The sequence below is a fragment of the Ambystoma mexicanum genome, chromosome 2q (genome assembly GCF_040938575.1).
Source record: "Ambystoma mexicanum isolate Mex_15411 chromosome 2q, UKY_AmexF1_1, whole genome shotgun sequence".
Classification (NCBI taxonomy): Eukaryota; Metazoa; Chordata; class Amphibia; order Caudata; family Ambystomatidae; genus Ambystoma; species Ambystoma mexicanum.
The window spans coordinates 527,057,897-527,129,985 of record NC_090924.1 but is presented as its reverse complement, the minus strand read 5'-3'; positions in this window follow the sequence as shown (position 1 = coordinate 527,129,985).

Sequence of the window (72,089 nt, the reverse complement as noted above, 5' to 3'; positions counted from 1 at the left end):
TGGCTTTTTCTTTTCTTGCCCATGTAAAGTTAAAGAACCATTGCAAAATGGGCCTATCTATCATTATCAATGGACAAGCAGCAGTTTGATTCACAAAGGAAGGAGAAATCAAAGAACCCTGTGACATGGAAAACAGGATTTTTAAACATTGGAAGCAAAAACGACAGCACATGTGTTTGCAAATTAAAACAGCTTTAAAAATCTATAATGGAAACAGATATCCCTGCTCACAGAAAAATGTCAGATAAGCAGAACAGGATGTGTGGATTGACCAAAGTAATGTATACTATGGTTCACCCACAAAACTCCAGTGACAGTTGAAGGGACACTTACTTCAGAAAAACCCTGTTCTGGCTGGGTGCAAAACTTCACAATGAAAAGCCCCACTCCAGCTGGATGTCACACCTCCCATCTAATAACCCCGCAATAAAATGTTATGCTGCCGAAGGTGTCAAAATTCACTATTCTACGGACCTGCTTGCAGGAAAGCAGGGAATTCAAGAGAAGGCCATCCTTGGCTGAAGCATGACTAAAAGTCCTTGTTGCACCCACTGCAAAGAGCACACACTAACTTCAAAGAGACTCATAAAAATCTCTGGTCACAGGCTGACCCATGGGAACAGATGGCTGTGGGGGATGAAGCAGCCATCTCATTTGCTGACAGAAACACTCATCAATAATTTAAAAGACTATTTCATTTTAGGCATTTTGCGCAGAAACCAGACTGAGGATTAATTTCATTTTTATGCCATTTTTCATGTAATTGTCACTTTCAATTTTCACTTTCTACCTGTGACTCTGGGAACTGTAATGGCCAGTTAGACTAGGTTTATGGCTGCTCTGAACATGTTACAAATGTGATAGTGGATGAAAAGGTGGAAAATGAAATTAGGAATATGCTGTTGTACATTGTATGAAAATGACAAACATTTGACACATGGCCATGCTACATCGTACGGATTTGGTGGTCGGTTTATCTAATTCCCCATGATCAGCTAAAGCAGAATATATGTTTTGTATGGCAGTTTCTAGTACAATTATGAAGTTGTGGTACATAACTAGTTTTTGCCAAAAAGTTGTAAGGAGCACAAAGGATGATGACAAATGGAAAAAGACAAATGGTGCTCCCAACCCCTAAACCAATCCTGACTGGGGTGGAGAGAGAGAGGGTTACTATTCAATCCTACTGGCGGGGATTATTGCAGGGTACTTCCTCTAGATTGTAAAATAAGTGATGTCATGTCTGCTATTTAAGGGGGACTGTACTAGGACTCAGGGAACGCAGAAAACAGGGAGACAGAAAAAGGAGGATGGAGAGAAGGCTGCTTAAACTTACCATCTTTGACAGTGGAGTGACCCGACCCCCTACCCTATCTGTCCATCCAAAGTGTTCTGAGATGCAGCTGGCTTTCCTGATCCTTAAATAAAGGCTTGCTGTGTAAGTAGCAATCATCCCAGCCCTGAATTGCATAAGCACTTCATTTTGTAGCAGTGCATTCAATATTTCCCCATTGAAAACCCCAATTGCCAGTGTAGTTCAGTCATCTCCCCATAGAATAATCTCTTGCTTGCCTGTGTATGTTAGCATATCCCCATTGAAAAAACCCTAATGTGTCTGTGTAAAGCCTTAGTATTTTTGTAAGTAAATCAATGAATTCCCCCATGGAATTTCACAGGATAAGGATTTGTGGAGTTTGAAACCAACAATCTTTTTCCCAGTGTTTTTGTTAATTGTTATAGTCATTAAAGTGTTGCGCAAAAGAATCAATCCCCTTGTGAGCTGAAAAACGAATGTGTCCCAGTGTTTAAATTGTGCCCTGCTAAGCGAATTGTCATTTGTCAGTGTCATTCCTCTTTTCATCTGTCAGCCTGAACCAAAACCGATTTTATTTATGTGAGCTAAACCCCTTATCCAGAGCCTATCTGTCATTGTAGCCTCAATGTAAACGAATTTCCATTAGCCACTGTATTTTCCCTTTGCATTTGCTATCTCCCAAAAACCGCTTTTCCTTCTGTATTTGTATTTTTCCTGGTGTGCTGATTAGTATTCTCTAAAACTTTTCCTGTCTCCTAAGTATAAGCAGTACGAATGTTCTTCTATTCTGTCCCCTAGCAGTTGTGAGAAATAATCCAAATGCCTTATTCCATTTCCCATATTGTGGTGATGGGCTTCACCCCAAAACCGATTTTCCCCTATATTCCTACTTGCCACTGCCTTCCATTCAAAGGAATCAAGTCCAATTGATGTTTGGGGGTGAGTGCTTAAATGTAGGTTCTATAACTTGTTTGGAATTGTTATTTTCCTGTTTTGTCAATAAAACAAAAGTGAGTGTAACAGTCTATTTCAACTTGGTCGCTCTAAATAGGATATTGCATGTGTGTTGCCACGATTTTGGTGGCTGTTGTATTTTTACTATCCACATTTACATTGAATAATAAATTAATAAAATGCCTTATTAATACACAGCGTCCTTTTGACACAGATGTGAGATGGGCTGGAGGCTTACTCAAAACAAACCCATAGTATATGTTAAATACCAAGCGTTTTATTTTGCGCCACATTCAGTGTAGAGGAAGGAGTTCCCTGGCCGGCGTGTGCCTTGTAATAATCCGTGACAGTCCCCACTGGGTTAGTGAAAGATGGCTACAGTAACCAACTTCTCCTCACTAACCCGCATATCCCCTATCTTTCCACCACACATGCTACACTTGCTGGCCAAAGGCATACCACAGCACCCCCTGCTATTGCTTCGACAGCTCTCCCATTTTCTGAAACAACAAGCATTAAACCCTTAGCCTTGTCTACAGTTCAGTCTACGCTCACCCGGTCCACCCATCCTCTCAGAGTGTAATTCATTCTCAAGCAAGCTACCAAGCAGGTTTGCAGCATTTGGGGTTACCCTCTGGCAGCACCGCCCCCATGTGCTCTAACTCAACCCACTTAACACCTTGCTATAATACGAAAAGCAGGTTGTTTCTGATCTGCCTGAATTAATACAACACGTTTTCATCTGACCGCTCCCTCGTCTTCTCACTACCCCAAACTCTTTCCTCTCTCTTACAGGACCTATAGCTAAACTGCTGCCAAAATGAGAGAGCAATAGTCACAACCAAAATGTATTATGTTCTCCAGAACTTACTAGAAACACTCCGGTTAACTTGTGTTACTTTTTCAAAGAGATTGGACATGCGGAAAGAAGCACAATACATGTACTGCAGGATTTGTCTTGAGCTAAACAATGTTTAAAGTGTCACAACTCTGTCAATGCAGCCGTGTACCCAGTGGAGTAGCTTTACTGAAAATGTTGGGTGGGCATGACCTCTAAACGAAAGGGGCTCCTGCCAAATGAGTGGGACAAAATGGTGTGCTACGAAAGTTGGGGGGTCAAAAAACACTGCCCCGCCTAAAAGTATGCCCAAAAGCATACCTTCCTTTATACAAGCAGTGTTTATTTATTTTTTTACCACCTACAGCAGTTCCTTTTGAGTGGCTTTTAAGGATGTTTGTTTGTGTATTTGTTTGTTTATTTGGTATTGCGCGTCAAACCCATTAGGTAGCCGGGTGCAGTAGAGGTCAAGACAACTCAAGCTTAGTTACATAATGTGTACAAAGGAGTATATAATATACAAGACAGTTTGAGAATAGGCTGCCAGGATGGTTACAGTGGCATACAGGAGGAAACAAGTTAAGAGACATGCAGCAGAGACAGGAGTGCAAGGTACCAAGGAGGTAGGCTAACAGTCAGATGTGCTGCTGGGGTGTCTGTCATGCTACAGCAGAGCATGACTTAGCAGTGGAAATATAAGGCGATGATTTCAATGAGATTTCATATTCATGTTGCTTTCCTGCCTCACTGTGGGTGCTGCAGTCACACAGGCAGTTTTGAATATGGTAGAGTTGGCCTGGAAAGTAGATAATCCAAAGCTACATCATCGAATACATGGTGGATACATGTGCTACTGGAAGGGAAAAGCAAACAGAAGCATGAGTGTGCCGTTGCAAGAATACACATGTTTTTACCTGAACTCATGTTTTGGACATCTAGGGCCTTTCAGCCAAATTTAATAGGCTGCTTGCCAGTAAATTAAAAGCCACATCTCTTCTGGCTGTTCTCTATGTAAACTAGGTAAAAAAAGGCTTATGATGGCAATGGTATGTTGCTATTCACTGAGATACTTGCATAAAAAGGGAGCAGGACACTCAGGAGTGTTGGATAAATGAACAGGTGACACCAGTTCAAGTTCATGGTAATTTTGCAATCGATCCCAAAAACAAGTATTGCACAAAAAATAATATGCTGTTTAAACATTTCTGTATTTCTTGTGTATATTTATAGTAAGGTTACATTCAACTGCACATAGGAAAATGCAAAAATATGTTCCCCTTTTGTTATCTTCCATGAAATCGCACCCAATTTGAAATGAAAGTGAACTGTCCAAATTTGGCAATATTTTAAGCCTAAAATGATTGTTGAAAATGAACTATTTAGATTTTACAGGCTGCAATTTTGTTCCGCAGAGTGGTCCTTGAATAAGGTGCTGGATAGCATCTAGGTAGAAACGGATTGTCGGTCAGGGTCTTTAGGCGCAGCTCGACTGCTGAATGGAGGTTAGAGAATTGTGATATTACGGAGCGCATAATGTGGTTGGGGATGCCTATTCCCAGTCAGGTGCTAATTGGCCGTGATCTGCCAGGGGCCTGCAGGCTGTGTCACGGGTGCTGACAAACCTGTGGTAGGGGATTGCATGTCTGGAACATTTGGTTCACTTAGCAGCACATAAGCTCATACCCAGGTGCCAGGAGGTGGAGTTGACTTTACCTCCCACACAATTAGCCCAACATCTCTCATCACCCATGCCTTCTGCCATGCAGATTGTCTTTGAGCTTGGCCTTGCAAAGTATCCTTGCCTGTGGGAATATATGGGAGTACAGGCTTTCACTATCGTTGTTCTAGGATTCCAAGCTCAACTCTTTTCCATCCTTAGCTCACATGACAAGAGACCATGATTCTGGTCAATTCTACAGTATTTAAATGTCTTAAATGAATACAACTTGTCACTCTTGGTGTTCTTTCTTTGCCCCTCGATAAGGGATGAGTCATCCTTGTAACCTTTATTGCTTTCGAGAATAGATAACCAACCATGGCTACTTCTGTTTTGATGCCAGGCCAGACAGACTTGCCAGGCCCTTCCAGTATTTCAGTTTATTTGTGCTGTGACATAATTCTCAGCCTTTCTTCTTCATGGATTTCAGCTACTAAAATGAATAACACCAATGTCCAGCTTCTGTACAATGGCAGCTTTGCATAAAGTCTGTTCACTACATATAGCCAGCTTCTATGATCACTTAGTCTACTTGCGTTTCAGCATCTGTACAATCATTGAATGGCCGCATTTCTATAGAACTTTGCATGCGTGCAATCTTCTTTCTTGTGATGTCACTGGCTTCTCTTTCACTCTTTTTCATATTCCTTCAGGTAGTTTCTCCCTCAGATTGTCATCTCTTCAGGGATACATTCGATAAGGTTTTCTAAGAGGATACGTTCTCAACACTCACGAATTGGCACAACTGCTGGTGTCAAACATGGCACAGTCTCCGACGTCTTACATATAGGAGGAAGGGGAAGTGGGATTTCCTGCTGAGGCATGCAGCTGCTCCTTTAGATTCCCCCTTCTGGTCGAGTCATCGGCCACCTCTTCAATGGTTTCCACATCTTGATATTTTCTTTTGAAGAAGTTCGTCTTCCCAGTCTAGATCTTCATCCCCCCCCTCAGGGTGCTGGCTGATTTAACATGTCCATCCACACTGCAGGTCATGTAGTTGAACTGTCCATTTGGATTACAATAGACCCATCGACCCACCTACTTCTTTTAATTCTTGGGATACAGCAACATGGTTCTCTCTGGTGCTACAATGCTAGCCTCTATGTATTTTGTGACATCTTCATCTGTCAATTCCTTGGGTCCAAACCCTGATTCAACATTGATCATGATCTTCATTCCTACTGCCTTCTTTGCTGTCGTTTTACATTGTGCAATTATTATCCTGATCACACAGAATCCAAACATCACCATGACCAATATCCACTGCGAAATCTATGAGAATATGGAAGCAAACCAACTTTCATCCGTAATGTCCTCAGTCTCATCTTCTATCTTGTTATGCAGGATTGTTAACAACATTATGGCCTCTGTTAAGGTCCCATTTTTGTCATCATGAGAAGGTATGAATGTGCAACGTGAAGGCCCGAATTTGGCACAATCTCCTTCCATCGCTGTGATCATCTCAAGGACATATCTGTTCTTCAGGGTCATTAGTCGTTTGGCCCTCAGCTCTTCTTTGATAGCATTGAATCCCTTTAAGGTGGTATTGATCATCTGCAGGAGTTCTCATCTTGTGATCTGCAACCACTTGGTGTTGGCCATCGTTTGGATCCCAGGCATGAAGATAGTCGTGAAGATTGAAGCAGTCTTGCTGAACAACTTGTGTTCATAAGGAATAGCATCAAATGCTCCTATTGATTTGGCTGAGAAGTAATTCTCTCTCTTGGTCTGATTGAGAAACTCAAGCGATCTTCTCTTTCTCAAATGGGCATCGGCTTTTGGAAATACTCCAATGTTCAGGTCGCCTCTGAGGAATCACTAATGATGGAACATGAATGAGCATCAAGGAGCACGTTCCTCCCCAATCCTTGGGCATCTTCATATATGCCCTAGACCCACAAGCCCAATATCGATCCATCAAGAAGGCTATACCTGCTCCCATCCTAGAAACTGTAGTTTTGCAGTCCTTGTTGTCTCTCACATGCTTCTTTCCATATCTTCGGAAGCACAATGACGCATTAGCCAACGGGATCACAATCATGGGACCTGATTCATCTTCTGCCCATGTCATCAATTTGGCATGCTTAGCCCATGACTTCAAACACCCATCATTTACTCTCCGTACGTTTTGTACATACTCTGGCTTCAGTAGATAAGCTGCACAGGACATCAGCCCTTCTTCCCATCCCTTCTTGGATTTCACTCATCCATAGAATAAGACTTGAGTTTGCTCCCAACATCTGGGTGATCCAGCTATTTCTATCTCATCAGGGCAATTCATTCTCTTCATCTCTTCAATGACCACCTCATCCTGTCTTGTTGCAGGATTGACTAACATCTTGCTCTTCCATCCTGGTTCCATTTCCATCTGTGTGGTCTTTATATAGTCATCCTGGTATGGAAACAACCATTTCGATCTCCATCACAAAGTGGCCCAACTGCCTTGAAATTGTCCTCTGGTCATACATGCTGCAAGATGGCTGAGGAACCTAGCATCATGTTCTGGAATTTCTCTGTCAATGAAAGTTTATACTGTATTCATGGCATAGGGTATGAGAGAGCAGACATAGCAACTCTCCTTAGATGTTCTCTCTCCCACCTTTCTCATCTGCTGATACCACATGTTATTCCCCAAATGTGCTGCATTATCAAAATAGGTATTTATCCCCTCATTATATTCCTCTGCATTTCTCCTGTGTCTCCCAAACATTGTGTAATACTCATGAAGCCAATTAAAAATAGATCTCATAGTGGGGAGAGCCTTAGGGACCTCTCCCTCAGCTGAAGTACCAACACGTTATAGAGTATGGAAGATGAGGAAGAGAAAGACAAGAGAACAATCATGCAAGCATATATTATGCTAAGAACATTGGCATCCATCTTTCGTGCCATCCTACTACTCGTTGCACTTGTTCTTCATCTTGAACCGTGCCACTTTCCTATTTAATTATTTTTAATACAATTTCATCAAAATTCTTTTATACTTTTAACTGTAGAATCTGCTCGATAACGGCAATAAGGAGCCTCCTTATCATTGGGCCATTTTTAGGATCCTATAAGAAAGTGCGAACATCAACGTTTCTTCTCACAAGAACAGGGTAAACTTGGAGTATGTTATTTTATGTTATTTTGCATTTATATAGCGCCTTATATACCATTGGTATGGTCTGAAGGCGCTGGTAGGTTGAACGCCCTTGGAAACCGAAGTTCAGATCAGTAGAGAGAGTAGAGGGAGTCAAAAGGTGCATGTGAGCACCGGGTATGTGTGCATCTCATGTGGTATTCGTGTAATAGCTGCTTCTTAGCTGTAGGTGCGGTGGTTGAGAGATCAGGAGTATGTGTTCGATCCGGCAGGGTTTATCCAGACCGGATGTGGCTGCGTTAGGCCTGTGGACAAACGCCTGGCTGGGAGTGATGTGGAGTGAGCGACGGATGTAGGTATGAGAACAGTTATACCGAATGGTGTCATAGGACCTCTGTGTTATGGGTTATATGCTCTTTGGAACGTTCTTTGCATTCTAGAACATACTATATATGTCTATATACACAATTCTACTCTACATACACACCCCCTCTACGCACTCCCCCTCTACGTACTCACCCCCTCTACGCACTCGCCCCCTCTACACACTCATCGCTTTTATGCACTCACCCCCTCTACGCACTCACCCCATCTGCGCACTCACCCCTCTATGCACTCACCCCCTCTACGCACTCACCCCCTCTACGCACTCACCCCCTCTACGCAATCACCTCCTCTATGCACTCACCCTCTACGCACATACCCCTTCTACGCACATACCCCCTCTATGCACATACCCCCTCTACGCACATACCCCCTCTACGCACTCACCCCCTCTACGCACTCACCTCCTCTATGCACTCACCCCCTCTACACACTCACCCCCTCTACACATTCACCCCCTCTATGCACTCACCCCCTCTACGCATTCACCCCCTCTACACACTCGCCCCCTCTACGCACTCACCCCCTCTACGCACTCGCCCCCTTAATGCACTCGCCCTCTCAACACACTCACCCCCTCTACACACTCACCCCTCTACACACTCACCCCTCTACGCACTCACCCCCTCTACGCATTCACCCCTCTACGCATTCGCCCCCTTTACGCACTCGCCCCCTCTATGCACTCGCCCCCTTTACGCACTTGCCCCCTCAATGCACTCATCCGCTCTATGCACTCACCCCCTCTACACACTCACCCCCTCTACACACTCACCCCCTCTACACACTCACCCCCTCTATCCATTCACCCCCTCTATGCATTCGCCCCCTCTACGCACTCGCCCCCTCAACGCACTTGCCCCTCAACGCACTCGCCCCCTCACCGCACTCGTCCGCTCTATGCACTCATCCGCTCTATGCACTCGTCCGCTCTATACACTCGTCCGCTCTATACACTTGTCCGCACTAATCATTCATCTGCTCTTTATTTGCTTCTCCTGCGGATACCTGCAGATAGAACCTGGATCAGTCATGTGCTCTACATACTCGTCCGCTCCAGATACTCATCTGTACTAGACCCTCATTCGGATTACACTCCTCCGTTCTGCACATTCATCTGTTTTACGCACTCTCGAGTTCTATGCGTTTCACTGTATTTACGCACTCATCCGCACTACACGTTCGTCCGCTCAACACACCCATCCGCTCTACACACTCATCCGTTCGAGATGTTCATCCATTCTATATACTCATCTAGTTTACTTATTCATTCGATTTCCACACTCATTTGAACTATGTAGTTATCTATTCTTCCATTCGTGCATTCTTACACTCAGCGCATTCATGTGTTCCATCTGCTTCATTGATTCTAACTATCTCATCCATGCCATTAATTTCGTTTATTCCTCATGCATTCCGTCCATTTCAGCAGTTTAACTCTCTTTACTGTTTCCGTATGGTTTATTCTTGTTGACCGTTTTACTGCTTTGATCTACTTTATGCATTTAATTCTGTTTGTCCTTCTAGTTTATATTAGGGGTTATTAGCTGTCGATTTCTCGCATCAGGTAGTTTGTTGGATTGGTGTCATTGAGTTGCTGTTAGACTGTTTGGGTTAGTATGGTGCGGGTTGGTTTTATGGGAAGAGCCAGGTTTTCAGCAGTTTACGGAAAGACGTTAAATCCTCAGTTAGGCGGATGTGAGGTGGGAGTGAATTCCATAGTGTGGGGGCCAAAGCTGAGAATGATGATCTGCATAATCTGACTGAGTTTGTCTTCGGTAGAACTAGGAGGCCGGCTGAGCTCGATTTTAGGGTGCGTGGGGGGTGATAGGGTTTTAGTTTGGCTTGAAGATATTGAGGTCCGGTTTTATGCAGTTCCCGATGGAAGATGCATAAGGTTTTGAAGGTCACCCTTCGGGCTACTCGAAGCCAGGGCAGCGTCTTAAGGGCTGGGGAGACATGGTTTCTTGGGCAAGTGCAAGTAGCAATTTTGCTGCCGCATTTTGTGCCCTTTGGAGTTTGTTCAGTTGGTACGAATGGACTCCGAGGTATAGGGGGTTTGCGTAGTCCAGTCTTGATAAAACGATTGATTGGACCGCGGAGAGTCTGTTGGGAAAGGAGAGATACGGAAAGATGTGCCTAAGGGTTTTAAGGTGGTAGTGGCAGGACTTTGAGACGTTGTTGACTTGGCGAGAGAGTGTTAAGTCAGAGTCCAGGGTGCATCCAAGATTTTTCACTGATTTGGAGGCGGTCGTAGAGTTGCCCATGGCGGATGGCCATGGTAGTGGATGCGGAAACAGTTCTGAGTTGCCACATACCATGATTTCCGTTTTAGAGGGGTTTAACAGGAGGTGGCTTTGGGTCATCCAGAGTTCTCAAGGAGGCATGAGGCCAGGTCAGGTTGGGAGTTGGGTTTTGAGTCCAGGAGTTTTAGAATTAGTTGAGTGTCGTCTGCGTAGTTGTAGCACAGGATGTTGTGTGAACGAATTATTGGTGGGAGGGTGATCAGGTAAAGATTGCACAGGAGGGCAGATAGGCATACTCCTTGTGGGACTCCTGTGTCGACTGGTCGGGCTTGGGAGGTATAGCTGAAGAGTATCGTTATTTGGTACCTATCTTTGAGGAATGAATCTATCCATTTAAGAGCGGTTCCACAAATTCCTAGGGAGTGGAGGCGGTCTAGGAGGATTGAGTGATTGATCGTGTCAAAGGCGGCGGATAGGTCGAGAAGGATTAGTGCGGCGCATCCCGCAGAGTCAGCCGTCATTTTAATGTCATCCCAGATTGAGGTTAGGGTTGTTTCAGTTCCGTGACGGGCTCTGAAACCTGATTGGGCGGGGTCTAGGAGATTGTTGGCTTCGACAAAGGTATTTAGTTGGAAGTAGGCGGTTCGGTCAATGAGTTTGGCAAGGAACTTGGTGTTTGAGATGGGGCGGTAGTTTTTGGGCTCGAGAGGGTCGAGTGAAGGTTTTTTAATTAGAGGTTTGACGTGAACCATTTTGAATGCTTCGGGAAAGATACCAGAGGAAAGGGAGGCATTTATGACAGATCTTGCGTGTTCTCCTGCACAGGTGGAAGCGAAAATTTCTTTGAGGGTTGCCGCTGGGCAAGGGTCCAGCGGCAATCCAGATGGTTTGCGGGCGGATAGACGTTTTAGAAATTGCTCTGGTGATATTGGACTAAAGGATTTGAATGTTGGTTGTGTAGGGGTTGCAGCTGGTGGGATGGCAGGTACGGGCAGAGAATTGTCTGGTGGATGTAAGCGCGCTAGTTTGGTGGTAAGAGTTTTTGTCCTTTCGATAGCCGTGGTGTAAAAGTTGAGGGAGAGTGAGTCGCACAGTGATTGTGACAGGGTCGGGACAGTCGTGGTGCAAGCCGTAATGGTGAATTCGGAGATGATTTTGTGGAGTTCTTTGCTTGGGTTTTTGCAGTTTAGGATTCGGGTGTTGTAGTGGGCTTTTTTTGCTTTGCGGATTCCGGCCTTGTATTGGTACAGGTGTCGGGCCAAGGAGGCCCTGCTCTCCTGGGTTTTGTCTTTCTGCCATTTGCGTTCTAGATATTTGTATAGTTGTTTAGTGGTCTTCAATTCTGTAGTGAACCATCTGGGGAAAAGGCCACGGCGGGTTGATGGTTTGCAAAGGGGTGTGAGCCGCATCAGAGATGCGTTGAGCCATGAGTCAAAGGCCTCAGGGGTTAGTTGTTTGTTGAAATGGCAGGTAGGAGGTGGAGATTGAAGGAGTGCCTCGGCTAGGTCCGGGGCGATTATTAATTTTTTTCAGCATTTGCGTAGATTCAGAGGTTCAGATTCGAGTACGGGAAGGGGGTCGGGTGAGCGAATGGTGAACGAGAGAATGAAATGATCGGACCAGATTATAGGGGTGGGGGGCTTTAAATGAATCACGGTGTTGGAGCTAAAGATGGCATCAAGAGTGTGTCCTTCATAGTGAGTCGGGCCATTTATGTGGGGTTGGAGATTAATTGCGTCTAAACCGTCAACCAGGGAGAGTGTCATAGGGTTGGTGGGGATGTAGAGCCATATGTTGAAGTCTCCAAGAAGGGTGAGGTTGGGATGGTTTAGTTGAAGGGTGGCAATAGATTCACAGAGGTCGTTTGCGAATTGTCTATCGTAGCCAGGGGGCCTGTAGATTATTAGGAAGCTGTGTGAGAGCGACTGGGAGAGGGATAATTTAACGAGGAGAGATTTGCAGGAGGGACTGGAGGGTTGGTTGTCGATGATTGAGGCACGGAAGAGAAATTTGAAGACGAATGCTACTCCCCCTCCTCTGGAGGGACGGTTCAGTGGGATGAGGGAGTAGTCAGGGGGAAACGCCTCATTAGCGATTGGGGCAAAGTCATCAGAGAACCAGGTTTCAGTGATGAAAACTATGTCTGGTTTGACAGAGGTGAGGAGGTCAAAGATGCAGTGTCTGTTTTTTGCTACGTAGCGGGCGTTAAATAGGATGCAGTTCACATCGGCAGGCGAAGTTGGTCTCGGTGCTGGAGTGGGAGTGGGAGGTGGCGGAGAGAGTGAAGGGAGAGGGTGGGTGATGCTAGACGGGAATAGTGGGCGTGCTGAAAATTTGGCAGGCTTCGGGCGGGGTTGGGTGGCTGCGTGTGATAGGATGATCGGGTTTGGTTCAGGGTGTTTGAAGGTGGGGTGTGGGTGGTTGGGAGTTTCAGTTGTAGTTGTTGAGAAATCGAGGGAGAGGGGTTTCAGGAAGGGTGAAGCCACAGGGGAAGGAGGTGATTGGGGGAATGAGGAGGTGGGTCTAGACAGGGGAGGCAAAGAGTGCTGAGAGATTGAGGGGGACCAGGGACGTTTCCTCTTTAGTTTCTTTGTTGCAAATGGTGTGTGAGAGAGGGTAGGGGGGTCAGAGGGGGAGAGGGAAGCCACGTTGGTTCTTGCTAGGGCTAGGCATGCAGTTTTTAGGGAGGGGAAAGGGTGCGGTTGGGGGGGAGGAGGCTGGGGTTTGAGGGCAGGGGGGGTGGGTGATTGCAGGGCGGGGTGTGCCAGTTATGATAGTGAGGGGAGTGGGCGTGGTTAACGATGGCTGGTCTGTGGTGGGGTTCAGGGGAGGGGTGGTTTTAGGGTGATTGGCTCACCATCTTGCCCCTCTGTCTTGGTGTTTGGAGAGGGGAATGGCAGGGAGTGGGTAGGAGGGTGGGGTGGTTTGGGAACGGGGATCAGGGGGGACGGTAGATCGGAGAGTGGGGGTGGTCCACAGGGGTCGTTTCCGACAGGCTCTGGTGGAGTCGGTGCACTCATGATTGGTACGAGCTCAGAGGTGGCCCTCTGTTAGGCACACTTCCAAGTTCAAATTGCACAGAGACAGATACTGAACATCACTGTCAGTAAACACCATATGATTAACTGTTTAAAATCGATATTCTCCATTGAACGATACTGATCTTGTTTCCAATTTCTAATCAAAAATGATGTTTAGGCATGACACTGATGCTTCAAAATGTGTATTTCTAAAGTTAATTTTCGGCCTACTGAAATTTGATGCAAGTCTTTTCACTAACTGCTAAAATATCTATAAGAAGTGTCCATTTGAATTTCAATCCAAGAAAAATCAGTATTATCCACTGGTAGTTGCTTTATCCTCTTTCTTCTTCCTCATTAATCGGGTCTGCACATGCTGAAATTCTTCTTGTTGTCTTGCTTCTGAATTGGCAATGTTGGGAGGGTGGGTCTCACCTTTGTAAGCCTTTACATAACCTATGAGAAGCCAACCTCGGCTCTCTTGGACTTTCACAGATGAAGGAGTTATATTCTCAATGCTAAAGGGACCATTAAAACGTGGCTCATGCCACCTTCTAGTAAAATTCTTGATTAAGACTAGGGGCCTCATTACGACCGTGGCGGTCCGGAAATAACGGTGGCGGTAAACCCGCCGCCACCGTTGTTTCCGGACCGCCTGATCCCGACCCCTGCAGGCGGGAGGTGATGTTCCCGCCAGGTCTGACCTGGCGGGTTTAACACTGCCCGCCTGCAGGCGGACGAGGAAACACCGGCAGCATTACAAGATGCTGCCGGTGTTTCCATGATCCCGATTCCCATTGAGTCCCATAGGACTCAATGGGAATGGGGATTTACACCATTCCGCCTCCGTGATTCCCGGAAAACCGGGGTTGTGATGCCCCGGTAATTCCGGGAATCACGGAGGCGGAATGGTAATACGAGTCCGGCGTTAACCAGGCGGTTTTACCGCCTCGGTTAACGCCGGACTCGTAATGAGGCCCTAGGTCTCCAACATATAACTTAGGTGCCGATAATAATTGACTTGGGTTGGTTGTTGAATTGTCTTCTTCTGTGTTCTGAGAACAAACCCCCTTGTGCTTAACTTGATCTGAAATGAGAGAGATGCTGGAGGTCAAATATGTCAAATAATCATGCATTTCATCACCTAAGGTTTTAGCTACACTCTGGGCATCACTTCTACTCCTAGATCGAGGTGTAAGGGGTGTTCTCATATGCCGCCCTGTCACTGGTTCATGAGGGATAAGGTGATGGTCTGATCTTGGCGGATTCCAAAGGGCATACAAGGTGAAAGGTTTGGCAATAAGTCATTTTAACCTTGGCAATCCTTCCTTTAAGGTGGTCGTTGAGTCTCTCACAAACTCTGTTTGCTTCCGGGTGATAAGCAGAAGAAAAAGTATGTTTAATGTTCAATAGAAGCCTTATCTGTTCAAATAGCTCATTAACAAGATGTACCCCATTGTCTAATCTCAGCACTTTACACACACCTCATCTCGAGAAGACTTTGCACACTAAAAACGTTTCTGCACAAGTCGCATCAGGGTGTGTTCACAGACCTGCATCGATCAACCTGGAAAGGGGACACACCACCATTAACTTTATCCATTACACAACTGCAGCATGTCGACATAATTGATATGTAAATGCTGAAACGGACCATTCGGTCAAGATATCACCCCTCTAATCATCCTCACGGTATGCCCAGCAGTAAACCTTTGACACACGATGCAGGTCACCATAAATAATGCAACGTGTTCTAAAAAATTCAGAATGAACCAGTCTTCCACAATCATAGCAGCAAGATTTTCCCTAGTTACATGCGCAGACTAATGCAGCTGTTCAAGTGTGACCTTCGATAATGCTACTTGCATCACCGGCTTTCCAGTACTATCTTGTCACCATAATGCTTCTGTGGAGGATAAAGAACACCCCCTTCACTTCCATAATTCCTTCAATCTCCATTAGTTGGGTTATCAATAATTTATTAAACCCATCTTGCACTAACATGGTTGTAACTACTTTTTGTTTAACATTCTCAATATCAAAACTCCAAATATCCAGGGAATTTGCAACCCTCTTAGCTTCTTCGTCTACGGCTTTGTTCCTGTGAGAAATAAAATCTGTTTGCTTAGAGTGCTCTGCACATTTAATGACCGCTATGGCTAGTGGGAGTTATGATGCCTTGATAATCCTATCCAATAAGGATCCATGCTGCACTGGAGTGCCATCTGCGCAGAGGTAGCCCCTCCTTTTCCAACATGCTAACACTGCATGTACGGTTGATGTTGTGTAGGCGGAGTCACTGTACACTGTCACTTCTTGTCCTTCGTGTTTCTCGAGCACAGTAATCAGCGCTACCAATTCTGCTGCTTGCGCTGAAAAATTAGATAGTAGCCTTGCACTTGCTACAACTTCAAATTCGCCATTTAATCTATGTCTCACTACTGCTGCGCCTGAATGCCTTTCCCCACTAGTCTGATACATTTTCGAATTACCATCAATAAAGAAAATCTCCCCTCCTGCTAAATCATTCTCCTTCACACAGGGTATGTCATCATAAAATTCAACATAATTAGCACAGTCATGCACATGATCGCCTTCTTCTATTGGTTCAGCGACAAACATGGCAGGATTCACTATTTTACATCTTACAATTTTAATCATTGTGTTCGAAATCATTACCTCATTTGCTGAAGCTCATTGCCGTGTCAATGCACCCTTGGGTCTCTCTAAAATGGCAAACAGAGCATGCTCCATGAAGAGAGTCATAGAGCAGCCCATAACAATACTTGTAGACTTCTCAATCATGAACTTAGCAGCTGCAAGTGACTGTTCACAAGGGAAGTATCCTTTCATTACTGGGTCTAAGATCCCACTGTAATATGCTAAAGGTTTGTACCCCAATGGATTTTCTGTGTAAGCACTGCTGTCATGAGTGTCCCATTTGTGTGTGAAAACAAATATAATTCCTCAGCATAACTGGCAATTCCCAAAACAGGGGCTGTACAAATTGCTTTTTTTCAATTCCTCAAACCCTTCCTCCATTACTTCAGACCATTCTAGTTTAACTTTCTCCATCTGTGCTCTCTTTAAAGCTTTCAGCAGTGGTCTTGCATGCGTACTACAATCAAACACCCAGACTCTGACATAGTTGCATAACTCCAAGAGCCTTTGCATCTAATTCACTGTGTTTGGTTTTGATGTTTTCCTAATCACTACGGCTTTTTCAGGCATCACTTTCTTTCCTTCATGCGAAATCAATTGACCTAATATTGCAGTTTCTCCTTGTCTACCTTATATCCCTTGTCTGCTAGAATAGTCATCAACTGAACAGAATCTTCTCTACACTCATCTTCTTTGGTGCTACAAATTAAAATGTCATTTACATATTGTATCATAGTACTTTTAACATCAATATTGCCTAAATCCATCAGTAATCCATCAGTAGGACTGTATTAAGGATCATTGGGGAGGACACACAGTACCCCCGGGGCAAAAATGTATGTTTCAGTCGGGTTTGGCGCAATGTGAATGACGTCAAGTCTTGCGAGTCCTTGTGCAACGGGATTGAGAAAAATCAATTTTTGAAATCATCACCGGGAAATATCAAGCTTCCACCAGGATACTGCACAGTATTGTCGCCGGGTTAGGAACTAAAGAAAACTCTGCATCTAGAATCTAGTTAATCGGTCTAATATCGTGCATAAATCTCAATAACCCTCCTTTAGTTTTTTTGATTGGGTACATCGCAGTAGTACACAACAATTTCGATGGCACCAGAATTCCTTTGTTCATCAGTGCTGAGATAGTCTGGAATATACCCACATCAGCTTCTCGAGACATTGGGTACTACTTTGCTCGCGTTGAAATCGCTCCTGACCAAAGCTTTATTTTAACCTCCCCTATTCCCTTCAATTAACCTGTGTCATAAGGGCATGTGTTCCAAAGGACACTCAGCGCCTTCTCCAAGTCTTCCTGAAAAAATGCTGGACTTTGCCGCATTATCGCCATTCACTGTGAAACTTCCCTTTTCTCGATTCTTATCCAGTATGTAATACTCATAAAGAACATCACTTCATCATCTGTTTGGTCTTCTCTGAACATGTCGTCATCAGTGATGTCAGTCAATCTGTACCATTTCTTGAGAGCTATTACTGTCCTCCATGGTCTACCCTCATTGTCTACTCCTTGAAGCATTGCATTTTCTTTTTGTACTATGACTGCTTCGTCCATAGGTATTCATGGTCTAAACAAGAACTCGTCAGGTATCCTCACAATTCTTTCTAGCTATGTCAGTAGAATACTCACTCCATACAGAGAAATCTCTGCATCTACTGGGACGACTCGCAGAGCCACTTGCCCTGTAAACACCAGCATACATTCTCCCACGTTTAAATAGTGTATTCCTGGAGTGGAGCACACTATCCCTTGATCAGTGAATGAAATTGTCATGTTAAAGACCTCGACTTCCTAGCTATCACGGAGACATGGCTCCAACCTTCATCTGGTCCACTGCTATCACTAGCTATCCCAGACCAATATACTATCATCAGGCAAGACACAACCTCAGCTAAAGGCGGTGGCGTTGCCTTCGTTGTAAAAACTTCCTTAGGCCAGTCCTTAGCAAAACATTCCATTCTGAAGAATTCCTCTCAATCAAATTACCCTTATCACCTACCCAAACTATTACAGCTCATTTGATCTACAGATTGCCTGCCTGTTTTCCTCCTTTGAGGAAGACATATTGCTGCTTCTCACTAACAACTTCAAACCTGGCTCGCAAAACCTTCTCTTGGGAGACTTTGGGCCTCATCACGAGTCTGGCGGTAACCCTTAAATGTGGCGGTAGCGCTATTACTGCCGCATTTAGGTTCTGCCAGATCATGGCTTTGGCAGATTTCCCTCCAGCTCTGAGCTGGGGGGAAATCCACTGCAAAATTGCTGATTTTCGGCACGATTACCGCCGGTGGGAAATCCGCCGGCGGTAATAGCGCAAATGTTCCCCATTGGGCCCAATGGGGAATGAGCAACTCCCGAATGGGCCCAATAGGGAATGGGTAATAACCCTTCCGCCAAACCCGTGATCCGGCGCTAATAGCGCCAGGGGGTTTGGCGGTAGGGCTATTAGCGCCGGCAGATTCCAACTGTAATATTAACATTATATCCAACCAGACTCACGCCTGGAGAGATCATCATGCCATCCTCTTCACCCTACAAAAGACCACTATCCTGAACCCTGACAAATTACTGGCTCCTCCTAGACTAGCCAGAAATACGCAGAATATAACAGCCCTCAAGTTACTTCCACATCTGCACCCACTCATGAACTCCGCCAATGCCAATGAGAACCAAGATGACCCTGCTCATCTTGTTGACCTTTATAATGCAACCATACTGGATGCTATCAATAAGATAGCACCACTAAAATCGTGCAAAGCCAAACCCTGTACCCACCTAAACACATGGTTTACCCCTCACCGAAGAACCCTGCGCAAAAATAAAAGAGCCACAGAAACCATATAGAAAAACCTCCCTTCAATCTCCAACAAAGAAAACTTCACAACAGCCTCAGCTACCTACAAGACTGCTATCTTCCTAGCAAAATGTGACTCCTATAATGACTGGATCCATAAGGCTAAATTGAACACTAAGGAATTATTTAACATACTTAGAGAACTAGAATCACCCACGGATCCACCCATTTCATGCTCTAAGGACTCTACTTGATGTCATAACATTCAAAAAGCACTCTCAGACAAGATCAAACTCTTACAAAAGAAAATTAAGACCACAAAAACTAGCCTAACCAACAACATTCCACAACCGACAACCCAAACACCTCTCCCTGATCAGACTGACTTGTTCAAATTTTCCTCCCTTAGCATTAAGAAAGTTGAGGAAATAATATTAAGCCTAAAACCTTCCAGATACATGGGTGACGTCTGCCCAGCATCTATCATAAAAGAAAAAGCGAAGGAGCTTGTTCCCTTCATTACTGCTTTAATAAATGCCTCATTTTCTACAAACCAACCTTAGGGACGCCTGGGCCATGCCCCTCTTTAAGAAACTGTCCCTCGACCCTAATATCCCAACTAAGTACAGACCGATCACCACAGTGCCTTTCCTTCTTAAAATCATTGACAGAGCAGCTTACCTGCAGATCCAGCATCACTTAGAAAGCAAAAACCTATTAGGGTTGCGTCAATCTGGTTTACGGCCTAGGCACGGCACTGAAACAGCCCTGATAGATCTAGTAACTCAAATTGAAACTATAAAAGAGAAAGGCACCCTGTCCTCCTTCTTTTACTAGCTCCATAGGCTGCCTTCAACCTCGTGGACCACAAAACCCTCTGTAGCCATCTCTCCTCAGCAGCACACTTCTCCAATGATGCGACTACTTGGATCTAGTCATTCCTCAATATCAGAGCTACCAGAGTGTTCGCCCCAACGGGTTCCGCCTTACCTGCTACAGTTACCTGCGGGGTCCCACAAGGATCCCGTTTCTCCCCTATGCTTTATAATATATTTACAAAGCTTCTCTTTGATGACTTAGACCACATGAATAGCTTGTATACGAACTACACTGACAACACCCACATTCTTATCCCCATTACAGGTAATTATGCTATAGGGCCTCATTACGAGTCAGGCGTTAAGGGGTTAACGGCGCCGTAAACGGCGCCGACCCTTAACGCCTGATTCCGAGGTCCCTTTGCGCCATGGTGAGTTTACCGCCTGCTTTTTGCAGGCGTTAAAATCCATGGCGCTAAGGGACCATGGTGCTAATTACGCCACCGTAATTTACGGTGGCGTAATTAGCCCCTTCCCCACTCCCATTATGCCCTATGGGGCAAAAATGGGAATGGGGAAGGGTAAATGGGAAATGGGGATTTACCGCCCCACTCACCTTGGAATGGGGCGGTAAATCCGCCATCCACCATGGTGTAAACATAGTTTACATAGTTTACACCATGGTGGTAAGGGTACGACCCAGGCGGTAACTTACCGCCTGGGTCGTAATGAGGACCATAGACTCCAAACGACTTAATGACATATACCTCATCATCCAAGCTTGGATGTCACAACATGGACTCTGCCTCAACGACGACAAGACTGAGTTACTCGTTGTAGGAACCCAAGCTAGACTTAACAGACTGGACAACAAGTTTAACACCTTCAAAATTGATGGCAACAACATTAAGGTCTCGAAGGATGTCAAAACTTTAGGCATGAACATCGATTCTACCCTCTCTTTAGGAAGACAAATCAACACTACTGCTTTCACCACTGCATACACCTGCAATCTCATTAACGCCCGCAGACCATTTTTGACTTCTCACAATTGCATCACCCTAGCCAGGGCTCTTGTACTAACTAAACTAAACTATTGTAATGCCTTATATTTAGGTACTAACCAACATAACCTAAGAAGACTGCAAATATATCAAAATATTGCACTCAGAGCAGCAACCAAATTCCTGAGAAATCTCCCATCGCAGATCTGAGACGTAGGGCCTCATTACGAGTTTGGAGGCAGCCATGTCCTTAATAAGGGCATGGTTGTTTCCAAACTCGGGTCCGGGTCTGGGTTCCCTGAATGGGGAATTACCGGCCATTCCGACCTAGGAACCTTTACCAGCGCCGTTAAACCCATTCCGCAAGGGTCATAATGAGGCCCGTAGTGTTCAATGGCTCTCAATTAACCAAAGAATCAAATTTAAGAGTCTTTGTCTCACATACCAATGTTTACACAATCAAGCACCAAGGTACCTCTGCAACAAATTCAAACTTAACACATCGCACCAACAGACTAGATCTTCCCTCTCTAATTGCCTCCTCATACCTATGTTCAAAATACAAAAAGCAGGTGGCAGAAGCTTCCCGGTTCTAGCAGCCAAAACCTAGAATGGCTTACCATCTAGTATCAGACTGGAACCGTGCTACCATAAATTTCGAAATGCTGCCAAAGCCTAGCTCATCATGAACGAAAATTAACCCCTTCCACTGTCTCAGCCTCCCCTTGCACATATTTTCCTATCTTCTTTTTTAACATGTTTTACCTTTAAATATGTTCTTATCTTATTTTTAAGATGTTTTACCCTGCAGACTACATATCTATGTAATGCAATGTATCATGCAAATGTCAAAGTATGTACAAACATTCTCTATGCAATTGTGTAAATAATGCAACCGCAAGAAATGTGCCCAAATGCCTGAGGGCTAGGCCCGCTACATAAATAAAATACAATACAATACAATACAATTAAGATTTGTCATTAAATCTCTTCCCAAAATGTTTACCGGTGTCTTTTATGAATATAACCAAGGAACAGGCATGTCACACTCTCCTCTAGAGAATGGTAATTCATTAGTAAAAGGAACTCAACTCGTAGCTCTAGGGAACATTTGAGCATTCATAGAAATCCCAGGCATTGGATATATTCCCTATCGTATGCATGAACAAGTAGCTCCACTGTCTACTAGAAAAAAAACGATTTGCCTCCTATTATCACATCAACCCTTTCTTCGTCTTGGGGGTCTGGTGTCACCGATAGTACTGAACACATCAAGTCACCCTGTGAGCTGTCCTATTGTGGGTACAGGCTCATCCTTGTCTCTGTGAAAGGATTCCTTCCTACCACAGTGACCTCTCCTATTCTGGGTGTTAGTACTTGTCATTTGTTTGCATACTGCTGTGTCTGCATGGTGGCTTGTTGCGACTACCCTTGCGGCGGATTCATTTGCACTTGTTCTTGCTGTTCCACCTGCTGCACTTGCGGGGCTTGTGTCTGATACTATGTCTGATCTTGACTGTACCCTTCTCTTGCTGGTGTACTATAGGGAGGAGCATAAACTGTCCCCCCTCTTGAAAATTGGCCATTCTGTACATTCCCTTGGCTCCCACATATGCGTGCAATGTGCCATGTCATCCCACAAGTCCAACATACTAGGGGTGTCCTTCTGACAAGCCCACCTTGAGTACTTAGGTTCCCATTCTGTGTACCTTGAAACCCACCTTGATTGTTTTGAAACCCTCCTCTTCCTCTATAGCCTATACCTCTGCCTCGTGGCACAAGCTCATATACACCATGTGCCATCAGGCGCAAGTTACTCGCCTGCGATCTACCCATTGCTTCCTGCATTCCCAATGCTTCTCCGCTTGTCAATACTGCCCCTTCTATGAAAACTTTGACAATTTTTTCTTAAATAATTGGCTTCCTCAATTGTCCTATTGTCATCTTTCTTCTTTTTTTTCTCTTGCAATAACCGACAATGGTGTACTATTGTGAACTGTATCTCCACCCAAGGCTTTGCTTCCATCCCCACTTGTCTCTTCATCTGTCTCTGTACTGGTTCAGGATCCCCCTGACATAAAATGTGGTAAAATAATGCCCCTGTCTTTTCTCACAGTTCGCGGGTTTCAAGTTGCCATTTCTCCTGAATATCCTGAAGGTAAGTAATGGGTCTTCATCTTCCTTCATCTTGCATGTCATAATTGCACCCATATCTGATGTGTCAGGATACTGTACCCTGAGCGCTCTCCAAACATCTGCTCTACAATTATTAAATGGCGCCCATTCATGTGCTGTATTCTGTGCAGTCACACTAGAATAACCTGCTCTTCTCCATATGTCATCAGCACTCTCCAAGAATAGCTGCCAGGAGATGTTTTATGTCCCCTATGGCCAACGTATTTCCTCCTGTCATTTTTTCTAATTCGTATATCCATTTCCCAGCGCCCGAAGTCAAACTCAGGAATTTACACCTTACATTTTCCTTGTCCATCTGCAGCCATGGAATATACTGTGGTCTTGTGCCCCCTTTTTTCAATAAGGGAAACTGCGTAAACCCTGCCCCACAGTTGGATCCTACTATTAGAGTATCCATGGCAGGGACGATCCTGTAGGTAACAACCTTAAGCTGCTCACATAGAGTGGTGACTCTCCCTTCTCACTGTACGATGGTCCTCGGGGGATGCTCAGCATATGCTATGGGATCTGGCGCCCTATCCTTAGGTTGTTCTAGATCAGACCATATTACTTCTTTGTCCATTCACCAACTTTCTTCCGGGGCACACCTGCTCCCTCCTCCTACCTTGAGGGTAGAGTCTCTTTCCTCATCTGACATGTCTTGTCCCCAACTAGTGTCAATATCATCCCCTTCACCAGCTTCAATATACTTAAAGACATTGCTCAACCTTCATCACTGAACAAGCTTCCCTCCTCTCTTCATGATCGAGGTATTAAGGATCGATCATCTTTCCCTCGAGTTTCATACTCACTATTTCATCTCAACTGTTGATAGATCTTATCGATCCTTTCTCTGATGATTTCCACATCAAACCTTTGTTCGACTAACACACCTCTAGATGCCCATTATGTTGCTTCCTTTATCGGAAAGAACTCTTCTATTCTATCCCATTGTATTTCTGGGCTTGGCCCTACTGGTTCTTTACAAGTAAGACTGGTATCAAGACCTCGTTGTCTCCTCTTTCATTCCACTTCTTCGTCTATCTCTCTTCGCTTTCTCGTGTCCCTTTTAATTCTTTCTTCCTCTTGCCTTTGTTCTTCCCCTCTCCTTATTCCTTCCCTTCTTTCCTCTTCTTCCCTTTGTCGCTTTAATCTTTTGCCCTTAGTCTTTGCGCTTCCTCCTCTTCATTCTTCTTTTAATGCCTATCTCTTTCTTCTATCACTCTCTGTCTCTTGTCATACTTTCTTTGTTCTTCTACCTGTTCTTCTTTTCTCTCTTGCTCCTCCTGGTATATCTGTTCTCGTCACTCTCTGCTCTTCCTTTTTTGTTCATCTTCTCTCAATCTCTTCTCTTGTTCTTTATCCTTTCTTTCTTGTTATTCATTCATTCTGAACGAGCGCTATCTCGTCAGCGTTATACTTCTCTTCTCTCCATCTCTTAATTTCCCTGTCAATTTCTATTGGCAATTTCGACTGCTCACTCCTTTCTTCTTTGTCTTGTATGATCTTATGGATCTCTTATTTTCTCTTCCCTAGACTTTCGTCACTATTGTAAGCTGGGGGTTTGTATATCCGATTACTACACACCGTTGCTGCTTTCAACTCCTTTATAGGGTACAACCCTATTTCTTCCATGCTAGTGCCTTTTAATTCGGGTGACGTAAGGGGAGCTGAAGGCTCAATGCCTTCCTCCTTTCGCTGACTAAGCATCCACTCCTCAGGTGGAGGGTCTTCCTTTTCATCCTGGTACATTTTCCAAGGTCTTTAATTACAAATATTTTCTCTAATTTCTTCCCCGTGTACTCAGCATGCAAGTATGTAGTCATGTGCTGCAATACCACTTTAATCAATGATCCCCCTTGTGGCCATGGCATGAACATTTTATCTGCTGTGCCTTTCACACATTCCGCACTATACTGTTTGAACTTGGGCATGTGCTTCGGTAATGTTTTATATAAGTGCATCAGAGGAGTATCTCCCATAATCAGGAGTCTCAATTGACTGTCAATACTTACGAGACTTATGAAATAGCCTTTGTACTATTGCTTAAATCACTGCTTTTTCAATGCCTTTAAAACAACAAATATGAACACGCACCATCAATCACACTGAAACTTCTAATTTCTGGATTAGCTATCACCATCATTGGATTGGTACCAATCACTTTGTTATGCTTAATCACTATTGCTCCTCAACTTTTTCAATTACTTCACAACCGTTATCGTTCTTCGATATTTGTACTCATCAAACAACATAGAGTAGTCGACATTACACATTAATAAGCACAGTGATCACCTATTTCTCTCACGCCTTTACTTTATACCCTATACAGGGTTTGAGACATCACCTTATGTAAACCTGTTTACGCGTTATGTGTTTCTGCTCTACCTTTCTCCTCCTCTCCCATTAATGGTGGCACCTGTTAGGGCGCCCTCCTGGCCTCCTTCCATTCCTCCAAGGTCATCATTAATGTTTCTCTAATGGGACCGTCTTGGTCCAAGGCCCTCAGGCCAACCTTCACATCTTTGATAGACGCTTCCCGCACCTCATCAACTTCCTTTCCTCTCTGGCTGTCTCCCCTCTCCTTGGCTACCTTGCCTTCACCCTCCCTCTCTGCCCCCTCTCGGGCTCCTTCTACACCTCCGCAGGGCGTACCTCTGATCTGTACCCCTCCCCAGAAATCTTTCAAGGATGGAAACCTTCTCCACATTGCCACTCTTAACTCTCACTCTGCTGTCAAACATTCCTCTGATATCTGCCGCCTTCTTAAATAACTTGACCTCTATGTCCTCGGTCTCACTGAGACATGGTTCATGGCCAGTTCTATCACCAGCTTTGACATGCTCCTACCTTACGGCTACAAGATCCTCTCCGCGCCCAGGACAAACTGCTCTGGTGGGGGTGTAGCCCTTACCTTCCCTGAGTGGATTCCAGCCTCGGTCACTCCTACTCAGACCTACTCCTCTTTTGAATGCCTTGTCTGCAGGCTCATTCTCTCTCCATAGCCATTCCCTTACTGTGTCTACTATCTATCGGCCAGCTGGTCAGATTTCTTCCTTCCTCTCTGAGTGGGCGGACCTTTCCTCCTCACTCCTGGCCTCAACAACTCAACTCCTCCTTCTTGTAGACTTCAACATCCACCTGGATGCCTCCTGTCCACCCACTGGACTCATTCGCGACCTCTGCGACTCTCTCTCACTCACCATTCTCCCCTATGGCCCGATTCATTCTGCAGGGAACACTCTCAATGTTCTGATCTCCTCAGACCTTTCCCTCTCTGTCCCTCTCTCCACTCCTCTCTCTCGGAGTGATCACTTTCTCCTTTCTTTCCACCTCACCCTCCCTACCCCTCAGGCCAAGCCACCTCCATCACTGCCACCCACCTTCTTGGTCATCCGACCCATGAAGCGTGTGTCAGTAGAGGCTTTCGCTGCCACCTTCTCACCCACTCCTCCCCCTTTGGCTTACTCCCACCCGGACACAGCCCTCTCCATGCTCCACTCTTCTACATCTGATACTCTTGATATCCTTGCCCCTGTCAAGATAATCCGCCTGAAGCCCAAAGCCAAGTGAAACTCCTGGTATGACTCAGACCTCATCACCCTAAAACGCAAGTGCAGGGTGGCCGAGAGGAAATTGCGTGCTTCATGTTCATCCTCTGACAAACTGGTCTGCCACCTGCTACAAAGGCCATACCGGCTCTCCGTCCTCACCAAGAAGAGAGCTCATATCCAAGCCCGCATCTCTGCGGCATCTAACAACTCGGCTGAACTCTTTAAAATCTGCAAGGAACTGGCCAATCGTGCCGCAGTCTCTACCTCTCCTATCCCCTGACAGGCCTCTGCACGGCACTGGCTTCTCACTTCATTTAGAAAACTCAGGACATCCTGTCCTCACTCTCCTCCTATCGCCTCCCCCAGCTATTCCCTGCTCTTCCTGTGGCCCTTCTGCAGCCACTACCCCTCCATCCTTCTCTGCCTTTCCCCTTTTCTCTGCAGATGATGTTTCTAGACAGGTCCGATCTATGAAAGTCTCGTCAAAACAGGTTCACCCCTGTTCCTCCAAAACTATTAAGGACCACATTGACTCCGTGGCTCCTGCCCTGGCTGATTTCTGCAATCGCTCCTTTTCCACTGGAGTCTTCCCATCCCCACTGAAGCACTCCCTTGTGCACCCTCTTCTTAAGAAACCCTCTGCCGACCCCTCCTGTCTGGCTAACTATCGCCTAATCTCCATCAATCCCTCCCTGGGCAAGCTCCTGGAGAAACTGGCCATCTCCCAGCTTAATCTCCACACTGAATCTGTTGGTTGTCTTCATGACCATCGGTCTGGCTTCAGAGCTGCTAGAAGCACAGAAACTGCTGTGCTGAACATCCGTGAAGACCTGCTCTCCAACCTTGACTCTAACACCCCGTCTGTCCTCATCTTGCTTGATCTCTCTTCTGCCTTCAACACTGTCAACCATGCCATCCTGCTGAACTGTTTCCGTGATAACCTGGGTATCACTGGTGAGGCTCTGGTGTGGCTGACCTCTTTCCTCTCTGACCGACCCTCCCAGGTCCAACTTGGGTCCTTCCTCTCTGATATCTTTTTCTCTACCTGTGGTATCCCCCGGGGATCTAACCTCTCTCCCTGGCTGTTCAGCCAATACCTGGCACTCCTTGCCCACCGCATCACCGCTCTCTGCCCCAAATTTCAGTGCTATGCGGATGATACACAGCTAATTTTCAGGCTACCTTCGGCTTCCTCCTCTCCTTCCCTAATCTCTGACTGTCTTTCTGCTATCCAGGAGTGGTGTGACGCCACTGACCTCTTCCTAAATGCCAGTAACACTGAGATTCTACTCATCAGCACACCCACTCCCTCCTTCCCTGCAGCTCTTTGGCCGGCCTCTCTTGGCCCTCTTCCTGCTCCCTCCTGTAAGGCTAAAAACCTTGGGGTCATCTTTGACTCCACACTCTCCTTCTCTCCTCACATCTCTGATGTCTCTAAGAAGTCACACTACCAGCTGCACGTCCTCAGAGGTATTCTTCCTCTCCTTCCCCGAGGCCTGGTTCTCTCTAGGCTGGACTATTGTAACAGCCTCTATCTAAATCTGCCTGCCTCTACTCTCTCCCCTCTGCAACTTATCCAGAACAGGACTGCAAGACTTGTCCTTGGCCTCAAGCCCAGGGATTGTATCTTTTCAGGACTGAAATCTCTGCACTGGCTCCAGGTGGCTGCGAGGATTAAGTCCAAAACCCTCTGCATTGTCGACAAAGCCTTCTGGGGCCTGGGGCCGTAACACCTTCAACTCTCTCTTCCTAAATATCTTCCTTCTCGAGCTCTTCGCTCATCCGCCTCCAACTCCCTCAGGGTCAGTCGCTTCTCCAAGCAACGAGTTGGTGGTAGATCTCTCTCTTCGGCAGGGGCCTCCCACTGGAACAGCCTTGATGCCGCCCTGAAACTTGAGGAGAACCATCTCCGGTTCCAGAAGCACCTCAAAACCTTCCTCTTTGCTTCTGCTTTCTCTCCCCCCTACCCTGCTGAATTCCTGTCTCAAACTGCACTGGTTACCTGGCCACCCTTTCTGACCTTGGGCCCAGGCCCTGCCAGTTGCACACCTGCACTGCCTCCCTGGCAACCTCTGCACCTGGGGACTGTTTTCTGTATCCCTACAGTCCCCCTACCATCACTTATGCCTTCACTCTCCTTGCACATGCTCCCAGCTGGCCGTTTTTATTTATCTTATTATTCTACTATCCCATGTACTGCACTTTCTCCTCTCCCTTCCCCCTCGCACTTTCCCTTTCCACCTTCCCATGTACTTGCACAATCTGAATGACACCTGGCCGAGTAGGATCGCTGTCTGTCTTCCCTTTGTTCCCCCTCCCTTGCATCGTCGTGCCTTGAAACACTTGTGTATAGGCGTGTTATAAATGCCATATCATATCATATCATACCCCCTTTGGTATTTGAAATGTCTTCTTCTGAAACTCCCTTGAGCCAGGACCTCTAGGCACCACCTTTTCTTCATACAATATTTCCTGTGACTTAAAACATTATCACAATCCCATCCCCTTCATTTGCCATTCCCCTTAAGTCTACTCACAATTCGCTCTTTAATCGACTCGAAGCCTTCGGTATCGACTCCTCCAATCCGGCCACTTCGCCTTCTGTCCGCAGAGCGCCCATGGAAACCGGGCAGGGATTTTGCCAAAGGGGAACCTGCCCACCATCTTGGTTCTTCTTGCAAGTTTATTTCTATCAGGCGCTGTCCACAGGAAACCCTGCGATCTTCCTGCTAATAGTGCAGGATACTGGATCGTTCGAAAGACTTGGGACAAACTGATTTGGATCTTTCCCAACCATCCACACCGCTACCATGTGAACTTATGGTTCTGTAGTATTGTGCATGCAATCGATGGGGTTTTCAGAATAACTCTGAGTCCAAATAATCAAACCAACTCAGGAAGATGGCAAAGGTTGCTGTTTTATTAACAATTATCTAAAACAGGGAGGTAACAATCGAAATCAACAGACGTTAGTTCAGTTCTCGACAAATATCACATAAAAACATCCTTATGAGCAAAAAATACATCAACAGTGATGTCATACTATGTGGCAAATAAGAAAAACCTATGAGGTATTGTGATACGTTCAAGGGGACCATTTAAGTATACTTTCTATAAGGGCTGGGATTGTGAATGGCTATCTACATCTCATCTTCAACACTGTTAAGTACACAGTATATCATTGGCTCTCAAACTATGAGGCCCTTCACTATATGGCCTTCTACAATTGGTTGGCATGCCCAGGTGCCAGGAGGTGGACTTGACTTTACCTCCCCACCCAATTAGCCCAACATCTCTCATCACCCATGCCTTCTGCCATGCATATTGTCTTTGAACTTGGCCTTGCAAAGTATCCTTGTCTGTGGGAATATATGGGTGTACAGGCTTTCACTATTGTTTTCTAGGACCAAGCTCAACTCTATTTCATCATCATCTAATGTGACAAGAGACCATGATTCTAGTCTATTCTGCAGTATTTAAATGTCCTTAATGAGTACAACTTGGCACTCTTGGTGTTCTTTATTTGCCCTCGATAGCGGATGATTCAGCCTTCTAACGTTTAATGCTTTTGAGAATAAATAACCAACCTTGGCTACTGTTTTGATAACAGGCCGGACAGCCCTACCAGGCTTTTCCAGGATTTCAGCTTATTTGTGCTGTGACACAATTCTCTGGGCCTCATTACAACCCTGGCGCTAATGGGTTAACGGCGCTGTAAAAGGCTGCGGTGCCGTTAACCTATTAGCGCCTAATTACGAGGTCCCTTTGCGGGACCCGACCTTAACGGCTAGTGTAGACCAGCCGTTAAAGTAGGGACACGCAAAGGGACCTTGGTGCTAATTACGGTGCCGCAATTTGCAGCACTGTACTTAGCACCTTCCCCATTCCCATTGAGCCCTATGGGGCAAAAATGGGAATGGGGAAGGGCCACGGAGGAAGGGGGAATTACCGCCCTGCCAACCTTGTAATGGGGTGGTAATGACCCCTTTCTCCATGGCGGAGTCGGTAACTTACCGGCATGGACCATGGTGCTAATAGCACCATGGTGTTCCGCCAGGGTCGTAATGAGGCCCTCTGTATTTCTTTTTCATGGGTTTCAGCTTACTAAAATTCATGACACTGATGTCTAGTTTCTATAAAATGGCAGCTTCGCCTGCAGACTATTCACAACGTATAGCCAGCTTCTATGATCACTTAGACTACTTGCATTTCAGCGTCTGTACAATCATTGAGCGGTTGCATTTCTATAGGACCTTGCATGCGTGCAATGTTCTTTATTGCATATTAAAGTTTATTTGATTCTTAACTTTGTCATCAGTTTCTGGAAGATCCATACATTCTTCTTCAGCCAGTATTCTCAGTGCATCACCCTCATCTCTTGTGATGTCACTGGCTTCTCTTTCACTCTTTTTCATATTTCTTCAGGGAGTTCCTCCATTATATTTTTGTCTCTTCGGGGATACATTCGATAGGGTTTTCTCAAGGATACATTTTCTCAAACACTCGCTGCGGAATTGGCACAACTGCTGGTGTCAAACATGGGGCACTCTCTGACTTTCAACATATAGGAGGCAGGGGGCATGATATCCTGCAGAGGCATGCAGCTGCTCCTGTCATGATGCCTGCCCCCGGGAAACCAGATCAGGCCCAGCAACCCCGAAAGCAGGCATCATGCCATTTTGAGCGCGCCCAAAGACCCCAGCTAGGGGCTGTTTGGGTGCAGTCCTGGCACCTATGGCGCCAGCCTCATAAACATAGAGTCAGTCCTGGCGCCATGGGCGCCAGGCTCATAGTAGAAAAACCCACCTGATGCAGACCATGCTGCATACTTACCTGATGCAGACCATGCTGCATACTTACCTAGTGCAGACCAGGCTGCAAAAGGCCTCAAGCCAAATGAGGCTTAGGAGGGACTATTTTACCTGAGGACTACTTTTTACTCGGGTGGAGCTATGGAAGGATACTTACCTGGGACTTCTTCCAAGGCTATTTAAACCACGCCCGAACAGCAGCACACACTTCGCGTTATTCTGCATCCAGCAGCGTAACGCTCACCGTGCCTGCAGCAGCTTCCAGTCTTCTGCCATACCCGCTTCAAGCCCGGAGCTCCTAGAAATAAGAAGAAAGAAGGAGAAGAGGTTAGAACAGGAGCATCACAGTAATTCTTACCTGAATCCTTGATCCATCACGCACTCGAGCTGGAAGCAAGAAGTCACACGTGCGTCGCCTCACATCTCGCGGCGCCACACTGAACTCACCGGCCTTCGCTGCATCTCCGCATTCCATCGCGATCTTCAGCATCACCCGGCCGCTCGCCGACACCTAGGGAGACAAGAACAACAAGGTGAGCTAAGGGAAAACAAAAGGACAAATAAGCAAGCTACCCCCCAAAGACTTACCTGATTACCACAGGGGGTGCTTAGCTCATCTCAGGTCGGCGCAGCTTACACAGTATCTTCTCCGTACCCCGGCCCCTAAGGAGAAACAAAAGGACAATAAGGCAAGCTACTCCCCCAAGACTTACCTGATTTACCACAGGGGGTAATTAGCTCATCTCGGGTCGGCGCAGCTTACACTGCATCTTCGCCGTACCCCGGCCCCTAAGGGGAAAACAAAGGACTATAGGGGAAAACCTATCCCCTTACCTAAATCTTACCGGTTGCCACGTGGAACTCTTCGTGACGGCAAACTGGCAACCTGCAAGGAATCGGACAGAGTGAAGATCAGACATTTTGAACTCTTTCTACCTACCGTCTCACGGCGCCTTGCCTGGATTCTTAGAGTCAATACCGCTCTGGAACTCGCCAATTCCTCCACACCAGTGAAGTAACTGGTCATCTACGCGCCCCTGCGTTCGATGCAGGATGGAGAGCTCATCCTTCCAAACCATCAGGTGAGACTAAAGAGGAGTTATCAAGAGTGATCTGTGGGAAGACAACGGGGGGTGGGGAAGGTGGGTTAACGCTCAATTCCACGGGTGGTTAATCCCCTTTCTCCTTTGCAGAAGGATATTCCTGTGAGCCAGACAAACTAGGCTGAGTGGGCCAGTCCAGTCAGTCATCTCGGCGCTACGCGTCACTCTGGTGGAAACAACAGCAGCCCAGTTCCGATCGACACCCCCGTGGGAGCCAGGTGAGTGTAACACTCCTCTACATTGGTAAAAAAACACCCCCCTTAATTCCATTGTATCCAAATGCCATTTAATCAAGTCCAGGTGCTTTGCCCACCCTATCTAACCTTAGCTCCTTTTCTTTCTCGTCCGTGATGCAACTTTATGCTTATGTCAATTTTATCCAACCTGGTCTGTTTACCTTATAACAACTAATGATGTTAATCTGTATACATGAATATGTAAATATATGTCACCTCACAACCACCACACACCACCTTTTTATGTTATCTATATGTATGCACATGAATTTGAAATGTATAACGTCAATGCTTACTGTGATTTTAACTATCACATGACAACTCACTGCAACTCACCGCATCACCACCTCACACCCTTGGACTTACACTACATCACAGCCTTGATAAAGACTCATTGGTTGAAACACGTGGTTTTTTTTTTAAATGGCAACTACGCGCATCAAATAGTATCCAGACAGAACCATTGCCCAGCATGGAGGCACCACTGAAATAAGTGATAACATCCTCATCCAGTGCCAAAATCACTGGCTTCCAACACAGATTTTCTCCTTTCAACCCCTCAGGACTGCAGGAGCTTTGTACCGCAGGATCCCGGGAACAGCAGCAGGAGGCATTATAGAATTGCTAACCAGATCAGTGCAAGAATCCATTTTTCCATCAAGCTCCCTCCTTCCTTAAGATTACTACAGTGGGCATTTAGATTGATTGATGAGGGGTCACTATCATTGTGAACAAGCATTGGCTGATGCTGCCTTTGCAGTAGAGAAGTCAGCAAATGTCACAATGGACTGTAGTACCATGCTGTACGTGGAGCATGCCCTTTTTGCTATACTTAAAAAGCCCAAGAGCACATTGACTATGCAGCGAGTGTCTGGATATGAGGTAATTATCTTGAATCCGGCGATAAAAGTAGAAAGGTGTAGAGTTGTGAACCCGGCAACATTCATAGCAGAACCAGTAAAAGAAGGAGATTGTGTTTACAACTGTATGACATACAAATAGCATTATGATGACATTCCTGATCAAGGGAGAATGGCTTCAGGGAGGGGAGATACTCTTTATTGACGGGTACGCGACCATTGACCAGACAACACGAGCGAGACATACTGAGACAGCAGTAGTAAAGCTAAAACCGAGCAGGACTGTGTTCTAGCACCTGCAATTGTCTCTTGTGCTAGATGGAATTACCAATAAAGGCCTCAGACCAAAATAACCAGACAGACTCAAGGAATATGGCAAAATACTACTTTATTCTTAAATAAATAAAGCAGGGTCAACTGACAATCATCAGACAGATGCTTGCATACTCACGCATAAACTTGATTGCACAGGGGTCTTATACCCCAATATGTGTCATCTATGACATCATCCAACGTGGCAAACCATAACACTTTTTATTGGGAGGGACTGAATTAGGGTAACATAACCACTTATAGAATACATATGGGTTAGTACTTCGTTGGCTGTCTCTTATCTGTAAGACAACCCTCGAACTACCTCTAAATATGTATAATACTGATTATAGCAAACAAAATGGTAGTGGGTTGGTTTATGCAACATTGTACAACACATTTCCCCATAGATCCAATGATTGGTTGGCATTCTAAATGAACCTTGGACTTTCGACTCGGCTACCAGCACATAAGCAACTAAAACACAGGTGCGTGGATCACGTCAGATTACTCCCCACTTTCCCAATTGGTCCATCATCTCTCATCAGACCATCCATGAGCCAAAGTTTTCCGTCTGTAGTTGACATTGTAGCATGTTCTTTGGTCTAGGACATTCAAGGGAGTGAAAGCACATCACTATCTTCATGTTCAAGGATTAATTAATAGCCCTTGTTTTCGACTTCTGGGTCACATGTGAAGAGACCACAAATTTGTCAATTTCAGCCTCTTATTTACTGCTATTTCATTCAATTATACTGGGTGTTGTTCCCCCCGTTGGCCTCTAGAGTCTTGCTCACTCCACTTTGCATAGACTTTGTACACTTTTAATTTTCCAATAGTTGGCTATTACAAATGTTTTCTTCTTCCTTACTTTTTCCTTAACCTTAGAGAAGTATGTCTCATGTTCATGACTCATCTGTCTGCCTCCATTCATGCTTTGCAGCTATTTCTTGAAATAACATCCTTGATCCCATGCCAACATCAAGTCCTCTTTGTTTTGCACACAAAGCTGTTCATCCAGTGTCTCCTGACTCTCCAACCCTGATCAGCTTCTGAGGTAGTTGAATTGAATATTTACATGGGCCGGCATCCATTTTCCAATAATGGCCATCCTTGCCACATTGTATATTCCTCTATAGCAAGCTTCTATGTATCTTTTCTACTATGCGTTACTGCATTTTTACACGTATTGGTCAGCAAGTTACTTTATCTTCTTTTGCGTTCATGATTACTTCATCATTTTGTACATGTTTCTCTTGTCACTTCTGTTACATCGATACTCTCAAATACTTCGATATTGTTTCAGCATGGCTTCATATATCTTCTTTATGACATCACTCTGCCCTTGTCAGATTTCACTCAGCACTCCGTGATGTCCAATGGTATGTGCTGGCAAGGAGATCACAGTGGACTCCGACTCCACCTACGTGATGTCAACAGTATATGCAGGACTGTCACATTGGAAAAGGAGGGGCTTTTGAGGTGCTGACACCACACCGATGCAGCACACGCCCCTATCGGCTAGGCTCATAGACACGCTGCAGCTCACATCAGCCATAGAGGTAGTGAAGTGTCAAGCCAACACAAGGGGGGTGAAGTGCCAATCCCACACGAGGACGGAGGAGGTGATCTCCCACACCAAAGAAGCCACAGACACTGAAGCTGAATAAGCAGCATATTTTACAGAAATAAACAAGTTTGACACACCACTTAATAAACACACGCATGCATGATATTGCATTACATTGCGAGAGGGATACAGTTAATTGCCCATTACCAATATAGCAGAATTTCAGGGACGAGCACCAGCAGAGGAGAAAGAGTTGTGGATAAAGAGAGGGTGTTCAGTATATCCCACAAATGCACTGTGGCAACAGGAAGGCACTGGAAAACCAGTGATTCCCTTTGCATCATTGAAGATTGCGCTTTCACAGCTGCACTACCCAACACATCTTAGTAAAGATGTTCTTGCAGCACATATAGGGGAAGACTTTGCAGAATATATCACCACTTTTATGCACAACTGTATTGTCTGCCAGAAATGTAATGCAGTCACACATTGCAAGTAGTGCGAGGAGCAATACCATGCCCTAATGGGGGGCACTTCCAACATCTCCACATGTGTTACGTGGACATGGTGTACATATGTAATGGCTACAGCTACATGATTGTGGTAGTATGCCCCTTTTTACGCTGGATCAAAGCTGGTCCATGCTCACACCTTGGTGCCCTGAGTGGAGAAAATGTCATCCTCAGAGAGGTGTTCGCATCGTGGGGGGTGTGCAAGGTCCTGCGCTCAGACAATGGGCATCACGTCATGAACAATATTTATGAGCACATCACAGTCCTTCTGGGGATCAAGCATAGGTTTTCCTCTGCTTATCAACTGCAAGCAAATGAGATTTGTGAATGCATCAATGGCGTGTTCAAAGAAATAATTGCCAAAACAAAATTGACACTGAAAAATGGATGACTCCATTGCCTGCCCTTTGCATTATTCACATTGTGCAATCAACCTAGATCCAACCAACGTTTAACCCCTCATGAGTTGGTGACAGAACAACGCATGTACCTCCAGCTTGCTCCTCCCAATAGAGCACTGACAGATGCCCAAAATGTTGCCACTGTTCGTGGTGATGAAATGCATGAATATCTCGCTTCGATGATGGATAGTGCCTCTTTTATCTCTCAACAGCTGAAGTCACGGCTGGGGAGGTCAAAGAAGGATGATGAAGACAACACAGCTTTAGACCAATATTAGCTGCCTAAAGAACCACTTCTTTATCTAGGAGATAGAGTACTCTTAAGAAATTTCATTAGGGCATGGTACAAGCCATGGGTTGACGGCCCATTCGTAGTAGAGCAGGCAACAGACAGAGCTATCAAGCTAATAGGAAAAAAGGCATGGACCACCCTGGTCCGACACGTAGACATATCAACATAAGAAGAACAAGAAGAAATTGATGAAATACAGAGGCAAATTCAGATACGATCAAGAACTAGAGCTAGACAAGAGCAAATTGAAAAGCTAGATTAGGCACACTAGTACTCATTACAAGTTTGAAGGTAGCCATGCCCTTAATAAGGCATGGCTACCACCAAACTCGGGTCCGGGTCCTGAAAAAGGAGACTTACCGGGCCATTCCAACCTTGGAGGGCCCGGTACTTCCCATTCATGGGACCCGGACGGGGTACGTCCCCATTCCCATTTGAGCCCTCATAGGGTTAATAACAGCACCGCTGCTACCATCCTGGCCTGCTCGTGGGTGCCGCTCTGCACGCCAGGTCTGACCAGGCGTCCAGAGCGGCACCCGTGAGCAAACTCAGAATGTTGCGGTGAGGTAACAACGGTGCCGGTAGCACTACCGGCGCCGTTGTTGCCTTACCGCAACACTCCTAATGAGACCCACTGTCTTTTCTTCACACTAGGTGGCTACTGCAAATATTTGAACCGACTTTTGACAAGTAATTTCATACCTGCACAACATTAAAAAGCACTTTATGAACTCATAATAGTTTCAGAGCAGATGGTTCCAACAAAGATATTTGTCTGTGCTTTTTTTCTCTATTTTGCACACACATACCCAGTATTGATAAGAAGCAGCGTGCCCATTATTACTTTACTTGGTGAGAATTTCTGATGGATATATGGACAGAACCAGAAGCGCAAAACTCTACAATACATGGAAGTTACAGCTAAAGCTATTGTGCTGACATTTTCTGCATTCTGCTGTCCCTACCTCTTAACCCTCTTTGCATTGCAAAAGGTTGCATTGTATCACGCACACACTGACTTGCATGTTAACACAACCCCAACTACTGCCATCATTGAAGCCATATCTGAATAGGTTACCAGTGCTGTCCAAGAGGTAAAAAGATTCAGGTGAAGCACAGACCTGGATTTTGAACATGTGAATCCCTATTTAGCTGATTCAGTCCACGTGTTTTACAAAGTGTCGATCATCACATGACCAAGGTGGGGAGAGAGACAATGAAGGAGAGCTGCTATGTGTGCTCTCTCATCCCCTATGCCATGAGTGCTTCCATAACATTCAAAGTCACAGAAATTCCAACAGCCAGAGCACAATGCCATATGCATTTAGCGCTCTGCACAACAAGAGGCCTATTTAAGAATAGATGGGCCAGACTGCAATGGATGTCACAGAAGACGTTCCTGTATGAAAATAGATACATCAAGACTCCAGCAGTGAGCAATGATCGATGACTTTTGTAGTGCAGACAAGACAAAAGAAAACATTCTTGATGGTCCAAACAAAGGAGAAGCCAGAATAGTGACACAGAAGGAGTTACAATGTCCAATGACAGGATAAAAGGAAATGTGGAAACTGAACTGTATCCTTTTGCCGCAGAAGCCAGAGTGTGTTCTTTGCTCGAGTGACACGCCATGCCCTATGCTGAAAACGCGGGGAAGGGAGGCTGAGCATCCTGAGATATCATTTTGTGAACACTTCTTTCTTTTGCATGAACATTACCCCACATTATTTGTAAATTAGTTGTAAGGATTGGCAATCATGTTTTTAGTATAGGCCCTTTTTATTTGTCAAGACTCCACTAGGACTGTATTATTATTACTTGATGGTCGTAGCTTGCTCCCATCTGTAGGTTTAGGTTTAGATAGGCGTTTATCACACCCTTGCAAAAGTTCAATGAACACCCTTGAGCTGTGGTCACTTGTGTCTGTCTTACTATTGCCACCATGCGCTCCTTAAACACCATACCCATTTTCCAATATATTTGCGTGGATTTAAGATTCTAAGTGCTCCGACCGTGGCTGATTTTGCAGCGGCTAGGATGATCGCATGAGAAAGATGTGAACTACTAAAAGTTTGCACCTTTCTCATGCGAACACGCTTACATTCATTCAATGGAGCAGGTGGACTGACTGAGACTGTGCAGAAGCTGATGACGTCACGACTGAGGCCATGACGTTGATACATTAGACATGAAACACATATGCATCCCTGAATGAACTTGGGCAGACACTTTAGATTAAACTGCTGGCAGACATGAAGAGAATGCTTACGAATCACTTAGATAGAAGACATACACACTCGTGCTCATGCAGTGAACGCAAGTTGCAAATGAATACACATGAACTGCTTGCTTAAACGCAAGTAACATAGATGGCCATGAAAACAAAGATGGAAGCCACAGCCCAATAGAAGTGAATGGAGGGTGCTTAAAGGACTTGAGAGCACAGAGTGAGATATAAGATGCTGACTTTGCAAAGACGTGAGGACCAGGCTTCCAGTGCAGCCTCTGCGCACAACCTCGCCAAGGACACTACGAGAGGAAAAGTTTCAAATTAAAAGACAAGATAGGACACCTGCAAGAGTACAAGTGAAAATCCTCATAATTGCAAGTAGAAGAAATCAAGTTTGTGGTCCCTACACATGTGATTTGAACCTGCAAGACAATGCTTATTCATTCAAGCCAGGCTAAGGTGGCTGTTCCTATCCAACAAAAGGCAGCATGATACAAAAGTAAGGCCAGGTTCAAAGCCGAATGTTCTGTCTCAAGGCTCGGGGATCAGAAATGGTAACTTGTTCAGAACATGCAGCACCTTGAGGGCCGCTCGCTTTCACCACCTTGAATAGTTACAGTTGGCCTGGTAACTTTCCAAAGCTCCTAGGCTGGGAAGACCCTTTTGCTCAATCCCCATCTACCTTCCACGATAACCTCACACTTTGTTGCACCCCCCCCCCCCCGATCATGGCACACTAACCTGAAACACTGTAGTTGCAACATTTAGAGGGTCATCAGAGGAGAAGCCACTAGATATATTTTACCCAATCGATGCACTAACCCCCTATGTAAAGTATATGTGGCCCACCTTACTAACCAATCTTGTTCCATGTTAGGGTTTTATGATGTATCTTTATTTTCGTGACGTCATACAGCAACAAAACTGGACGACAGGCTCTAGATCGACGAGAGAACATTGGAGAACGATGTATTGTCTATGTTTCAATCCCTGTTGGGGATTTTTGAATAAAACAGTAAACCTTTGGCACATGGCTGGACTCTTCTGTATTTGGTGCAGGAGATTTCCTCGGCCCAGTTCCTCTTGCTTGTAATTGAGGAGATTAATTACAATTCCCCTGCTTTACTTCACTAACTTAGGTAGATTCAGCTCTTTGCAATCCATAACATCTCACAATCTCTCATATACATTATTTTTCAGATGTTATAAATCTCCTACTTGGATTCAGGCATACCCTTATCACATTTCTATCCGGGCTATCTTAAAAACATGCCTCCCACTCAACCAGTTGTGTCTCTTGATTGAATGCAATGGCTACGTTAATTCCACTGACGTTCCTACTTAAGCCTTTTTCGTGCTTTGGGTTTCCTATTGCAGCTACGCGTTCTTGATGTTCCAGTGGCACATTTTTATTAAGTAGATTAAGCCAATTAACTATTGAATAATTGAAGTTACATTTCTTTATTTTCCTTCAGAGTAAGTATTGTGAAACATGGAAGTGAAGGTGGATACGTAAAAAGGGCCATGGGATGCGGGTAAATGCTTCTCCAGGCATTCAAAAATGCACAACTATTCTGGATCATAGCCTACACCGGTTTACATGCCATATTATTAGCAATAATAAATTTCCATAGAATGACTATCATTCAGTTTCTGCCTAGGCAGCGTAAAACGGCTCCTAAAATTCTATCCAAACTTGTTTCTACAAGCGGTGGAAAGAAAGACTAGTTGTTCTTGGTAATATTCATTTCATTCCTGTTTAAAAACACAGCTTTTATTCAATCACACGACCACTTTCTTTTACGAATGTGCGCAAACGTACCACATCAACATCACGGATTGAGAAATCTGTCCTTCCTCTCCTGGTGCAATACTAGTAAAGACGTGTAATGCGTGTCTGCCAAATGGGCACCAATTACAGCCACTACAACATGGGTGATCCGCGCCGGCGCGCAACACAGCACAAACTCAATTGCGAGAAATGGACGCCTTTTCCTGGTTTTGCCCCTTGTTTGTGAATAGGCAGTGGAAGGACATGTGTGGCACCCACTTAGCACTGGGAAAATAGTATCAAGGACTTGACATACACGTCCTTAGAACTTTAGTGGAGAACTTAAAGACTGTTTTTAAAAAACACCGTTTTTTAGGGTTGTATTGGTTGTGCTAAGTATAGAATGTTTCACTAAGAAAAACAAAATGGTGTCTTTTCTTTTGAGAATATTTATTTCCAACAGCAAATCATCTAAAATGAATTCTAGTCCAATCAATAGCACACCTCCAAAAGGTTTTTAGCATAATGTATTTATGTTTTGTTGCGGTTTTTACAAATAGTGACGTGTCACTCCACCCCGTTAAAGGTTGGACAACAGGACACACTACATGCATCAATGCCTCTCTCCCATGCAACCAACTCATTTGAATGTTGACAAGAACGAACAACTGTTATCACCTGGTCAGAACCTTGGAATCCTCACAACGAATTAAGACCCAGAACTTCCGGGCAATATTCGCTGGTGTGGGCCATGATCCTGACACCTCTCCGGATTCCAACATTCACCCTGGTGCTCCATGCTCCTGTCACTCCTCCACACTTCCATTTACAGTGGTGCCGGCCAAACTCGCTGGCCGCTCCTTCCTCCCCACAGCACTCCAGCGGGTCTGCCTTCTCCCTGGCTACCCTGTGGCTCTATCTCCAAGCAATGGAAATAAAGAACAGACTTTGTTTGTTCCGTGTAAGTGAAGTCTGGAAGGCCATACTCAAAAGCTGTGAGCACATACAGAACCCATGCTTACATTCAAGCACGTCAATCAGAGGACTGCAACATCATACCAAGACCCTTAACCAAAAACAAAAAATTACTCGGGGAACCTATTCTCACTGCCGCTACCCACGCAACAAAGCGCCATACGTATGACAATATGCCACTCCCTAACAATACCAGCCAAACAACAAAAGCACAACTCTGTCAGTTGCACTACATCATCATGCAGCATCACAGCGCCAAATTCAAACAGATGGCTCAGGTTTATCACATTCACCCAACTCTATGGCACACATTGAACCGAATGAGCGACACACTCTTCCTCCACTACACAACATTACACAGAGTGCCAGGCATGATGCTCACTGCCAACAGTAGCCAACCATTTCCTTCATACAATTCGAAGCCACCTGCTCACTCCTTCTGTCTTCCCTCAGCTCTGTCTGACACAAGTTAAATAATGATTCAGGCAAACAAACTGCAACGAAGCACAGTACTGAGGCCATGCCCAGTACACTACTCACTGTATAACATGAAAATGCCCAATCAGATCGCTTTCTGGCAAACATTGCACCCCGCAGATCTCTCCTGGGCAATACGTCCCAACACGCTGACCAGCGAACAACTACACAAGGCACAACAAACCTCCACAATCTAGATTGAGGTTTGCATGAAAACTCAACTGCAAAGAGCCAGGCGATAAGCGAGGCCATCCACCATGCACATGGCATATTTGTGGAGTACAAGCAGTGAATACATAACATAACATAATATAACATAAATGGCTCTGCTACAGTTTCTGACAATCCACTGACTGGTCCTTAACAAGGGATGAGATTTTATGATAGAAAAAAAATAATTAAGCATCTCCAGAAATGGAATCGGCACATGCGACTAAAGCCTGTTTCTGTTTTACCATGCCAACACTGTTCATCGCGTTCACAAACTATGTTGACTGGCAACCAAAAATGTAATTTATTTGATGCCAATTGATGATCAAATAACTTGGCCTGCAAAGTATACATCATCTGTATGTGGATGGAGGGTTAACTGAATTTCTGCCAATTTACCTAATATTCCCCGACCATCGTTCAAAATAATTAGAACATTCAATTTAAAGACATTCTGGTGCACGTTGGTCAGATCTGGATTTCCAATGATTCCTCTTAAGTTTTGTCGATAACGTCTCCTTTATTTTGTAACCATAATACACATACTACAGTAGCATCTGAATAACGTTCAGCCTTTTCCCGATCTTTTCTTTCTTTCTTTCTTTCTTTCTTTCTTTCTTTCTTTCTTTCTTTCTTTCTTTCTTTCTTTCTTTCTTTCTTTCTTTCTTTCTTTCTTTCGTTCTTTTCTTGTCATTTCTTCTCTCCTCCCTTCCTTCTACACTCTGCTCTTCTTTCCTCTTTTCCTCTTCACCTTTTGTCACGTTTGCCTTCCTTTCCATTCTATCCCTGCTTCTTGTTCTCGTCTTTCTTTGTTTCTTTGTTTCCTCCATCTTTTCTCTTTTACATTCCCTTCCATTCGTTCCCTACTTCTCGTTCTCTTTCTGTCTTTCTCTCTTTCCTTCTTTCGTTCTCCCACCATATTATCTCTTTATTTCTTTCGTTCATTCTTTGTTTCTTTCTTTCTCCCTCTCTTTAATATGCTCTCTTTGTTCTTTCTTTCTTTCTTTCTTTCTTTCTTTCTTTCTTTCTTTCTTTCTTTCTTTCTTTCTTTCTTTCTTTCTTTCTCTTTCTTCATCTCTGTTATCAGTTTTCTTTGTTTCTTTCTCCTCTCTGTTATCTGTTCTTTCTTTCTTTCTTTCTTTCTTTCTTTCTTTCTTTCTTTCTTTCTTTCTTTCTTTCTTTCTTTCTTTCTTTTTCTTTGCCTCTTTATTATCTGATCTCGTCTTTCTTTCTTTCTTTCTTCCTTTCTTTCCTTCTTTCTCTCTTTTGTTTGTTCTTTTCTTTCTTTGCTCCTCCCTCTCGCATTCCGACATTCCTTCTTGATTTCCCCTTGAATCCCATACTGTGTTGTTTATGTTCATATGTGAGATATATAACATATTCATATGGCATGCATTCCTAGTTCCTATTGTGGTGTGCACTCCGCCACTTATATATAAGCCATGTCAATCAAACAGCGGGTCTCACACAATAAGCAAGTGAGAGGCATAAGCCTGTCTTGAAAACAGGTTTTTGCCAAAAAAGAGCACTTAAGGTGTATTGTTTCTTTTGGTGTATGTAATTGGAAGCAACGCGTGTTCCGTTTTCCTATTCTGAATTCTGTTAAAAGACAATTTAACCCAAAGATTCTGGATGGAGAGTGACAGTTTATTTCCGCATCCCGGATGAAATAAAGCGACCTTTGAAATAAATACTTATATGTCCATGAAAGACTAGCACAGACTTCCCAGCCGCCGCTGCATTGCAATCTCTCCCGGCTGTCACAGGCAGTGATCGGTCTTTTACAAACACAAACACGGCTGATTTCTTATCAAATGTAAAACCAGCCCCAGCTCTTTCTTAAACGGTTACCACGAGCATGAAATTGACATTGTGAATCACATGTGACACGGAATTGTCTGCCTTGTAATTGATCTGTGCTTAGGAAGGAGCCGGGGCCCGCGCCGCCTCAGTACCAATCACTCTCTCTAGCAGGCATCTAAGCGTTCGCCAATGAGCTCAGGACCCACACTGGCAAATTGGTACAAATGATAGAAAACTGTAAGGAAATACTTGATTCGTATAACTTGCATCTATCCCGGGGATCCGCCGAGGCGTCAGTTTCAATTCCCGCCAATTCATTATTATGCACACAGCAAAGTGCCACATTTGGACGCCGTCGGAAAAAAATCATTCCCGAGGAAAGAAGGTCTGTTCCATTGCAAAGGAAATGAGGTCTTGGAAACCCCGCTTGCCACCCCTGAGATTGGCAGAGCAAAGGGAGATTGGCATGCGAACGGGGTCCCATTCTGTTCCGCTAACCGAATGCCATTTGGAAATGGCGGTCTGCTGTGGAGAAGCCCTCCTGGGTGTCGATGTCAGGGTGTAAACTCCACCGCCAGGCCCAGGTCCCGCGAACAGCGGCAACTCATCTCTCGTGCTCGGCGCATAAATCATTATTCCTCTCAACTAATTAAAACATTCTATCAAGAACGTGCAGGGACAATGAGAAGGGAACGGCGGCGCTCTTCTGTTTGAACTCGCGCAATGTCTTTGTAAAGAAATACTCATTTTCCATTCCCAGAGTTTAAATGAATCAAGCGCCAGGATAATATTCACGAACTGTTAGGTTGGCCTACAGACCAAACACGAGCCTGTTTTTAATCCTAGCGTAGTTATGTTCACAATTGCTCCGACGATACTAAACATATATGCGATAGTGTGTCGCCTGCTTTTCAATCACGAACACCACAAAGAGCGTGCTTTAAATCCGAGTGTGGTTTACCTCCAATTGCTCTGATGTTTTTTTCAGAGAGTTGACAATCACAAATAGCGCAAAAAAGAGCCATGTAGCTAGAAGGATAGAATTGGCCCCTAGCATGTTGCCTACCAATTTGGTCGAATCCCATTTTACCGCAATATTTGTTCTCTCTTTTTTACCGCAAAAATGTGTTTGGTGGGATGGGGTAAGGTACATAGAAAGGTGCGGTTAGAGGGTGCTTGACGAGTGGCACTGGGGGTTCCCCTCTTATTTTGCATTAAGGAAAGAGATAAACACATTTGGGTAAAATGGGATTCGGCCAGTTTATTTCCAGCAAATATCACGGATCCAATAGAATGAAAGATTATGGAGGAGTGGCACATTGAATTAGACAGCATGGGAAGCCACCAGGGAAACAATTGCACAAGCAGGTATATACTGGTGAAGTCGGGCGCACGCTCGATATTGCCCAGAGAGAGGGCAAATATGATGCCTACCAAGCGTAGGCTAAGTTCTACACTTGCCATGCAATCTCAGAAACTAGGTCAGCTCACTGACCTACATCAGAACCTGCACTTCCATTCATGGGCATCGGTGCCAAGACACTTTCCATAATGCAAGTGTGCTCACATACTCCTCGCACACCTAAGACCAAGAACGCCCATGCTGTACAGAGAGAGCAACATATCACACACCAGTCCTGTGGGATATATTCCTGGTATCACACATATTATGCATAACCTCTGTACGGAAAGAACAAGACACATATCCAAAAAGCTTTACACCTGCCTAACTCTACTAGTAAGGAACTAGTAAGGCAAACGCGGGTCACCACGATACTTATAAGATATTTATGCGGCAACAATCAATACTAGAAGTTCAGCCCCCCCAATCAAACACGCCCCACCAATATTCCTTTTAAATTCAATCTAGCCCTGTCTGTGAGTCATATAGAACCATATAGTCCCTCACACGTTAGCAATAGGTAAGCCAAGAACCAGGCTGGTGTATAGAAAGAATGTATATTTAATAATAAATAGGAACATTAATATTTGTACAAAATCACAAATCACGCCACCTCACTAATTGGTTCAGAATAACACTGATCACAAGCTCTTAAACCCCTCAACATTTACTGTCAAAATACTTTGCATTAGTTTCACTTTTAGTAACATATAGCACCTTGAAACATGGCATGACATACACCTTACATGAAGTTGAGTTTAAATAACATGCAACACTTTTCTATTTGCAAAAGCAATTTAACACATGCAACGCTCTGTCTTTTTAAACTCCCTGTGAACTTGAATATGCTAGCAGTGTTGGCATACAAAAGATTTTAAAAAACAAAACACTTTTTATATATAGAACCCTTCTTCCTACACCAGAATGCAATTAAGAATCTCTCTCCTACCAGGAGTCGCTTGCCCAATCTCAGTAGAGAGTATGCTTTTCAATCAGAGACTTCACATTATTTAATTTTGGCTAGACACTTTTCTGCCTCAGCACAAAACCCAGATATTCAATTTACATTCAGCACCCCTCTGCTTTAAGGCAGGATCTGAGAAATGGTGAACAGTTGGGAATTTAGTTTTGTATGCACCCCTCCCATTAAGGAATTTTGGGGATGGCAATGAGAAATAGTAGTCCCCAATTAATTTAACAGACTATGGGCCTGATTCATAGAAAATGCTCATAGACCCGCAAAGTCCTCTGCACATAAAACCACTTTGCGCTTACCTGCGTGCAAAAGCATGTTATGCGTGATCTGCATATTCACAGATTTTGAACCACAAAGTAGCCCTAGATGCAAGTAGCGGCCGGAGCGCTAATGACACGCCCCCACGCAAAGCAGATCTAGCCACATATACCAACCTATGCACCATCCTCGTCCGCAAAGTCATGCACCCCTGCAATACCGTGTGCCATCTCCCTGTAACCAAGGCAGCTCTCCAGTGACATTGCGTAGGGTCCCCCATTGCCCATAACTGCACCCCGACAATATTCGTTGCATGACTCGTAACACAAGTTTGTCCCCGGTAACCAGAGGTCTGGGGGTTACTACAAGCGCACCCATTCAGCTCCCAGGACCCAACAACCCTCCCCCAGTAACAAACGGAGGACTCAGCCATAAACCGACAGGGACCATGCAGGACATTCAAACATTCCCAGAATCACTGATACCAAGCCCTTATCGGGCCATTTTGTTGTCCACTTGCGTCACGACATGGGCCCATCACTGAAAAACCTATCAATCCTTCTGATTGGGTGATCAGAGTGGTATCCTTTATAGTTTGCCCCATCAATGTCTTGTTATTGGCCCTTACATGTCAGGTGGCTGGCCTGCCCCTTCCCCAAGAAACTATCTATTGCAGGATTACCATTGGTCCTTGCCCTTCACCATGTACCCCGGGACATCTGTTCCCTGATTGGCTGGAACTGGCCTCCCCGTGCCTGGAAACCAGCTCGGTTCTCAGTGCTCTGTGCACCTCTTCAAGGTGATGAGAATGACTGTTTGTTCCCAATGTATCTGTACCACTTTTGCCTGTGAGAGTGACCTCAATGTTGCAAGGTTGATAATGCTTCAATGTTTCACTTCATGTCTGTGTTGCTGAGAACCGCTCGTCCTACCAATGTGGGTGAATAACCATTGTCTAGCTCAGCTGCAGCATTTGGTTGAGGACCACGAAATCACACTCTTCTGGTCTGCAATTTATGTGGATTTATTCAATTTTTCTGCCAATGGCCCTTTGTAATTTCGGGTTTGGGAATGGGTTTCTTGTCTCTGACCTTGGCTGCGAGCCCTGGCCTGCTGTCCTGTGCAGCCCGGTTCTGCTTTCCCTCGTCTCTTGTCCTGCGGCTTGTGGCCTCATGTGATCCTCATACTTATACATACATATACTTATACTATGATTTCTACATCTGTATACTGTGCTATGTTTCCCATAGGTTAGTCATATTCGGTCCTTCCAAGCTCCTTATGTGATCCTGTAGTTGCATAGGGTTAGTTGCCATAAGCATCTGTAAGCTTGCTCTGCATCCCTTAGTTCGCCTTGCATTCAGCGTTTCTGCACTTGGTTTATGAGAAAAATAATAAAAGCTTTTGACACACTGTACATGTATCTGTCCTCTATCTACAAAACTATATGCATGTAACTCATGTGTTCACGTGTATGTTTGTGTAACTTCGTGCATAGCTGCAAGTGTACTTCTTGACTAACGTTGCTATGTCGTGGTGTCACTAATGATGTCAGCACATTGATTTTGCAACATTAGTCAATGTCATCCATTGAGGTATTTGGGACCATGACCAGTGTTGGAGCACCTGTGTCCATAAAGACATTGAGTGGATAAGGTTTGAAAGACTGTCTAAGAGAGTATTTCTCTGTATATATGTAGATGTCACTGACCCTCCTGGCGGCAGTCTGTTTAGCAAGTGGCTTTGTGTGTTTTTACTCTTCGGGCCATCATGTTCATGGGGGTGAGTAGGAGCATTGCACGGACCCTCTCTTTGGTCCCCCTGCTGATCGACCTGTTGACCAAATCTCCATACTTCGTCACTCTTACTTTTGGTGGACATATCTTTGTTACTCCTCCAAGATGTCCATAGTAATTTGCATGGTCATTGAAACTCTAGATCATATAACTGAAGTTCCCTTCCGGGTTTTACCATACCCATTTCGCCCAGTATCTGTTGTTGTCAAAGGGATCATCGAATATTATCATCGCAGTCGGGAACACTGGATACTCCTTTTTCTTTGCTCTCAGGTTATTTCTTTCTTATCTATCTTGTTCTTTTCTTCTTCCATGTTTACATCCACTAGCACTTTCATCCCTATTGTCTTCTCAGTAGTTTTGCGACATTTTGTAATGTAGATCTTAATCAAACAAGTCCTACTAATACTAATATTAGTGCCCCTAGTATTACCTTCAGTCCGTCTGCTGACTATGTTAGCATCCATGACCATATGTTTGACAACCAGCTCTGGTCGTTTCCTGTTCCTTTGGCATGCATTTTCAATAATTGTGTCACTGCTTCTGTCAGTGTGCCATTCTCTCTGTTATTTGCAGGCACAAACGTGCAACAGGATCTCCCTATCTTGGCGCAAACTCCTCCTTCCATTGCTGTGAGAAGGTCTAGAACATATCTGTTCTGGAGGGCCATTAACCTTACTGCTCGGAGCACTTCTTTTATTGAGTTGAAGCCATTTACTGTAGAGTTTCTGGTCTGCATCAGCTCCCATCTTGTTATGTGCAACCATTTTGCATTTGTATATGCCTGTACAGCTGGAACCACTGACGTGAAATCCATTTCTGTCCTACTGAATAATCTGTGCTCAGGTGGTACATCGTCTAGTGATGCTTCTGACTCTGATGAGAAATAGTTGTCTCTTTTCACTCTACTCACGTCTACTGATGGTTTCTTTTTTCCCTTCTCTTCTACTTGCACGGATCTCTTCTTTCTTCTGTTGTCATCCATTTTAGGGAAGTCGTCCATCTCAATGTCCTTTTGTGGCACCACCAGGGCTGGCATATTAGTGTGTAGCAACGAGCAAACTCCTCCCCAGTTGATTTGCAGCTTCTCGTATGTCGTGGATACACATACCCAATAGTGATCCATTTATACTGCTGTACCAAACTTCATTGCTGGATGCTTTTTTGTGTACCTACACTCTGTATTTTCCACAACCTTTACTGCACTGTCATTTTGGTAGAATAATGCTGGTTTCTTCAGTGGTGTTATGGGCATTGGTCCAGCTTCATTGTCCACCCAGGTGAGCAACTTGGTGCTCGCATCTCATTCTTTCAGCCATTTGTCATTTTCTACTTGTACTGTGTTTACCCGTGCTTGTACAAGTGTGTGTGCCTTGCTATCTACTACTCCCTCCTTCCATCCTTCCGATGTGCATACCTGGCCATACACTAGAATTTGTGGTCTTTCACAACATCCTGGTTCTCCTCCTATTTCCTTAACCCCCCATCTTTGAGCAGGGCAATTCCTTCAGTGTTATCCATTTTGTCCCCCCTTTCTGTGGGCCATCAGTTATATATTGTATGGCCTGATCTAAATGACAGTAATTGTTCATCATGTCAAGAGTCTTTATATAACTGTCTTCATAGAGAAATGGTGCCTTGGACATCCATCTCAATGTTGCTGTTTTCCCTTGGAATCTTCCTCGGGTTGTAACCATGGATAGGCACCTAAGGCATTGTGTTCTTGCTGCTGGTATTTCAGTTGCTATGAACGTTCTGGAGGCCCTCATGGCATAGGGGATTAATGAGCAGACATAGCACCTATCCCCAGTGGTTTGTTTGCCTACTTTGCTCATGTGCTTGTACCACATGTTGTTAGATACTATAGCAGTATCAGATAGACATATGTTCACCCCTCCCATGTCTGTATCATCACAGTGCTTACCTTTCCTTACTGTGCTTACAGTGCTCCCTGTCCACCTGACATGGTCGTTCCACCTGCTGGAGTTGGGGTAGTGTGAGTAGAGGATACAGTGGTAGCACTTGCAAAAACAGATATTCACCAATAAAAGCAAAGAAAACACTTGGAAATAAGAGACTAGACAAGATAAGCACTTTTTAAAATAAGCATCTCCATTTCCTGTGCTGCTTGGATCCTCATGCAGTTTGAAGATATCAGTTCCCTGCCTGAAATGTACAAAAATGAGTGTTATAGTATTACTTTGGTATTCATTCAAGCCCTGTAGACCATGTAGTCGGCCATTGCGAAAATGAATAGTTGTTCTCACACAGCTTCAATTTTAGGGTCACAGAGTACTGCGAGGACAGATGGGTTTCCTCTTTCTAGTTGTGGGTAAACTTGAACCGGATATGCTATGAAGACATGGAAATACACATTAGGGTGACGTCTCCAGGTTCTGTTGGATCTCCTAACAAATTGGACAAATTGGCCTTCGAAGGTTTCAGGATGGAGATCTGTGGGCAGCATGGAAGAAATGCAATAATAACAGACAGTGTGCCCTCACTCTGGATGTGTTGTACTTTCTTGCCCTAACTCTGCAGCCCATGAGCGAGTAACCATTGGGTGTCCTCTGTTCAGCTGTGCTGATTCCAGATTATTGTTTTTTTCTTCTTGTTGAAGAACGTTGGCCCTGTCGGTGTCGGTGCTAGGAGAGGCCACTGCTTTGTAGGGCTTGATGTCGCTGAGGTGATTCCAAGTGGTCTTCCCAACCAATTTCACTGCTCTCTCAATTACGAGTTCTACCACATGCAGTCCTATAAACCACGGGGCATCCCACTTGCGGAAAAAGTTTCACAGGAGAACCGGATCTCCTGGATACAAGGGTGGCTGATTGAGGAGGTCTTCATTGGTGTCAGTGCTGTCATTCTCTTCTCCAGCTTCAGGCCTCTTCTGTTGTCTATGAAGCTGGCAAGAAATAATAGGCACTTGCAATCAAGGAAGTTGTATACTCGTACATTTCCTGCCCCAATGTATCAGACACATTTTCAGCATTATTAATTGGCCTAGTGGCAGGAGCTAGGGCAAGTCACCTGCGCCGTCCTTTCACCACCTCATGTGGAGTTAAATGGTGGTCAGACCCGGCTTATTGCAATGTGCAAACAAGGCTAACGGAAGTCAATTCTGCCAGTTTTTATTCAGGGTCTTCTTAATTTTGGCAAAAGCCTCCTTGAGCAAGCCGTTGAGGGGCTCACACATCCCAGTTGCTTGTGGGTTATAGGCACAGGAACATTTGGGCTGGATTTCTAGCAGATTTGTGATGTGCTGGAACATCTCATTGGCAAAGTGAGGGCCATTGTTAGACCACAGGACCTCATACATGCCCCATCGTGGGAATATCTACCTGGCCAGGAATTTTGCCGCCCTAAGGGCATCAGGATGGGAACAAGGACCGACCTTGATCAAATGGGAAAAATGCACACACAACCACTATCATGTAGCGGTACCCTTGGCAAACTTGTATCATGTCTAGATAGTCGACGTGCAGGTGTTAGAGGACCCACTGGGTGAGGTATGGCTCCTCTGACTACCCTCAATGTATGACCTGCAGTATATTGTTTACACACTAAACAATTAGTAATGAATTTGGCCACATTTCCCCCCAAGTTAGGACAGAACCATGTTTCTCCAATATGAGCAGCAAGCACCTCCTTGCCTGTATGGGTTGGATAGTGTAATTGTGTCAGTGCTGTGTGCAATAATACGAAAGGCATTACCACCTTCCCAGTGTGGTTTTCCCACCATATAATGTGTGTCAGAGACACTGTACACCCCCTCCTTAACCACAGCTCTTTTTCTTAGCTGGGTGCAGTTCCATGCAGCTCCATAATTTGTGTTACTGGTGGTGTGTTAGACCCCTCTTTTAGCATCATAGTTCTTGCATAATCACGCACATGGGTTGAGGCCTCCATTTCTAAAATGTCCCCAAAATAGGTGGCGCGTTTTGCTTCCGCGTCTGCGGCTTCGTTACCCGTGGAGTGAGAACCTCCCTTTTTGTGTGGGTTTGGCACTTCACTATTGATATTCGCTCTGAGAGATCTATCAACCTGCCCAAAAACAGTGTGTGCTGCACCGGTGACCCATCAACACTCCTGAAGCCCTCCTCATCCAACGCGACAGCCCAGAATGCACTGTGGATGTCACATAGGCTGAATCCAAGTATATCATCACTGATGTGCTCCAATGCCAATATTAAGGCCACTAATTCTGCTGCTTGTGCTGAGTAATGTAACGGCAGGGGTGCGCTCGTCACTACCTCATTGTCCCGTCCTCTCTCAGTCTCACAACTGCTGTCCCAGTATGCATTTCCCCAGATGTTTGGTCAATTGTTGAAGACCCATCAATGTAAAGCATGTCTCCCCCCTCAAGTGCGTGCTTCTGTACAGTGCGAGTGTCACTGAATTCTACTATATTTGCTGTGCAGTATTGTCCATAGTCGCCCTTCTGTAAAACGCCAGCGAGTAAGGTTGGCGGGTTGACAAGTCTGCTTCTCAGTATTTTGAGAGCTGGGTTAAATAGTAACACCTCGTACCCCAAAGCCCTCTCTGTTGTCAGTGTGCTCTTCAGTCTTTCTAGTATGGCAAAGAGAGTATGCTCCACGTAAAGGGTGGTGCTACATCCCATGGTAATACTCGCAGACTTGTCCATCACAAATGCGGCTGTTGCCAATGCCTGTTCACATGGATAGTGTCCTCTCATGACTGGATCTAACTTCCCACTGTAGTATGCTAGAGCCTTGTGCAACATGCTTGTCTTCTGTGCCAGTTCTCCGATCATAACGACTCCATGTGAGATTATAAAGAATTCCTTTTGACAATCTGGGATCCCTAACACTGGAACTGTGCCTATAGATTCCTTCATCTCGTCAAATGCCTTAGTCATTTCGGCTGTCCATTGTAATGTCTTCTCCCCTCTTTGTGCTTCTTTCTGTGTGCTCAATAGTGGCCTAGTGTAAGTGCCGTAAACGAATACCCATGCCCTGCAGTAATTACATAGACCCAGGAACTGCTGCATTTGTGTTACAGTTGTGGGTTTTGCTATCATGCGTATTGCTTCTGTCCTTTCTGGTGTCACTCTTCTGAAATTTTGGTATATCATCTGTCCAATGTACAGCACTACTGTCTGGCAATATTGTAGCTTGGATTTGTCTACTTTGTACCCCTTTTCTGTGAGTACTGTCAACATTTGTACTGAGTCATTTCTACACTTTTCTTCTGTCTTGCTGCAAATTAATATGTTGTCTATGTACTGTATGACCATGCTCTCCATCTGGACATTGTCTAGGTCCATCTGGAGTACCCTATTAAATATGAAAGGTGATTCACAGTACCCTAGAGGAAGTCTTGTATATTTCCACTTCTTATTGCTATATAGAAATTAAGTTATGTCCTGTGAGTCTGGGTGTAATGGTATAGAGAAGAATGCATTCATCAAATCGATGACCATGAAGTAGGCAGCTTCCACGGGGATGCTACACAAAATTGTCACCAGATTCGGAAACTAAAGGATATTCTGCTTCTACAATATGGTTAAGAGGGCATAAACCCTGTATAAAATGCCATGACCCCTCTGTCACCTTTTTGGCAGGGTACACAGCTGCGTTGCATGGTGATTCTGACGGCACTAGGATGCCCTGCTTCACGAGTGCTGCAATGGTCTCATAGATGCCTACGTCTGCCTCTCTTGAAAGTGGGTATTGCTTCACTAACTTGCTCCTGATTTCAGCTTTATCTTCACTGCTCCTATCCCCTTGGGAATCCCCACATTATAGGGACTCTTGGTTCATAAAATGCTGGGGACCTTTGCCAAGTCCTCTTTGAGAAAGGTTGGCAGTGCTTTCAGCGCCATCGCCATTCTCTTTGGTACTTCTCTGTAATGTATCCTCATCCAATTTGTGATGCTCATTTGGAACACCATCTCATGGTCTGATCTGTTGTCTTTGAATAGTTCTCTGTCTGTGACTGTAGTCAATCTGTATCATTCTAACACAGCGATCACTGCTCGCCATGGTCGTCCTTTGTCATTGTCCATGAACTGCTATCCAGTCCCCACCATTACTGCCTCTAATTATAGTGGCAATATTATCCATTCCTTCTTGTCTAATGGTATCTCTGGTCTGAATAAGTACTCATTTAGAAGACTCCACATTTTCCCCCGGATCCCTGGGAGCCATGCTATTAATATCTCAGTCCCATACTGGAACAGCTCCTCGTCTACTGGTTGCCCCCTTTGTACCCTTTGTCATAATAGGCTTGAATGATTTCCCACACATTTAGAAAGTGTATCCCTTGTGTGGAACACCCTATCCCATGGTCAGTGAATGAAATGGTCATGTTAAGTCTGCTCATGAGGTCTTTCCCCAGTATGTTTACAGATGTCTGTCAGGAATAAAGTAGGGGCAGCGCTAAATCATGCCCCTCTATGGAAAGTGCAATATCTTCTGTAAAAGGAACCACTTCTGTCGCCCCAGAGAACCCTTGAGTATTCATGGCATCGCCTGACATACTGTATTTCCCTTCCCAGATGCAGGATGTAGTCGCCTCTGTGTCTACTTTAAAGGAAAAGGTTTTGTCACCTATCGACACCCCTATATGTGGTTCCTCTGCAGGGCTGGGTGTAATCGATAAGATGGAAAACATCAAGTCCGTCTTTGGGCTGTCCTATTGATGGTATAATGACATTGAGGGTCATTACAACCCTGGTGCTGAGGGGTTAATGGTGTCGTAAAAGGCTGCGGTGCCGTTAACCCCTTAGCGCCTAATTACGAGGTCCCTTTGCAGGACCCGACCTTAACGGCTGGTTTGGACCAGCCGTTAAAGTAGGGACCCGCAAAGGGACCTTTGAGGTAATTACGGTACCGCAATTAGCGGTACCGTAATTACTGCCTTCCCCAGTCCCATTGAGCCCTATGGGGCAAATATGGGAAAGGGGAAGGGGCAATGTTCAATGGGGAATTACTGCCCCACCAACCTTGGAATGGGGTGGTAATTCCCCATTGAACATTGGCGGACTCGTTACAACACCGGCAGCAACCATGGTGCTAATAGCGCCATGGGTTACTGCCAGTGTTGTAATGAGGGCCATTCTGTTTGGTAAAAATGGGTTGCCTCCCACTACAATGACCACCCCCAGTTTCCTAATGGGAGTCGTTGTCATGGAGTCAGTGCATGCCACTGTCCCGTCATTTGGTTGTGTGCTGTTCTATATCTGCAGTATTTGCTGGGCCATGCATGCGTATTGTGTGTTACCCTGCATCTGTGGTATCTCTGGTGCCTGCGAATAGTGCTGCATAGGTGCTTACATTTGTGGTACCTGTGTCATGGGCTGGTGTGTCTGTGGGAATGTGTTCGCTGTCTGTCCTTGGTGTTGCGTTTGGTACTGGGCATAGAATTTGTTCTGTTCCGCTTGATTTGCTGGCTGGCATTGCATTCCCCCATTTTGTTGTGTCCCTTCCCTGTTTCTGCATACCCTTGGATATGCCCTACCTGTCCACACAACCAACACTATGGTGGTTCTCTCACTTGCCTCTGAAACCCATTGTAGAAACCCTTTCTGGGCCCAGCTGCATTTGTTGCCTATATCCTCGAAACCCCCTGGAAATCCCCCTTGGTTCTGCTACATTTGATGCCCATACCTACGTCCCCTTGGTGGCCCCCCTCTTCCTCGGAACCCATGCTGCGCATTCCCCACAAAGAACGCCCCCCCCGAAGGCGGTGTTGCGTACTGCGTCTGTGGTGCCCCTTGCCCTCTCTTGCTGTTAATATTGCCCTTCCATGGGGTATTTCCCTGTGCTTTTTCCTCGCATTCTCTTGTATTTATCTGCAGTAATGCACTATTGTGAGTTGTATTTCTGACCATGGTTTTGCTTCCATCCCCACCAACTTCTTCAGTTGCCTTTGCATCTGTTCTGGTAGCCTCTGGCACAGTTTATGATAGAATAACGCCACTGTTTTGTCCCATGGTTTTTGCGTTTCAAGGCACCAGAGCTCGTCTTCTCTCATTTTGCGTGCCATAATTCCACTCATGTCTGACGTATCTGGCTACTGTGTCCGTAGAGCTTGCCATACGGCTGCTCAGCAGTTAGCAAATGACGCACCATTGTGCGCCGTGTCTTGTGTGGTTACTCCTGGGTACCCGGCCCTTTTCCATATGTCTTCAGCGGCTTTCCTGAGGATCACCACTAATAGCCCCTTTACGTCTTCCTCTGCTAATTTTTGTCCCGCTGTCATCCTTTCCATTTCATATATCCATTTTCCCACAACAGTGGTTAACAAGGGTAGCCTACACCTCAAGTTTTCCTTATCTATATGCTTCCATGTTTATGCATTGGGGTCACCCCTCTCCCTTTTCCAGTAGGGGCAATTGTATAAACCCAAACTCCCCATTCACCCCTTGAGTAAGCCTGTTCTGCCTAGCCGGTCTCTCGGCATGTTTAATGTCAGTACATGCCTTTGACGGCTCTCCCTTCCTTTGTTCCGGAAAGGTCCCTCAGCCTCTGCAATTATCAGATTAGGTCGTCCATACTGCGGGCTGCGTCCCTGGACTGTCGTGATCTATCGTCCTTGTCACCCCTAGTCGCCCTGTATCCTTTCCTACTTACCATGTCACACTTCTATTTGTGCTTCTCTCTGTCGATCGATGCCTGGGTCACCCCCTTTCCTCATCTTTACTGCCTTCTGCATCCTCATGTGATTCAGTGTTCCCCATGTCACTGTCAATATTGTCTGAAAAGCTGAGCCTCCTTGAGGTTGTGTCCTTGTTATCTTCCCCTCAAAGTCAATCAAGTTCCCGCTTCCCTTCTCCCGCAGGACCCCCCATTTGTCCTGTCATGTGTGATGCCGCTGTCTTGCTCCATTCGCCTACCTCCTCCCACTTTTCATCTATCATGTCCATTTCCAATTTTGTCCTGATGTCTCTCACTGGGCGCTCCTCGTCATCCTTATGTTTGTACTCTCTTGTGAGTTACTCTGTTTCCCACTTTCTCCATTCTCTTCTTATTAAAACTTTCCTTTCCTTCTCAACTTCTTCCCTTCGCCTCTCTAGTTCTTTGAGCTCCCTCCTCCTCCTCATCACTTGCTGCTCCCTCTCCTTCTCTTCTACCCTTTGCATGTCTTTTCGCACTCTCTTGCACTCTTCCTTCTCTTCCCTCTCTCACCTTTCCACTTCCTCCATCATTTCTGCCCATTCTCACACTTCGCTGCTCCCCTTATGACCTCTATTTCTTTACTCCCCCCACTGATTCTCCTGTTGTCTTCCCATCCAATTTCAGAAGTATATGCCCTCCTACCCATTCTTTCGATGCTATGCCCTCTAGCCCCTCCTTAGTGTTCATTTGGGTCTTGCCGTGGGCTCCCTTACCACTATCTGTCTGTCCGACCCCTTTCTGCCCCTCCTCATTGGTATATGGTAGAGGTTGACATGTTAGATTTGTGTACCCCTCCGCTGCCTTTAGCTCCTGTACAGGATATAGCCGCTGCACATCTGCTGCAGCCCCTTCTTTTTTGTGCTCAGGAGGAGGTGGGGGAGCAGGGGGCAAGGGCGCTGAGCCCAATGTCTCCTGCTGGCTCATAATCCACGGACTCCTTCCTACTATCCCCTCATCCTCCTGGAACATTTTCCAGAGTTCAAATATCGCCATGCGATTGGCCAACTTCTTCCCCTTATAAGTGTCTTCTATGTGTGTCTGTAATGGTTGCTGCACATTTTTGGAGAAACGTCCACATTGTGGCCAATTTACCCTTGTGCTCTTTGTCCATTCCGCGTTATATTTACAAATCTTGTCCTTATATAGTGGAAGGGCCTTACATAGGTGCTGTAGGGGTGTATCCCTCCACACTTCCCCTGATACATTGCTTTTTACTTACTTGACCTCGAGTCGAGGCCTTCGATACTTTCGTTATTATACAAGCACAATGAATACTTTCAACTCAGATTTATTAATTTCACAAACACTGGTTCTCAAAAATTCTTTTTGAGCCTCTGTGGCTCCCACACAACCTGTCAGGCGTGCTCCGCATACCGCCCTTCTACAACTCCTTGCCTAATCAGGCACACCCACCAATCTCGCAAATGCGCCTTCCATGCACCACCATTGAGCAGCCTCCTCTGTCATTTTTAAGTTTTCAACACCAACTTATGTACCTCTTCGTGCTGTCCCAGTCCTATGCAGATGGCCTAAGGGTGACATCACCAATTCACTAAATAAGGGAGTGCAAGAGATCACTTACACCACGCACAATACTAATTTCTTAGTACACAAATATTTTCACAACCCCAACATAAACCCACAGCTGTCTTCCTGCCTGCTCACAGGGGATGCCAATATTTCTTGTGTTCGATCTGCACCTACAGCGTCGCCTTGTAGATAAAACGCCTCCATGAGACTTACCCAGAAGAACACCTTCCGCAATCTAGGCTAGCTCCCTTTGCTGAGCCTTTGCACAGGGATACAATCCTCCATGACCCAAGATAAAATGCCCAATCCACAGATAATCCACTATTTACATTACTTCTGTCATCCATAACCTTTAGTCAATAGTCTAGTTCATTCAACAGAACCTTTTACCTCAAGACCAAATGTTCCCTAACAACACAAATGACATCTACCTCTGCTCGTTTGCCTACTACTCTTCATAATACTCGACACTACTAAACAACACGCAACAATACTTCAAAGATACCAAATAATACTCGATACCACCCCACACCCAGCATTACTTTACAACCCCTGCTAGTTGGTGTGTGGCTGAGTTAATACTTAGACTCCGTGATTCACTGACGCTGTTCGACTACCAGCTTCCCAAAGCTGACACGTCACCCTTCTGCTCTGCTGGACTCCTCACAAACCGCGGGCAGGATATTGCCAAGATCGCTCCTGACGGCCTTTGCACACAAGTGCACTTCCCTGTTGGGCTAGTTTTCTGCGTGGCGCCCCGCAGCTCTCCAGGTGCTGCAGTTGAAGAGGCGGCTTATGCCGAAGGGTCAGACTTAACCATACCTCTGCTACCAACTTGTTGGCTTAGGTATGCCAGAGGTCTGGGGGTTACTACGCGCATACCAGTTCAGCTTCCAACAACCCTCACCAAGTAACAAATGGATGACTCAGACAAGGGCAAGTTAGAACTGCCGTTTATTACATAAACGGACAGGGATCATACAGGACATTTGAACATTCCCAGATCACTGCTCCTGAGCCCCTGTCGGGCCATTTGTTTTTACCCTTGCGTCACAACATGGGCCCATCCCCTAAAAACCTCTCAATCTTTCTGTTGGGTGATCAAAGTGGTATCCATTATAGATTGCCACCATAGATGTCTTTTTATTGGCCCTTACATGTCAGGTGGCTGGACTGCGACTTCCGCAAGAAACTATCTATTACATTGTTGCAGGGACTCAAGATTACCATTGGTCCTTGCCCTTTGCCATCCACCCCTGGACTTCTGATCCCAGATTGGCTGGAACAGGTCTCCCCAGGCCTGTGATCCAGCTCTGTTTTTAGCGCTCTGTGCACCTCTTCAAGGTTATGAGAATTACTATGTGTTCCCAATGTATCTTTTAGCAGTACCACTTTTGCCTGTGAAAGTGCCCTCAACGTTGCACCGTTGTCAATGCTTCCATTTTTCACTTCATGTTTGTGTTGCTCAGAACCGTTCATATTCCTACCGCGTGTGAATAACCGTTGTCGGCTGCATCACATGGTTGTGGACCATGAAATCAAGCTCTTCTGGTCTGCAATTTATCTGGATTTATTCAATTTTTCTCTAGATGGCCCTTTGTCATTTTGGGTTTGGAATGGGTTACTTGTCTCTGACCTTGGCTTCGAGCCCTGGCCTGTTGTTCTGTGCAGCCTGTTTCTGCTTTCCCTCCTCTCTCATCCTGAGGCTTGGGGCCTCATGTGATCCTAATTATAGTTATACCATGATTTCTACATCTGTATACCATGCTATGCTTCCCATAGGTTAGTCATATTTGGTCCTTCCAGGCTCCTTATGTGATCCTGTAGTTCCATACATTTAGTTGGCATAAGCATCTGCAAGCTTGCACTGCATCTCTTTATTCACCTTGCGTTCAGCGTTTCTGCACTTGGCTAATGAGAAAAACAATAAAGCTTTTGACAGCATGTATATATATCGGTTCTCTATCTACAGAACTGTGTAAGCATGTTCTTTGCATGTTCACATGTATGTTTGTGTAACTTCATGCATGGCTGTGAGTGTACTTTGTGACTAACATTGCTATGTCGTGGTGTCACTAATGACATCAGCACAGTGGTTTCTCAGCATTAGTCAACGTCATCCATTGAGGTATTTGTGTCCATGACCAGTGTTGGAGCACATGTATCCATAAAGACAGGATAAGGTTTGAATGGCTGTCTAAGAGAATATCTCCCTGCATATGTAGATGCCACTGGCCCTCCTGGGGACTTGCAGAATAGTGAGTGGCTTCATGCTTTTTTGACTCTTCGGACTGTCATGTTCATGGGGATGAGGAGGGGCATTCCAGGGACCCTCTCTTCACCCCATAAACTCTGGCTGCACCCTGCTAACCTGCATACGCACACCCCTAGCTGCAATCGGCACCCTAATTGCATGCCCACACACCCATATTCCCGATCGGACCTTATCTTTGTGCATTGTTTCCTATGCGATTGGGACTTTGTCCATGCCTTCATGTGGCGGTGAGATTGCAAGCTTTGCGTGCTGATTTCCCTGACGTGACTTTGCGCATTCAGATCCATGAACACGTTTGATTTTGTGCAGTGCTGGGCATGTGATTGTCTTGCACAGGCCGTCCCTGGACACGCCCATGTAATGTCTTGTTCTTCCTCATTCTGCATGGGGAATTGGGAATATGCATGCTCTGCCCCCTGTTTACTTCATTGTGTAGGCCCCTACCACACTTTGTGTGGGGTCTCGCGCAAGTCCTTCAACTGCATGCAGAGACGGGACGGACCTGCGCGTAGTACCCTCAAGGACCAGGAAATGCACACAAAGAGAGTTCCATGAATCAGTAAACTGACTTTTGTGCTCTGATTAGTGCCCAAAGTCACTTATCAGCATGCAGAAATTTCCTTAAAGCAGGCCCTATGTTTTTTACTCATGCTGGAAGCGATATTGTTGATTTCGAATTATAACAAAATCACACTGTTAGTTGGCTATAGGAGAGTTAATTAAATTATTATTAGGTAAGAAAATGCTAGGGGTCTACTTTGTCTGCCCACCCAATCAATAATGGGAAAACTATTAAATCAAACAGATCCCCACACTACTTGGTTTGGAAGGACAAGTTTACTTACATAACACATCTCTTAGATTCATCTCATAGGGACAAGTCCTCAAAGCCTCTGGATACTCACAGGAAACATCAGGACTTGGTTGAAGGTCTCTTCAGGTTCAGTCAAGTATGGCCTCCTGCATTAATCCCTTATCTGCTTCTCCTTATATCGATCACAGCCTCTGTCTCTGTTCCTGGTTAACTCTAATTCCTGTTTCCCAGGGAATGTTATTTTCCAGCAATTTTGCAGTAGTCCCACTCAGATGATATCAGGCAGTTCCCACCTGATTCTCATTGTGTGACACCTTATAACATCTAAACCACCAAAGTATGACTCTCTATGAAAATCTATGGCACAATAATGATATACATATTTTTCCTTCAATTTCACATTACATTTCTCTTCTTTAAACTGAACCTGTGATGTGGCCATCTGCTACCTTTGTTGTTTTTGTACTGGTGTAAATCCATTAACATTCTTGCAAAGTCAGTGTCTAGTCCTTGGGTCTGCTTATCTCCTTATGCAGGTGAAGACATCCACCCCTGACTCATAAAACACCTCTGGTGTACATCAAATGGCATTAGCTCAGGGAGATGGACCACAAATTTGAGTTCTTAACCTAAGTATTCTAGAAAGGTCAACCCATTAAGTGCTGCCTTTATTTACCCAGTTGCTGGCCCCAACCCAGCATAAATTCCTTTCTGCTTGCTGGTGTGACTTCAAAAAGATCTTTTAGATCGATAGACAACAGGAGAGAGGTGTCCAGTCCAGGGCCTGTGAATCTCCTGAGACAATTACATTTTGGGCTGAACACAGCCTTTCTTCATGCACAGAAAACTCACACTTTTAAATGTTACAATTTCTTCATAGATGAGGCTCTTTTTTAAAAAATCTTGCATTAGCCATCAATGCTCATCTTTATATACTGATATATATTCACATGACTCGGGCAATGGAGATTCATTTCCCATGTATTCATTGTACTAAGCTGCAAAATGCACACCTTTCTATGGTAACTATTTCTGTTTTTGCAAAGTTACCCTTTAGTCTTTGCTCTCTGTGTCACTAAGGCTGCACATTAGTCAGCAAGGCTGCACATTAAACAACAGTTGCATGTAATGTAAAGTAGTTTCAGGCCTTTAGCCTAGTCACTCAAATGCACAGCCCCTATAGTGTTTGTATTTCTCTTGCTTTGAAAACAGCATTTTGATATTTTGTAGTTGCAAGTGAAATACTGCTGTTTTGTCTGTCAGCCAACATTGTGCCTTTGAACTCCTTTCTGCAGTGTAGTCTCATATTTCATGTTCCTTGTTTTCAATTTGAACAAGGCCTACATTTCCATGACCTCTCTGTTGTATCCAAGGAAACTACATTTTCCTGTTTTGCAGTTTGAAAATGAATTACTGGCATCTTCTCTGCCAGTCCACAATGTGTTCAATGCTCTGCCCTTTTAGGCCCAATGTGGCCAGGGCAGTTCAATGTTGTCTTGGGGCTGAATCTGAACCCCACAAAACTGTGTTGGACAAATCAGTATAAAACATCTTAAATCCTGCATTATATTCTGGTCACTATTGAATCCCTGATCCTCCTTGTACATTCAGTTTCATCATCAGCCAATGAAGCGACATAAGTTGGTGCTGGTAGAGTCAAACCCTAATTTCTTTCTTGCATTGCCTTTTGTTTGTTAGTATGTGTTCTGTGCACTTGTTATCTAGTGTACTGTACTGTCTATCTTTCTGGGCAGGATCTTTGCTGTTGCTGAAATGTCCTCGTTCCCACTTTCTACTGTTTCTACGTCTAGGTTTACAGGTAATTGCCTGCATTGATATCAATAGGTTTTAATCCACCAGTGGCTTGTATTTTGTGGTATCTAGCTATGATGTCACTAGTTACATCATTGACAGCATCATTTGTGTTGGCATTTGTATTGGCATCTGGCTACCATGTGTGAGATCATGAGCAGTGCATTGGGGATAGACATGACCTAGTAGGCAGCCATTTCCTTTCACTAACAATTTTGGCAGCAGAACTATAACATTATAGTGCTGTGCATGACGTCCACAGGAAACCAAAATCTCATAAAGATGTCGCTATGATGTCACGCTAGCCAGTGACATGACCTCACAGTGAGGAAATATGGCATTTTGTCTGACTCTCTGAGTGTGGGAAGATCTGGAGGAAGACACTAGAGAGAAGTCTGGATGGTGGCAGAATGCCATGTATTTATTTGGACCCAGGTTGTCAAGGCATTTCTCATGCTTCCTTTATTCATCCGATGTGCTAATAGTCCGTCGAGACAAAGTAGGGGTGGGAATGGGACTGTAAGGGGGGGGGATACAAAAAAAGAGTGCAATTGAAGCTGAATTTACAGAAGTCAAACAAACCACAGTCCCTGGGCATCATATGTCAGCATGTAATGTGCAAGGAGTTTAGACATTGCAGACCAGCCTTTTCTAGTTATGGTAAAATAGACAAATGTATTGTATTTCATGTCACAGATTAAAATCATTGCAGATCATGCCAACACTAGTTCCATACCTCACTGCACTTTTTCAAGGCAACATGGCATGTACTGTACATCTCATCTCAGTTTAACTACACGAGAAATCCATTCTTAGAGTAACAACCAATAATTTGATTAAACGTTGTGATAGCTGGGTTATGTCCAGTGTACCTGCCACAACTATGTTGTTCTTGCTGCTAAAATTATGTCATGGGCACATGTCAACAACAGGGTTAATTTCACCAGGGATCAGATTGCCATCAGAGACAATGAGGTATATTAGATGTCCCTCCAACCCCCCCTGCAGAATATGCTACTGATATTGATAGTTACCTACCTACATGTTTATATTAGTTTGTTTAGGACACTATTGTAAAGTGCTGCAGTCACGCCACATACAGAAGGTTGCATTTATAGCCTTCCCTGCGCTGGTTCCTTTTCTTCTTTGGCCCTCCCTTTTGTTTCTTGGGCTGGCTTCTCTCTTCATCTTTAAAGAAACAACACATATGGTGATACAGTGATTGGGTCTCAGTGGCTTTGGGCGTGTCTGTTGCCTAGCCTGGCAGTGGTCTGTGATTGTGTTGGTAGTAATGGGTGAGTTGGGAAGAATGTGTGTGTTTTGGTATTTTTGTGGGTAGTTGGGGATCAATGACGGTAAGAGTACCCCCAGGTGACTGATGGTCACAGTGGCAATATATGAGAGATCAGGTCAATGCCTGGTGGTGAGTGGTGTGAAGGAGTGTAAGTCAGGTGTTGTGAGGCTGACTGTTGGTAATGTTGTAGGTGGGAGTGTGTTGGTAAAGACGTGAGTGTAAGCGGGTGAGAAGTGGCAAGTGACTATGGGTGAGTCCTGGTGTGATTGATGGCCTAAACCAAGTCTTTTAGCAGTGAGGAGTGAATGCTTCGGATGAGTACACGCCTCTATTTATTTTCTGCTGCAGAGGGATAGCTCCACTACTGGCCAATGGACAACATCATAAAGTATTGCTTTATTTCAAGAGCACCCCTTCACAGCTATCTAGAAAACATAATGCCCTTTAGTAAATCTGGTTGAATAAATGTAGTTTTAAAATACCAAATACAATGGAGCTAATGGAGTAAATGAATAGCGTAAACGCCTTGTGTAATTCTTGTATGCCATTGAATCACGTCATGGCTCATTTTCTTTGATTTTTATGGCAGAGAGAGTGGGGAATGTAACTTTTGTTTCCGCCGTCTCTTCCTCTCTGCCATACAAATACTTCAGCAGTTGCACCGGCATGGGTGTTCAAATGCAGTGGTTTGCTTTGTAGTCTTTACACCAGCAAAAAGCCGGCGGGCCCCATCGGAATCCACTGTAAACTCTGCCGGCCCTGCGTAGGGGATAGGCAGTGTTTACTTTCTTTACACAGCGGAAAGTGAAAGGGGGGCAGCGTACAAGCATCTATGCCAACTTTTTACCCTCCCCTTTTGTACTCCGGCTGATAAATGAAAGCAAAATTGCATGGCAGGATTTCGTTTACACAAAAATGTCAACGTACAGGTCCCCACCACCAAATTACGCAGGAACTCCAATAGGAACTCTAATAGGTTTCAATCACTCACTAAGGTGCTGGGGCAGTCCCTGCTTCAGTAACTAAAATGTTAGGCAAATGCTTGCACACAAACATTCCATAGGTACGCAAAGAGTGCTGTGAGGGGCACTGACGCTCCCCCTCTAACACCCTGGACAGTTTTCTAAACCATGGCTCAGACGTTGAAAGGTCCCCTCAGAACATACGGAAGCTGAGCCGGATACACAGGGCCCCCCGCATGTACCGAAATGCATAATTTTGTTTAATATTCTTGTGCCTCAAATGTACCTACAAATTAGACAAAATAGTCCAAGCAAAGGAAAAGAAACCATCCTGACTTCTGGCTGATGGGCGGTGGCCTTTGGGTCAGCACAGCACTAGCAGGTTTCCAATGAAGGTTAGTCCTGGCACTTATCTATTTACAAAGTAGGCACTTCGCCCGGGCCACATAATGGCAGGCAGTACGTGCTACAGCTATGAAACAACACGTCGACGCGCTCACAGGGCTTGTTTTTCACTTTAAAAAAAAAATTCGATGGAAAAGGAGGCCGTCTAAGCCCATTCACCCCTCAGCCTCCTGCATTGCAACAGTCCTCCCATGTCATGCTTACGCATTCTCTGCAGGAAGGGCCAGGACTGTCTTGGCTGCAGCTCTGACAAGGGGTAAAAAAAATAAAAATCCAAACTTTGAGTTATATGAACTGTGAAATTAAACTGAAATACTCAGATAAGAAAGAGCATAACAGCATAAGCAACGATGTTTACCAGCCCTTGAAGTTAAATACACAGACTGTTAATGTAAACTTTTAACTCCAACTGCAATAAAGCGCTTTGAAATGTTAAATATAAATTCTAATGAAGATTTTATTTCCCATCGTAAGCTTTTTTTAACGCTGCTCCTCTTTTCAGGCACCGGACTCCAGGAGAGGAGCACAAAGCTTCGGTGGGGGCTGCGTTTTGGACATGTTTTTACACAAGATTACGCCTATTTGCGCAACTTCACTGCTCATCATTTAGAAAATCCATTTGCTGGCAATTTCTCGACTGGATTTTGGACAATAACGCCGAAACCAAAGGATCATAAATTTAATCGGGCATGTCATTTTTAGCCATTTTGGGACCCAGGGCACAGTCATATTTGCGACCCCCCCCCAAAACCAAATACACGTATGCATCTAAGAATCTCTGTCCGTTCCACCCCTTCATAATGCTTGCATCCCGCAGCTCAGTATACTGCCCTGAGCGCGATTCAGGCAAGCATGAGGGAGGCACCTTGACGTCCCCTGTGCCCTCCATCCACGCTGACATCAGAATAATGTTCAAGTGGCATCGGAAAGGCAACTTTAGCAGTCCACCCACGATGAGGGTGCTTGTGTTCTACCACAGGTACAGGAAACCTTTTAATGGTAGCCGATGACGAGAAAGATACTGTAACGATGTGGGGCAGAGACCAATAGCTGCGTGAAAAAGGTTCACACACGCCTTAATAGATGCAGAACTCAAGTAAACTGAATCACAGAATGTACACGTGCTAAAGCTTGTAGACTGGAGACACATTTGAAGTGCTTCCAGAAGGTCTACAAAACTGAACATCGCCTGAGAATGTATAAGGGCCATGGTTTTCAAGCTGTGTTGTCATGCGTGAACCAAGAAACAAATGGCTTCGTGGTGTCTTACTAACACCTAACTTAGTTCGTATAACATTTTCTTGACTCATTTTATGTATTCATTCATATATATGTAGGTTATGGTTTGGTTTTTTGTGGGGAGGGGGGTAGTAGACGTGGGGTAGGGAGAGGGGACATGGGGGGCACTCCCATAACTGGAAAAAAAGGAAGGTTGACCAAGTTCATTCAAAATGAGTCAGACACATGTAAAACTAGCAAATGAGAGCCTTTTCCACCACGTAGAATCTCTGCATCCAAGTCACGACTATATGTAAAACTAGACTACAGACAATTAGCACTCAGGGCAGGGGAGCCAGCCCATCAGGTTGCTTGGATCGCAGGCTGAATCTCGCGATCTGAGCACGCATTCTGAGAGACCTGAAGACTGCACACACCCGCCCCACCATCTTTCCCCCACCGACCCCTTCCCTCCCGTCTCCAGACCCTTCTGCCCCCACTCCCCGAACAACATAGCAGATTCCTTTGGTGGTGGCGCCAATGCTGCCGCGACTCCAGCTTCCCGGCCGCTGTGGAAATAGAAGAGGGGCTCAGCATAGAGCCCTGCTTTACATCTCCATGGTGGCTATCTCAGGTAAAGATTTTGTTTCAATGAAAGTGACGCAGTAAGTGCATCCCGTAAATTCAAACAAAATACTTTGCTGTCAGCAGCCTGGTTTTGGATTGAAAACCAGGTTGCTAACAGCAATGAAACCTGATCTGGCGTGCCGCCTTTGGTGGTAACGGTGCCGGGGCCCATCGTTAAGGCCCACACTGTGCTCAGGCCTATCACCTTTGTCTTGGGACTTTACCAATCTGGATTGGGATTCATTGCTATATTAAACCATGAAGGATGCCTTTTTGAAAAGCGTACCAAGAGAACTAAAATAGGGCCAACAATTGAATTTAGGGACTACATGTTTAGGGACCACCCATTTTGACATGTTAAGCACTATGTGTAGTCCAGGATCGCACACTGTGGTGAAGAAGCTAGACTTGGACACCAGTTTTTAATTTCGCCACTAGGTCAAATTCTTTCTCTCTTCTAGATGCATTGCAAGATTACATTATTTTTTTCACGTTTGGCATTCTTAAATTAAATGCACACCCTTTTTGTGCAGACCTGATTTTAAAAGAACGCAAATTGCATGGTGGTCCAACATGACAATATTTAATGCAATGTAAGGTGATATATTGTAAATGGCCAATTTTGGTGGCCTTGCTGCACTTGGCTCTGTTATAATAAAGGCGGGGTTGGGTTCATTAGTGGGACAGTGGGAAAGGCAAATGTGAAACCTGTGGTGTTGATGGGTGCAGGTCATTGTTAGCTGGTTCCTGAGTGCCAGTCTGCTTTCTATGAGTTTGGTGGAGAGACTGGGGAGTATGTTACCCATAGGGAAAAGCACAAGGTGTGATAGACTACAGTGCTTTGAGTCTGATTAGCTGCTGATGTGGGAGGTGTGAGAGGGCTAAAGAGGAGTGCTTAGTCATGGCTCAGACACTTTTGATATGCTAACAGCGGGGTCTTTGGTTGCCGTCTGTGGGGTGTTTGTGTGTGCAGGTGTAGGAGATCGTAAAGGGGACTTGGTTAGTCTGCGTCTGGCGGGCATAGAAAAAAAACAGCCTCCAATCCAACACTCATACTCTTGGCTGTTGCTCTCCCTCTCTTTCTCTCTCTCCCTCTCCCTCTCCCTCTCTCTATCTCTCTCTCTCTCGCTCTCTCTCTCATATGGATACCTTGTACCTCATTAGGGAACCAAAGGACAATCTGCGAGTTGGCAAATGAGGGAAAGTGGTGTTGTGGAAACCCAGACATTACTATAACCTGCTAAGACTTATTGGAGGCAAGAATTTAAGGATCAGTGGAAGGGCAGCTTGAAACTTGAGGACTGCAGTCACACATTTCACCTTCCGTAGTACTATTAGCAATATTTAAAACAGTAGTCACTACAGAACATATGTTTGTCTAAAGGAGACTGATCTCAGTTTTATTTTTTCAATCATAAATTGAACTTTAAAGTAATTGTAGAAAAAAAATAACTTTTTATGTCAAATAATGTCAAAAAAGTTGACCCGAAAATAAGATCACAGACGTCTATGGAAATGTGGTTATATATCTCTCCCCTCTACCACTCTTTCCGGTGAAATATCCACAAAATAATGAGACAGACAATGCAACTAGAATGCGAGAAGGTGAGACTTTTCACTGTAGACAGCAGAGTACCACAGAGAAAGAGAAGATGACCTCTCCAGGATCATGTCATCATCAGGGGGCAAAGCCAGGATGTGATTCTCGACCTTTGGTTCAACTGCCTTGTATTTGGTTACCTAATAACCTCTCTTGACTCACACAGTATTCTGTTCTGTGGGGGTGACTGCCCAGTTTTTTCAAACCTTTTTTGGGGCGCAGGAGCGAGCTCTAGAACTGCATGATACTGATGCTAGGTTTGGTTTTATAACTAGGGCTTTCGGGTGCAGGCACATTGTATTGTAGCTCAGTAGGTGTGACTATCACCAAAGCTCATGTACTCCAGTTTACCAACCTCAGAGAGAGGAAAGATTGAGTCAACCTTGCCACGATTTGGACCTGGGATAGAGCAAATTGACGCACATCTTTGCATTAAGTACTTAGCACATTGACCTATTTTTCTGGCCCATTATAGCACTCACACCTATCAATATGCATTTCAACTTCAGTTATTTCATGTGATCACTAAATTCCCTAAAGAAAGGTGAAAGTGCAACACAAGCCACTGTGAATGCACAAATTAACTGTATAACAGTAAACACAAGACATATTCCAGGATCAATTGATCAAATCAGACTTTTTTTGCGGCCAACGACAGCCAGACAGGTGGCTCTGGGCTTCAGCAGCGCACTATACAATATCATTACATTTGTAATGTATGTCTTTTGAAAAACTGTGCTCTGATTTCTATGTATCAAGCAGCCGGCTGAGGAACCCTCACATAGTGTTAGCAATGGGCAGGTGACCCATTTGCCCTCTCACAAAAAGTCTCTGAATCAGGATATTTCAAATCACTAAGGAGTTTCATGACCTTAGACATGAACATGGCTGTTGGCAGTTAGACAATAACTTGTCCAGTGTAATTTTCCGTATACATGCACTATGTTCATGTGGAGGTTTCTGGTCATTTCATTGAATGGGCAGTATTACATTTCAAGGCCCGAAAGGAATCTGTTTGAATGCCGAGCGATCACACTCGCGACACCGTCATCGCAACTGCACCAAATTCTACTTGAAACTCATTAAAGTGCACTCAATGTCGAGTTTTAAATCTTGAAATAAAGGCCTTTTGAAGTGTACCTGAATCCCAACTTAAAAAAAAAAAAAATTAAAATTGGCAACTGATCAATTCCACTCTTCTCGGGCTCTGCACCCCCCACCTTTCCTTTTTTGTACTGATGGTGAAATCTCTACAAGGCTCCATTGCCACCATTCCCGTACCCCCCATTTCCACACATAAACATAAATGACACCTCATTCTGACTATCTGCTGCTCTCACAGCTCTCTCGTCTCCTGTTCTCTCCTCCACCAAAACGCCCCTTTTCAAGCCTGCCTGATGCTCACTAAGCCTCGCCTTAAAATTACCTAACTGTGGCATAACACTCTGGGGGTCATTACGAGGAAGGAGGTAACTATGCCACTATTAGCGGCATGGCTACCCGCTTACCGGGTACCGAGTCCGGGTTCCCTGAATGAGGAATTACCAGGCCATTCCGACCTAGGAGGGACCAGTAATTCCTCATTCAAGGAACCCATCCCCATTCCCATTTGAGCCCCCATAGGGCTCAATGGGAATGGGGAGGGTGCTATCAATGGGCCCCGTTAATAACGGCCCCGTTGTTAGCACCCTGGCCTGCTCGCGGGACCCGCTAAGGACGCATGTTTTACCAGGTGTCCTTCGCTACGGACACCTGGTTTTACCAGGCGTCCTTAGCGGGTCCCGTGAGTAGAACTCATAATGAGGCAGTAAGGGGTTGACGGCTCTGGCACCTTTACCGGCGCAATTAACCCCTTACCGCCTACCTCGTAATGACCCCCTCTGACTTCAATTTTAGATGAATAGCCTCAGCAGTCATTATGCATGCTTCACCTTCCATGCCCATGCCACGTGACAGTGTCTCTGCCCAACGATGGCCCAGAGAAGGTTCCACCAGGTGGATTAAATGAGTGCCAGCAGCTGCCTGAAAATGCCACAGATGGCAATCTGCCAAGTAGGGGCATGCAGATTCTAGAAAGAGCAGTGCCCTCTGCATCCTCGGAGAACCCAGAAGGATTCACTCTACTTGGTTACAACAAGCAGCAGGGTTGGGAGGTGGGGTCCCTTCTGATTCACAAAGACGTGGGGCAAGAAAGTTCCCGCCCCATGCTGGTGGGTCAGTAGATTGTGAAGGAGGGATATTGGTAGTTTTCACATTCTGTAACTAAAGGAGATCATTGGGATGCACAAGTCAAAAAGGGGGGCATTGATGGGTCTACTAAGTCTACTCGATCAGTGGA